The following is a 70,985-nucleotide window of genomic DNA, read 5'->3' as shown; positions in this document are numbered from 1 at the left end:
AGTGGCCCTTGAAACATAACCAGGCCAAGTCCAAGGGTGCAGAGTCTGCATCACAGTTCAGCAAATAGTTGGCATTTGGAGGTCTGAGGTGAGGAAGGTGGACCCAGTATGATAACAGCCCAAGCTGTGTTGGATTCTCATGGGTCAGGCCAAGCAGTGGGTAATGACATTCATTTGTTCCTTTTCCTCATCAAACATTTATTAAAGCCTCATGTATGATAACCCCTAAAGATACAGATAAAATAATGCCCATCCTCAGAGTCACAATATAGCATGTTGGGGAAACAGACGTGAGGACAGAAATTACAACATGACATGGCAGGTGTCCTAGTGAACCTCGGGGCTCTGAGAGCACTTGGCAGTCGCCTCATCTGGCCTGGGGGCTGGGGGAGGATTAGTTTCCTGGAGCTGCTGTACCAAATCACCACAAACCTGGTGGCATAAAGCAACAAGTTTATTCTCTTACCATTCTGGAGGCCAGCATCTGAAAGTAGTTTCACTGGTCCAAAACCAGAGTGTCAGCAGGATCATGTTCCCTCCAGAGGCTCTAGAGGAGGATCCATCCCTTGTCTCTTCCAGCTTGCCTGCATTCCTTGGCTTGTGGCAACATCACTCCAGTCTCTATCTCTGTGATCACTTGCCTCTTCCTCCTCTGTGTGGGTCAACTCTCCCTCTGTATCCCTCATTATAGGGACACATGTGATAGCACTTAGGTTCACCTGGATAATCCAGTTATCTCCCCATCTTAAGATCTCTAAGTTAATCACACCTGCTCAGTCCTTTCTGGCCTTTAAGATATTTACATGTTGTAGGGATCAAGAACTATATATTTTTTGGGGCCATTATTTAGCCTACCATAGGGATTAAGAGAAAAGGAGACATGACGAGAGTCCATAAGGAGAAGTAGGGGTCAGCCAAATGAAGCAGATACGGAAGAACATTAGAAAAAGAAACAGCATGTACATAAACAACACTGGGCACTGCAAATGAGTTTTAGGGACGGAGGCTCCCAGCACCGGGAGGGAGCTGAGGAGGAAGAAGAGGCTGGAGGGAGGTGGCTAGGGCCAGATCATGAGGATCCTCGGCTGTAGGCCAGATTCCACAGCTAATGGGGAACCCTCAAAGGTATTTGAGCACATGAGTGATGCCATCAGGGTTGCACTGGCTGCACTGTGGAGATGGATTTCAGGGGGACCACTAGAGGCGCGGGAACCATTTGGAGGATTTTGCAGTGGTTCTGGAGGAAAATGATTAGACCTGAACTAGGCAAGTGAATCATGACAGTGGATGGTGCTGCAGGCTGTTTACAAGGTAGAATTGACAGGACTGCATGATTGGATGGGGAGAATGAGAGCAGCTGGAGAGAAAAGACTGCATCATTGATAAAGGGACCATCTGAAGAAGGTAGGGACAGCTGAAGACTTGTCTATGAACTCCTTGATTCGAGGTGGTTATGGGTCACTCAGGTGTCTGGGAAGCAGTGGGTTATAACGGCCTGGAAGCAAGGAGAGGAATCTGGGCTGGAGATGTAGGTTTGAGACGCCTGAGCATGTAGATAGTTGGTGAAGTGACGGGTGTGAATGTGTTAACCCCAGGAGACAGGGAGTGCAAAGGGAGTAGATGGACTGAAAAAGAGGCCTTCTCATGGGAGACTGAAAGGTACAGCTATAGAAGTGGGAAAAGTCCCAGGACTCTGTGTTTGGTTGGGATCTTTGTATTTTAAAAGAGTGAGTGGGAATGGGATAGTGCTAACACCAAAGGAAGAGCTTTCTAATGGGGAAATTTGGGGACTCTGTGGGAGAACATTTGGGGTGCATATAGACAAATACCCTCCATGCGTCTTTGCTGACTCATCCCTGGCTGCTGCCTGTTTGCAGCCTCTGTGATAACCTGATCTCTTGTTTGGGAGCCTGGGAAGCCCTAGGTAGCACCAAGAAACCAGCTGCCAGTTGCCTTTGTCGTTGATTCTTAAAATACATTTTGTGCCAGCAGCGTGGCTGGAGTAGAAATCAGGGATGCAGCGCGGGCAAGGAGAGAGCCATCTGTGCTTCTCAGTGAGCTGGTATTTTTGGCCTGGTGAAGTGAATGTCTCCCCAGAGCCACTTCCTGCTTCTGTCCTTCTCCCTCCACACACAAGTCCTGATTGTTAGACTCAGGTTGTTAGAGCCGATACCTAGGTGAGGAGTCCGAGGCCCAGAGGGTGGAAGTTCTTCCTCTCAGAGGGGCTGGGGCAGATCCCCCATTAGAGCCACCCCACTCCTCCCGTCCCCCTGGCCCACCACTGTCTTCCCTTGGTCCATGCTCCAGTGCCCAGATGATGATCACAGTTGTCAGTAATAAGATACCATTTACATCTTAGGAAGTTCTCTTCACATTTGTTTTTTGCTCAATCCCCAAAACCATCATAGAAGTAAGAAAAATCCTGTTCATCATTGAGAAATCGGGGTCAGAGAGGATCAGGGCTTTCCCCAAGATTTAGGAGCAGAACCCAGGTCTCCTTGCTTTCAAACCCCATGTCCTTTCCCCTTCCAGTGCTGTTCCCGTCTCAAGGAGGCAGGGCCTGCTGATCTGGTGGTGCCCAAGCCACAGGCCGCTAAGATCTGCTGGGTGCTTGTCAGGTGCCCTTTCAGAAAGGGAAACAAGCCTCCCAGAAGGAAAGGGGGGGACACCAGCACAGATGACTTTCCCATTTTGCTCGGGGCTGACTCTGGGCCCTCTGATGGAGTGTTTTGATGCAGCTGAGGACACATTTCTTGACCTTAAGGAATAAGTTCTCAAGCTTTTAGCTTAAAAAAAAACATCAGGTAATGCACATGACATCACCCCATCACTGAGGTCTGCCCTGTCCTTTCCTGAGCTTCAGATTGTTACCGGGAAACCCCTGGTTGGGCTCTGGCTGCCTGTCACTGTGTCGATTAACGAAGGCAGGGTTGAATTATATTATTGAGAAGCCTTTATTGAGAAGGCTAGTTAACCAAGATGACAGGGTGCTTACAAGCATCAAATCCTACCTTCTAGCAAGGTGCAGGGGGCAGAATTTTAAAGGGGAAGGGGACTGGGGAACGGAATGCAGCTAAGTGCAGCCTTGGGGGTCCGCAGATGTCAGCTATTGTCCTTTAGTAATCAGGTGATGAGATGATGATGAGATGATGTTTTGACTCTTGGTGGGTCGGTCTGACCAGGCTTATCAGTTCTGCTTGCCGAATTCACAGCTGAGTCACCTCCCCAATCGCTTTGCACAAGTCTTGAAAAGGAAACTTTAAGAAAAACTTAACCCCCTATTTATACATAAGAAACTTAACCCCCTATTCACATAACTATATATGTTCTAAGATTTAAAATAATATGATTACTTTTCAGATTGATTCAGGTGCTCTATTAGGTTATAAGTCCCCCCTATCAAGACCATCCATCTCTGAGCCTCCCTGGGGCCTGACCATCCCTCATCCAAACCCCGAGTCTCTGCCTGATGCTTACACACACTCTTTCCTTACCCCCAGCCAAAGGCTGAAACTCACTGTCTGGTGTCATCTCCTGTCCTTCACCCCGCCTCAAGTCTGTCTCCCACCCAATTCCTAGCCTTATCCTAGCCTTAATACTAACTCCATCCATCACGCAAATACTGAACCTCATTCCATTTCAGCCCACGTCTCATCCCTCACCCCATCTCCAAATCTATCATCAGCTGCAAAAACAACAGTCCTTCCCTTATTCAAACCCAAATACCAAATGTTACCCAGCTGACCCCACTGCATCCTTCATTTCATTGAGCCTCAAGGCTTGGGCCAAAGGTCCTCTTACACACATCACTGGGACATTTCAAAAGTGCTCAATGGTTAATGGGTTCTTTCTTAGGCTAACAAAACAAGTGTGGCTGTCAGTTTGTCCACGAGTCAGATTGGCTGCTTTAAAGTGACCCTGAGCACAGCTGAGGCCTGGCAGGGAAGGCGTCTTGTGGAAGTGACCTGCAGCACTGCTTGCATCCAGAATAGGAGGAGGAAGTTAAACGCTGCAGTCAGTAAGCTGAGCAGCCACGGGAGTGCTGCAAATGGAGCCTGAAGAGAGTGTAGCAATTACTTCATGTAATGATATGGTGGATGAGCCACCTCTGACATGGGAAATGCAGGCACGAGCCATCCATCTTTTCAGCCATCGAGAAAGGTTCCTTTTACAGATTGGTAGTGATCATTAGAACTCAGGCTTCTCTGTCATTCCAATTGCTCATTGGTTTGTCTTCTCCGTGCCTTGCTGAGTGGTTGACTTTCCAAAGCACTTTTGCTCCCTGGAGTTTGAAAGGAGTCTAGCAATGCCAGGTATGCTGTAATTACCCTTGGCAGCCCCACTGGGTGGGTCAGCCACTCTCATCCCCACTTACCTGCAATAACCGAGCATCTTTCTTTGAGAGTGGCTCCCACAATGGATTGGAGGGGGAAAAAAGAACAGTTAAGTATTTTTTTAAATGAGATTTTTTTTGGCTTCAATCTCAAATTAGATTTTTAATTTGCAGAATCTCCCAAGAATTTTCAGCCAGTGTTATAGTTAGACCACAGCTTGACTTCAGTTGGCACGTGAAAACCCCCTCCCTCTGGTTTTTAAAGGGTTGCGCACTTTCTGAAACCATCATCCTATCCATCTTTTTTAATATCGCTGTGCGGAAGGTGTTGTTGGCATCTCACAGATGAGGAAATGGAGGTTTGAGGGCTAAAGTGATTGGTCCAGATGATGGAGGCTTTCTAAACCCCCATTTCCTGAGCCCTGACCAGCACATCACATCGCCCAGGCAGGGCAGCGAGGCCTAGGCAGGCCTGAGTGAAGTGTCAGGTGTGACTTCCCTGGAGAGGTGATAAAGGTGTTAGCCAGGATGCCTTTTTTGACACACAGACATGAGTGCAAACTTGGAAATTCAGTTCCCTTAGCTAGTCCTAAAATCTAGAGGCTTCATGTGGTGTCAATGGAATATTCAAATTTTTAACTGACTTGTTTCCCTTCTGGGTCATTGTTAATATTTGGTCTTTCGTAACAGAGAGCCAGGTGCATGATGAGTGTCTTGTTTAATTCTCAAAATAGCACTGAGGTATGGATGCTATTATCCTTGCTCTGCTAATGAGAAGTTAAATAACTTGCCTGAGGTTCATAACTTTAAGGCAGAGCTATGCTTTGAACCAACATCTAGAATCTAGATTATTCTCACCTACCACAGTATCCTTCTTCTCTATAAGTCAGAAAAAAGTGGAATTTTTAGTCTGAGCTTTTTCTTTTTTGAGTTCTGTGTCCTTGGACAAGTTAACAAAATTCAGTGACTGTTTATTGAGTATAAACTTTGGCCAGGCCATGTGCTAAGGGGAGGGGAGCAGGGCAGGGAGTGCAAATACTAAAAAAAAAAGGTTGGTCTCTGTCCTTAATTTTAACATTGATGGATGAGTAACTTCCTTTCTCTCATGGATGAGAATGCATCCATAAAAGAGTGAGTCAGGCTAGGTTTTCCGAGGTTCTTTTCTGAGTGCATAGACCACGATTCTGTGATCTTATCTGCCATAGTATATCTCTTCTCTATAAATCAGAAACAATGGAATTTTTAGTCTGAGCTTTTTCTTTTTTGAGTTCTATGTCCAAGAAGGTGGTGCCCAAATCTCCTCGATGTTGGACACTTTCACAGTGTCAAAGGTAATCTATCCCATGAAAGGTCATTTATCTCCGTTATGCATTAATTTTTGTACACTAACCTGATTCAGTTCATACAACAACTTATGCTAGGTGTTATATTGTCACCATTTTAAAAACAAGGAAACTGGTTCAGTGATTTTAGCCACTTGCACAGTGTCATAGAACTAGTACAAGGCAAAGCTGGAACTAGGAAGAATCAATGCAACGGCTACTGCTTCCTAATATAGGCCATGGGAATAGCTCGGGCCCTGGAAGAAGCTGGCTCGTACTGAGAATGAAGCAAAACTCAGGGCTTTGGAAACATCATTTGAAGATGCTTAAGTGGGGTCACAGGTTATCTGCTTCCCCATGGACCATTTGGTATTTGTCACACTGGATCTTTTTCATTCTCCTGTGACCTTGTCTGTGAGTCAGTCCTTGACATATGGTAAGACAAACTAGCATGAATGAAGTCGTCCAGGTGATCTTTTAGAACCTCTGAGATGCCTGTTCCATGACACAGGGTACTCAGTCTCTCTGAAGCCTGCTTGTCTTAGACTATGAGATGAATGGAGCCTTTGGCTCCATCTGCAGAAGACAAATGTCCTCACCACTCAGATGATGTCACTTGAATTTCCTGAACCTTTACAACCTCTCGCTCCTGACAGGTGGTCATCACCTCATAGTGGGCTTCATTCCTCCTCTTGTAAAGAAAAGAGATTGAGGCAAGACTCCTCATTCCCCCAGCTAAAGAGCTTTAAGATGGTATCTTTGCCTAAAAAAGCCCACAGCCCTGGCCAATGTGGTTAGAGTGTCAGCCCGAGCACCAAAGAGTCACAGGTTTGATTCTCGGTCAAGGGTCTATAGGTACCTGGGTTGTAAGTTTGATCCCATGCCCTCCCCTCGCCTCCCACCCCCTACCCCCTCACCCCTAACACGTGCAGGAGGCAACCAATCAATGTGCTTTTCACATCAATGATTTTTTTTTTCCTCTCTCCCCACCTCCTTCCCTTCCTTCTACTCTCTCTAAAAATCAATGGAAAAAATATTCTCTGGTGAGGATTAACAACAACAACAACAAAGAACACGAAAACATCTGGGGGATCAAAATAATAGTTAGTTTATTAAACAGTGAACTATTGAAAAAATAGTGGAATATATCATACTACGAGTTGGTAACCAGTTCTAACTGGTCAGTTGGATTAAGATGATGTTTTTTCTTGCAGCTGTGTGTGTGTAGACATTACATCATTCTCACATCTCTTATACTCAGAGCCCCATAGGGAGGGCCCAGGAAGTGAGTATGTCAGTCACCTTAGCACCACACAGAAAGAGAAGGTCTGGTGACCCCTACTGCTGACCCCCCTTGTCCTTCCTTTTACTCTTCCAACTGCCATTAGATTTCCACAGGGAAATCCTTCATTTTGCTTCACTCTGGACCTAAAAGCAGTTGTTACCATGGTCAGGCATCTCCAGGGCACGCACACTCATCAAGGAAAGGAAGGTGGTGATTTCCAAGTGAAATAAGATCCTTCTTGAAAGGTTCCAGACATCCTCCTTAGAAACTGCACAGAATCTCTCTCCTCATCCTGCTTTAGTTATATATAAAACGCTTCCTCCCTAGGGGGCAGAGTAGGGGTTTTCAGTGTAAATTCTTTCAAGTTTGGTATATGTTTGAAACTTTAAAAAAAAAAATCCTCACCCAAGGGCATATTATTTTCATTGATTTTTAGAGAGAAGTAGGAGGAGAGGGAGAGGGAGAGTGAGAGGGAGGGAAGGAGAGGAAGAGGGAGGGTGGAGAGAGAGAGAGAGAGAGAGAGAGAGAGAGAAACATTGATGGGAGAGAGAAACACCAATTGGCACCTCCCATATGTGCCCCGACCGGAGATCACCTTTTGGTGCACAGGACAATCAATGCTCCAACCAACTGAGCCACCTGCCAGGGTGAAACTTTAAAAAAATAAAATCTGGCAAGTCATAGATACTACTTCTTCCCTAATTCAGACTTGCAGCTTACAAAGTAATTATAAAAGAGTAAATTTTATTAGTTTTAAATTTCATTTAAGAAAATGTTTGTACTATTACTATTACTATTATTTTATACTATTTTATCTAGTTAGCTCAGGCTGCTGTAACAAAAATACCACTGACTGGGTGGCTCAAACAACAGATGCTTGTTTGTTTGTTTGTTAATCCTCACCCAAGGGTATTTTTTTCCATTGATTTTAGAGAGAGTGGAAAGAAGGAAGGGAGAGAGAGGAAGAGAGAGAAAAACATGGATGTGAGAGAGACACATTGATTCGTTGTGTTGTGACACGAGCTCCGATCAGGGCTGGGGACCGAACCTGAAACCCAGGTATGTGCCCTTGACTGGGAATCAAACCCTCAACTCTTTGGTATGCAGGTCAATGCTCTAACCATTGAGCAACCAACCAGGGCAAGTGATGGTTTTTCGGGAGGGTGTCTGTCTTTCTACATCTGAACCCAGCCTGTTCTTTTTTTTTTTTAATGTTTTTACCGATTTTTAGAGAGAGAGGAAGGGAGAGGGTTAGAGAGATAGAAACATCTATAAGAGAGGAACATCATTGATCGGCTGCCTCCTGCACTCCCCCTACTGGGGATCGAGCCCACAACTCTGGCATGTACCCTGATCAGGATTCGAACCCGTGACCTCTTGGTTCCTGAGTCAACGCTCAACTGCTGAGTCACATCTGCTGGGCCAACCTGTTTATTTTTGCAAGGAATAAAGTAGGAGCAGTTCAGGGATTTGGGGGTAGGGGGGTTGTATTTATTTTAACTTCATTTTATTCTCCTCTTCAATACATGATAAGGCTTCTTTTGAGCTACTGCTTTTAACCCCTCAGAGACCCTTTAATGACTCCCTTCTCTGAATCTCCTATACATACTGCACATTTGATCTCAGCAGTAACAATATCAGGCATGCATTCTGGCACTCCACCTCTCTACTCCCATTTCCCAACACACCCACACAGAAATTGCTAATCAATCTCCCAGCTTTCTTTCCTGCACAGGCTGAATGAGTTCTTCCAATCCTTCTCAACACAATGTACCAGGAAATCAAATAGATTTGGTCAAAAGGATTAAATGTATTTGCTATCCTGGGTTTAACCTCAAAGATGTTGTTGGTTTTTGTTTTGTTTTGTTTTCTTTCCTGACTGAGCACTTAGGATTCCTCCAAGAAAAGATCTATGTCACTGGGCATCCATAAGTTATAGGTTATTGTCACAACCAGACAACATTTCATAGAGGATCAGTGGATACAGATCTGTTTTAAAGCAGAATGAGAATGAATTGGAAGACTTTGTAAAATGACCTGAGGAGTTTGTGTTAGCATCCTGAAATGCACATGGAGAGATGGAGGGTACAAACCCAGCCTTGACCTCCCTGGGTTTTAGCATAATCATCTTCTAAACTGGTGGGTGGGAATGGGAGCGATGAGATGGATAATACTACATAATCTCTAGGTCCCTCCTAATGCTTGCATCAAATACGAAGAAAACTAGAATAGAATGATGTTGCTAAACTTTATTTTATGCCACTCCTTTAATGACTGTTCTTTATTCCATTCAGGCAACGGTGTGGCTTTCCATATGCACTTCCCTATAGAAAGTAGAGTCAGATTCTTAAAAAACCATAGCAGAGAGGGTAGTTTTGGAAGCCACACTTTTCAATGGTAAGAATCAAATTTTTGAGAAAGGGGATTAAATTTTCTTCTAAAAGCCTGTTTTTTTAAGTACCAAGGATTGGAGGAACTCTCTGAAATTTTCTGAAGGAAATGAGAGTTTGACCAGTTGGCCAGAAGGGAAGTATCAGAGGTGAGGTGTCCAGGATTTAGATACCTTTAAGTTCCCAGTATTTCATAATCCAAACCTCAAGATAAGGCTGGGATGACAGAAAGCCTGACCCTCCCCCCACACTCCCAGATATATTTGAGGGATATACCAGAGCAGAAAGACCCATTGCCTGGTTTCCTCAGGTACAACCCGGAAGGTTATGTTGCTTTTAGAGAAGCTTCATTGTCCAACAGATTACCTGAGCAATGGAGTGATGCAGTGGCTGTGGGAGGTGGCACAGTTCATGTATCAGAGGCCATTTCACAGAATCCTCCATATCTCTGTATGGTGTGTAGCAAGCAGACAAGACGTCCATGGCTCCAAGAGGGCCATGGGAGGACAGATGGGAGGTGGAACCAAGGAACTTGGGCTCTGGACAAGAAGGACATGGTCATGTCCCAGGACAGTGGGGTCCAGTTTCTAAGACTCAGGAGAAGAGAATCTCTAAGCAGGAACAGAGGAGGGCCCGGGACTCAATCCTCTTCCTCTAGGGCAGTGTTTCTCAACCTTCCTAATGCCTCCACCCATTAATACAGTTCCTCATGTTGTGGTGACCCCCAATCATAAAAATTATTTTCGTTGCTATTTCATAACTGTAATTTTGCTACTGTTATGAATCGTAATGTAAATATCTGATATGCAGGATGTATTTTCATTGTTACAAATTGAACATAATTGTGGTTAATCATTATGTTTTAATAATGATTAACCACAAAAACAATATGTAATTATATATGTGTTTTCCGATGGTCTTAGGAAAACCAAAGGGGTCAGACCCACAGGTTGAGAACCGCTGCTCTAGGGTATGAATTTGGGAACTTGGCACAGTCCCTAGGCATGAACTTGGGAATTTGGCACAATCCCTAGGCGTGAACTTGGGAATTTGGCACAATCCCTAGGCGTGAACTTGGGAACTTGGCACAATCCCTAGGGAGAAGGAGAAGGGGACAACCCTAAGTTAACTGAGCATTTCTCTGGAAGGGACTGAGTTTGAGATCAGAAATGATTTGGATACTCTGAATTGGAAAGCTTCAGTTTTTCTGCATCCATGGAAATGATAGATGGGGACTTTGTAGTTTTTGAGAGAGGAATTTACATTTTTACACTCATGTTTCTTGGGCTCTTGGAACTAAAAAATCCAACCTGCAGAAGTGATGGTGAGGTAGGTAGCTCACGCTTATGTATTGGCAGTACTGAATTCCTGCAGCTTGATTCTAAACAGCATTTTGACAATAAACCTGAAGCTAAAGATAAAAAAAACAGACAAGTAGGAGCAGAAAGAAGAAAATGAAGGCAAATGAAACATTTACACTCTGAACTAAAACTTTCATGCCTATGAGACTCTGCATGACCTGGCGCTGCCCATCACTCCACCCCTCCACGCACTCTCTGTTTCACCTACACTGGCCTTCTTTACTCCATACTCCAAGCTCCATCCCCCGTGTTTTGTTATTTATTACCGCATCAGAAACCACCCAAAACAACAACAGCACCCGTATACTGTCGCTCAGAATTCTCTGGGTTGACTGGGCACAGCTGAGTGGTTCAGCCGCTCCATGTTGTGTGGGCTCCAGTTATAAATTTGGCTGGAATGGCCGAGATGGCTCACTCATCTTCTTACCTTTTGAATTATTTGTTATGCAAGAGTAATGTTAAAGGAAAAAGTGTATCCAGAATCCAGCTCCCCAACAAATCAGGTTTTTCCAGTTTAATGTGTCCTTTGCAATTCTTGTCCCTATGTACTTATGTATAGTTGTTTAGTGCAAATCTCATTTTGAAGTGTAATTTTTTTTAACTTGACACATCATAGACCTTCTTTTTTCTATAATGTTATATACAGTTCATAGTAATTTTATTGCTACATAATATTATATCAAGTTCTGGATTTGATATATTCCACATTATACCAGCCCCATTGTAAACTTTGGTGTTTGATGTTGCCTCTGTTACCTATGTTCTAATGGTTTTAATTTTGCCCCACCTGGGTTTGCTATTTAATTGCATCTTTTGTTTGTGAATTAAGTGTCAGGATATCTATATTTCTTGTATTTAGTCATTTTTTCTTTCTCCTTTAAAAATATATGATTTCTTAATTATGGATTTATGAATGCATTACTATCTTTCCACAATCCATCTGAGCCTCAGAATTCCTATGGACGGGTGCATGTGTATGTATGTGTGTGTTTTAGATGCTCAAGCCATACCCTGAGTGTCTATGATTCATCGGGTCTGCAGTGGGACTGGAATGTCTTTTATTTTTAACAAGCCCACCAGGAGATTCTGAAACACTGACTAACCACATGTGTATCGATATGTTTATTAATAAGTGCCAACGATGAACCTGGCTCTCTTTATATTTCAATATAAAAATAGGAATACTCAGGCCAGAGACTTGGAAATCATCTGATTCTTTCTCCCTTTCTCTAGCACATTCAGTCCACCAGCAGGTCATATTGGTTCGACTTTGAAGCTGTCTTCAGTCTGCCTATTCCTGCCATACCCTCCACCCATCCAAGCCAAGTCATCACCAGCTTGTGGGCACTGCTGGCCCTCAGCCTCCTCTCTGGGTCCCCCGCTCCCAACCTTGCCCTCAGTAGGAGGTTAATTTCTGTGACTACAGAATGTTGTCTCTCTCATCTGCAGCTGCATTCTTGGGCTTGACAGACTGAAGTGTATAGGCTTTTAGTAGATGTTTCATAGATGAATGTTGATTAGAAATAACTCTAGCATTTAATAATAGGCAAGTTATTATGCATATTAGGCCAGTGCTTCTTATGCTTCAGTGTGCATACACATCACCCAAGGATCTTGTTAAGTACAGATTCTGATTCCATAATTCTGGGGTGAGGCCTGAGATTGCGCATTACTAGCAAGCTCCCAGGTGATGCTGATGTAGCTGGTCCACAGGACACAGGTGGAAGCATGTAGACGTTTCTACCCGCTGGTATATTTAATGCTCATATAAACATAATTGTTTTGGCAAGAAGCAAAAATTTACTCAGAAGCTTTATCCATTGTTCAGTTATCTTTCTAAGTATTTTCAGTTGATAGCGTTACCTTGTTCAGGGCTGTCCTTTGGGTCTTGCTTTTCAAGTGAGTTGTGTTTTAAAGCTAAAGCTACTTCTCAGATTCAGTTTCCTACTGCTTTCCATGCCTTCAGTACTGCAGCACTGTCCACTAAGCCTGGCATAGGGAAGGGGCTGTGCCCACCTGGGCATGTGGAGATGTCCTGAGTGCCATGTCAGCCTGGCTTGGGAGATCCCGGTCCCTGCTTGCCTGTAATCACTTTAGCAATTAGCTAATGTCTCTGAGACTTTGAGTCACCAGAGCCCATCTGTGTCTAGTGAGTTTCCGTGGGCAGCCTTGCTCTCTGGCCTCTGTCCTTTGTACAAGCACTTGTTTGTCTCCTTCCTTGAGACGCAGGAGTGATGATGCCCAGAAGATCCAGTGTATCATACCTTCCTTTGCCTCCGGGATTGGGCACCGTGGCTTTGGCTGTGTTTGCTCATCTCTGTTTCCCTCCTGCCCGCCCTTCCTTCTATCTGTCCAGTCATACATCCTTTCATTAACTAACATGTTCAACATGAACATGTTTAACATTAACCTACATGTCCACTGTGCTGAAATGTATAAAGCAAAAAGCTGTAGCTCCCCACCTAACACCAGTCTAGCTCTCAGGGGTGATCAAGCACTGTTAACAATTTGCTATCTTTTCTATGATCATGAATGAATAAATATAATTCACAAAATATTTTTTGTTTTTGCAGAAAAGCCACACGATACTCTCCATGTCATTCTTCAGTCTGCTTTTCTGCCTTATTGCAGAGCATGACAGTCTGCAGCCATCTGACCTCCAAGGTGGCCAGACTCAGGTGGGGATGGGTGGGGTGGATTGTTTGAGGGTCCCTGGAACAGATAGGGAAAGTACCAAGGAAGCAGTCAGGGGCACCAAGACTGGTTTCTGTCTATCCAGGAGAGTGCCTGGCCGTCCTGCATTTGGCCGTGTCACCTTGGAGTCCTCTTCCTGTGTTGCCACACCCAAATTCCTTCCTCTCAGAAGTCAGTGCAGCCAGATGCCAGGGTGCTCTGAGCCCCCAGGGTGGGTCATGAGCTAGATGCCGGTGTTCTAAAGGTGAGATGGAGTTGAGGGAGGCGTTGCTTAGCAAACGCATCTGCATTGGGCCGGAGGGTTCAGTGTTTAGTGAGCGGCATGTGAGTCACCATGACGGAAACTTCCAAGGAAGCCAGTTTATTCTCCAGCTACTTTAATGGAAGTATGGTATTTAGGGTGAAGGAGAGGACTGTTCACCAGCCTCTGGGCTGGCAGACAGCAGGTGGAGTAATGGCCTCATCTCTAGTCTGTGCTTTCTGAGGGGCAAGGCAGCCTGACTTGGAAAGAAAAGGGTCTGTCCTGAGGGTGGATGGAGTACAGTGAAGATATGTAGCTGAAGAAGGGAGCTTTGTTGCAGAATATATAAAGCATTGTAGTCAAGCATTGGGGTCAGGTAGAATGTACTTCCACTCACAGATTGACCTTGGGCAAGTTACTCATGTTCTGAGTAGCTTTATAAGAAGGCACTTTGAAATGTGATTTCTAAGGCTAACCCTTGTTTGAGCATTGCAGATCTGACTTTATGTCTGTTCTTTATTGCCTCCCAGTGACAGCTCTAGGAGCACTGAACCTGGCCAAGCTGAATGATCTGGGGGAGGGCAGGAAAATGTACAGCCTGGGTTTTGCAAGTTGCAGGACTTGGCTTCCTTCTTGATTACCCATGGTTATCAAATCAGGAAGAGCAATCAGACAGAAAATGTAGATTCTGAATCTTGTTCTAGAGGTTGGAGCAGAGCATAGGTTTCCTGAAGACATGTAGATCTTGACTCTCCCGAGTAGTAAGATTGTTTCAAACTGACTTTGTGATGTTGTGTCCAACTTTTCTGAGCAATAACGTGAGTTTGTATTAAATAATAATAATAATAATAGCAATAATATGAAAGGCTTACATAGCACTAACCGTGCCAGTGCATATTATGAACTCAATTAATCCTCAAAGGAAGTAATAGTATTATTAATATACCTATTTTACAGATGAAGAAATTGAGGTAGGTAGAGGTTAAGAACTTGCCTTAGATCATCTGGCTAGATTATGATCTCTTCCTGCAGATTGAAAGCTGATGGAAAAATCAAACAAAGGAAATCCCTATGAAACAGTATCCACATTGAATTAATATAGAAGCACCCCCTCCAACTCCATCCAACCTCCTCCCTCCAATCCAGCCAAACAGTAGCAGAACAAGAATGATCTCTGGGAAGTGTGGTTAATGCCATTAGAAAGAACAAAAACACTTTCTGTAATCAAACAAAGTGATTAAAATTCTTTTCTGCAAGTGGCTTTATCAGTTCAAGGACTAAGTCAAAAAGATAAGTCTCTTCTCTTAATCTTTCACTCTATTTTTAATAGTGTTTATATAAATGCATCTTTTACTATAAATCTTGGAGCCTTTTAGGAAGCTGACAGAATGTAAGTGATGAACAACTGGAATATATTTCATGTGCTACTCTGCTTTGATCCTGACTAGAAATCTATGAATGTTTTTTTCCCCCAAATCATTCCCACTTTAGAGATCCCACTAACAGACTTCATAATCAAATGCTTACTAAAGTTAAACTTTAAACTTTATGTACATTATCTTATTTAATTGTCATAAGAACACCATTTTACAGTTAAGGAAGTGAAGGTTGGGAGGAAAGAACTGACTTGCTGAAGTTCATACCCAGGTCTAACTGCTTTTGACATCTCTCTCCAGTGGTACCCTAGTCCGGGCACCATCCTTTCTCTCTAGCTGCTGCAGTAGCTTGTAGCGGGTCATTCTGCTTTCACTCATGACATGTGTGTAGATTGCATCAGTGGCCCCCATTCTTTACCATTCCCTGTGTTCGTGCTCTTTGCCTGGACTTTGCAGTTCTTCTCACTAAAGGAGTGGAATATATATTTTTGTCCCATGACTTTGGGTTTGGTCATGTGACTGACTTTAACCAATGTAGTAAGGCAGGTCCTTAAACAATCAGTCTCCGCTTGACCTCTTGAGCTTTTGCTGTCACAAGAGAAGGATGTCAACACTAGTCTGCTGGTCCCAGGAGAAGGATCCAGCCAGTCTCAGCCTAGATCAGTCTACTCCCAGATAATTCACAGATGCATCAGCTAAATAAATGCTTATTATTGCAGTGGTTCTCAAAGAATGGACTACAGATCCCTTTTAGGGGGTCTGTGAGTTACATTTGTTTTTATAATAGCAGAAGACATTACATGTCTTTCTCATAATGTTGAAATATACACTGATTTTTAAAAAAGCAATGGCAGACTATATAAGAAAACCAAGACCAACTATATACTGATTGCAGGAGACATACTTTAGATTCACAGATAAAATAAGTTGAAAGTAAAATGATATAAAAAATACATAATATACATCATGCAAACACAGCAACTATAAGAAAGCTGGATGGCCTGGGTGTGTGCAGAAGGCAACCAATTGATGTGTTTCTCTCACATCGATATTTCTCTCTCTTTCCCTATCTCTTTCTCTCTCTCTAAAAATCAATGGGAAAATATCCTCAAGCGAGGATTTAAAAACACACACACAAATAAACAAAAAAAGCTGCTGTGGTTATACTGATATCAGACAAATAGATTTTAAGACAAAAGTTACTAGAGATAAACAGGGATATTCTATAATGATGAAAGAAATCCATCAGGAAAATATAAATATTATAAACATATGTGCACTGAATAACAGAGCCCCAAAATACATGAAGCAAAAACTGACAGAATTGAAAGGAGAAATAGACAATTCAACAAAAATAGTTGGTGATTTCAATAGTCTAGTTTCAATAATGGATAGAAAACTAGGCAGAAGATTAACAAAGAGATAGAAGACTTGAGCAACATTATAAACAAATGAGACCTAATAGATACCTATAGAATATTCTTCCCAACAGCAGCAAAATATACATTCTATACATGGCACATTCTCCAGAATAAACTATGGTAGGCTATAAAATAAGTCTTAATAAATGTAAAAAGGTGGAGCCCTGGTCAGTTGCTCAGTGGTTAGAGCATCAGCCCCCAGAATGAAGGATCTCAAGTTTGATTCTTGGTCAAGAGCACGTACCTCAGTTTCGGTTTTAATCCCTGGCCCTGGTTGAGGTGCATGCAGGAGGCAATCAGTCAGTGTTTCTCTCTCTCTTTCTCTCTTTCCCTCCCCTCCGCCCTCCTTTCCACTCTGTCAATGGAAAAAATATCATCTGGTGAGGAGTAAAAAGCAAAAAATTTAAAAGGGTGGAAGTAATAGAGTATGTTCTCTGGCCATAATAGAATGAGTTCAGAGACCAATAAAAAGGAAATCTGGAAAATTCACAAATATGGGAAAAGTAAATGACACTCTCAGATAACCAGTGGGTCAAAGAGGAAATCACAAGGACAAATAGAAAATACTTTGAAATGAATGAAAATGAAGGCACAGCATACCAAAACTTATGGGATACAGTGGCTTCAATAAGAAAGTTTTGGAGTTCTGGCCAAGATGACGGCATAGGTAAATGCGGTACCCAGAATCTCCTACAACCACATCAAAATTATAACTACAGTGGGGCCTTGACTTACGATTGTCCCGACTAACGAGTTTTTCGAGATACAAGCCGTCTCTCGGCCGATTTTTTTATTTGAGTTGCGAGCTAAAATTCGGGTTACGAGCCAGCTTCAGATACCCCACCGCTAGTTGGCGCAGCGAACGTCACATTGAATGCCACAACATCAGCCCAGCATCACGTGTCTCTCTCGTTCACTGTTGATTTGACATACGAGTAATTTGAGTTACGAGCTCCGTCACGGAACGAATTAAACTCATAAGCCAAGGCCCCACTGTAAATTACAGAACAACCATCATTCAGACACGTGAAATCTAACTGAACAGAAGTCCTATAATTAAGGATAAAGAAGAAGCCATTGCCCTGGCTGGTGTGGCTTGGTTGAGCATTGAGCCATGAACCAAGATGTCCCCGGTTCAGTTCCTGGTGAGGGCACATGTCCGAGTTGTGGGCTTGACCCCCACTATGAGGCCTGCAAATGGTGGCTGATCATCTCATCAATGTTTCTCTCTATCCCTCTCCCTTCCTCTCTTTTTTAAAAAAAATCAATTAAAAAAATCCTCACCCACAGATATGTTTGTTGATTTTAGAGAGAGATATGGGGGTGGGGGAGAAAAACATCAGTGTGAGAGAGAAACATTGATTGGTTGCCTTCTGTACACACCCTGACTGGGGATCAAACCACCTAGGTATGTACCCTGATTGGGAATTGAACCTACAAGCTTTTGGTGTATGGGACAGTGCTCCAACCAACTGAGCCACCCTGCCAGGGTGCCATTGAGGTTTTGTGGCTGTTTGTTATGTAGTAGTAGCTAGCCCATATACTGTCTGTAGTCATTTGTCCACGTAGTATAGTGAACTTTTAAAAATACCTGTTGGGTCTATCAACAGATGAATGGATCTCTCTCTCTCTCTCTCTCTCTCTCTCTTTCTCTCTCTCTCTCTCTCTCTCTCTTTCTCTCTCTCTCTCTCTCTCTCTCTCAATATATATAACTAGAGGTCTGGTGCACAAATTCATGTACCAGTGGGGTCCCTCGGCCTGGCCTGTGGGATTGGCCAAAACCGGCTCTCCAACATCCCTCGAGGGGTCCCAGATTGCAAGAGGGCACAGGCCAGGCTGAGGGACCCCACCGGTTCACAATTGGGGCTGGGGAGGGATGTGGGAGGTTGGCCAGCCGGGGAAGGACTGCGGAAGGGCTCCAGGGCATGTCTGGCCCATCTCACTCAATCCCAATCGGCTGGACCCCAGCAGCAAGCTAACCTACCAGTTGGAGTGTCTGTCCCCGTTGTAAGTGCATGTCATAGTGAGCAGTTGAGCAGCCTTAGCATATCATTAGCATATTACACTTTGATTGGTTAAATTAACGACTGGATGACCAGACGCTTAGCATATTAGGTTTTAATTATATAGGATAGAACAGTGGTTGGCAAACTGCGGCTCGAGCTCTTTGGCCCCTTGAGTGTGGCCACGAAGTTTCAATTGCACTGTACGTGTGTGCCCACACGTGGTATTTTGTGGAAGAGCCACACTCAAGGGGCCGCAGTTTGCCGACCACTGGGATAGAATGCTATTCAGCCATATAAAGGGAGGAAATATTGCCATTTGCAACAACATGGATGGCCCTTGAGTGTGTTATGCTAAGTGAAATAAGTCAGAGAAAGACAAATACTCTATGATCTCATATGTGGGATCTAAAACAAACTAAATTTATAGAAAAAGAGATCAGATTTATGGTTACCAGGAACAGGGGATGGGGGTTCAGGGGTTTAGATGAGAGTGATCAAAAGGTACAAACTTCCAATTATAAGATAAATGCTGGGGATGTAATGTACAACATAATGACTATAATTAACACTGCTGTATAGTGTATTTGAAAGCTGCTAAGAGTAAATCCTAAAAGTTATCATCACAAGAAAAATTTCTTTCCTTCCTCCCTTTATTCATTCCTTCCTTCCTCCCTTCCTCCCTCCCTCCTTTCCTTCCTTCCTTCCTTGTATCCACATGAGATGATGGATATTAACCAAATTTACTGTGGTAATGATTTCACAATATATGCAAATCAAGTCATTATGCTGTACACCTTAAGCTTATACAGTGCTGTATATTAATTAAATCTCAATAAAACTGAAAGAAGAAATAAAACTGACTCTACCCAACACCTTATTCTTGGATATATAGTATCCAGAACTATGAGAAAACAAATTTCTGTTTAAATTTTAAAAAATTATATATATGTATCTGTATCTATTGGAGTATATCATTACTGTGTTTAAACTTTCGATGGTTTTCTGTTACACTTAGAATGAAATCCAAACTCTTTCCCTGGCCTGTGAGTCCCTACAAGATCTGGCTCTTGTTGACATTCCTGACCTCATTTCTTACCACTCTTCCTCAGTTCACTCTACTCTGGCCACATTGTCCTTCATATTATGCCAGATTGCTGCTGCCTCTGGGCCTTTGCCTTTGCAGCTATCTCTGTCAAAGGTGTTCTTCTCCCAGATCTTTCTGTAGCCTGATCCTTCTTCAGTCAGGTCCTTGCTCAATGTTACCTCCTGAGATTGGCCTTCCCTGACCATCTCATCTTGAATAGTAGCCCAAGCCTCCTTACCTTGATTTGTTTTTTTTAGGGTACTTACACCTTCTTTTATATTAATGCTCTAAGTTTGTATTTGTGTCTGATCTGTCTCCCCCACCACAGTGTCAGCTCCATGAGGGTAGGGACTCTGTCTATCTTACTGAAAGCTGAATCTTTAGGGCCTGAAGCAGTGCCTGCGGCAGAGTGGGAGTTGTGCTGTGTTAACACGTGTCGTGTAGATGTGTGCTGTGTGCGTGGAGTTTATATCCCTGGGAGTTCTCACTAGGCTATACGGTAAATCCCTTGTAGACAGGGTTGTGTTTTACTAAACACCTCTGTGTTTGTGGAGGAATGGGGACAATGATTCCTGCCTGTGGACCTCATGGGGTTGTTTTGAAGCTCCAACAAGCTAATAGACCACGGAATGTGCTCTGAGGAACAAAAGCAGGACAAGTACTGGAGGTGGTTCTGATTTGGCCTTCTTTATAAAGCATATTTGGCTCCCTGCAGACTCCGAATTTTGCAGGCTCAGAGGAGCCAGGCTTTGTTTCCCGGTTCAGTCCTCCCTGTCTACAGCCTCATCTGGATGCCAGTGGTGGCCATTCCCTCTCTGGATACCCTGGGCATCTGCTGGTGGTGACCTCATAATGCCAGACAGGACCCTGGGTGCCGCACACCCACCTGGGAGGACAGACCAAAGGTAAAGTTGGATGAGACAGCAATCCTCATGCTACTTCTGTGCCTGCTGGGTGGTCTGTCAGGGAGTGATGGCTCCCCTTCTGTTTTGGTTGACCAGGCCACTTAATGATCTTTTCATTGAGCCTGAACTTCAGGAAGCTTCAGGAGCAAGAAAGCTCGATAAAGCCTGGGGCAGCTCTGTGTGTATGGGTAGGGTGGGTATGTACCTTGCTGCTCTCAATACTGAATGTTAGTTAGATTAGAATTAGAGTTTCAGCTAAACTTAATTTAGGCTAAAGTTAATTAATTTAGGTGAAACATTCTCCCCAAAGGCAACCTGGTGTAGAAGAATGTGAACTGAGTTTGGAACTAGCACTAGCTGGATTTGAGCCACGCCTCCCCCACCCACCAAACTATGCCTGGCAGAGGGGTATTTTGCAACCTAAGTTAGTACCTTAAGTCCCTCTTTAGGTGCATGTCCCTCAGGAATTGAAAAATGCATGCAATCTCTAACCCATCCATAGAAATAAGTGAATCTGAGAACTTCCTTGAATCCCAGATAAATCTAAGAGCTTCTTCCTTGAATCCCAGACAAATCTTAAGAGTTTCTTCCTTGAATCCCAGACACCTGGGGGAAGGGGTGTGAAAGAGAGGAGGGCTCCCTTGATGTCACGTGCCCCGGGCCTTACAGTGTCCCTCCACCGACCTTTAAGAGACACTGAACATTTGTCTTGTGCCAGGCGCTTTTTATTTCATCTCACGTGAGCTTCACATCTGTTCCAGAAAGGGGTCCTTGTCATCTTGTTATTCTTGAGGAGACATCCCTTTCCCCTTAGGACTTGCGTGGCACACTGTCGGTCCTTGGATTTCCGTGTATGTGGCAGGCATTGGTTCATTAGCCAACTCTTTCAACATGGGACCGATGTGCATGCAGTGTGCTAGACAGGGATATAGCAGTGAATGCAACCAGGCTCGCTTCCGCCCCAGGGACAGGCATTAGTCAAAACCCACACAAACTTAGGGGAGATCACACGTGTGGAAAGTGCTGAGAAGGAGAGGTACAAGAGTTCCTGATGGAGTGAGGTGGATGTGGTGGTTTGCTGGGATATGAACTTGGCCAGGCTGTGGGGGTGGTGACTAGAGTGCAGAGTACTGGAAAGACAGTTTGGCCCAGGGCTGCACAGGCCCCCTGGGTGGGCCAGAAGGCACCGGACTGTCTTTGCTGGCCTGGAAGGCATCGAACCTTCTCTGGAAGCTGTGCTGAGTTTCCACCGGCCCTGCAGCTTGCAGAGGCTTCTGTTCTCATTTCTAAGGTCTCATTTGCTCAGTACTTTGCATCTCATTTAGGACTGTGTGGTTTCTTTAGGACTAACACTGTGGGCTCCTAACCTGGGACACTGGGCAATGATATTGGGGTGTGATGCGTGTGATGGGTGAGTGGGGTGGGGACACATGGAGAACTCACTGACATGGTCTTCCAGTGCTCTTGTCAGGGGCCCCTGGTTCACTCAAATTGGGGTGACTATGAAGTGGACCTTAAACTTTGTGGCTTTGGGTACAGAGGACCAATTCCAGCTTGATCTTCTGACCGTTGAGCATGACCATTGCTTCCTAATCTGTGGTCCCCAGACTCTGGGCATTCTCATAGGCAGCAGCCACCTAACAGCTGCTGCTTACTGATAGCGACCAGGTACCAGGCACCAACTCCTTCAGCTCTTACTTTGTTGACGCTTCCTGAACAATTCATTGACATGGAGTGATTGTGGATTGCCCAGAATGGCACAGCAATGCCTTTGGTCTCACACACTCCCAGAGCCTCGCCACTCCCTGCAGGAGCAGTCTTTTCTCCTCCTCCTGAACCTGGGGCCTTGTGGACTAGAAGGTGGTGGAGGAGGGATGCAGTCTGACTCGTGAGGCTAAGCTCCAGGAGAGAATGGCCTTTTCCTCAATCTCTGCCTGTGTGTCTGTTTCTTCTGTCTTTCTCCATCTCAGTCTCTCTCTGTTTGTTTCTCTCTGTCTGTCTGTCTGTCTGTCTCTCAGGATGCTTGCCTGAGTGAGGCAGCATAGGGACCCACTCGTAGGTGCTCTGACCCACAGCCTCAGCTTGGGTCCCAGCCAGAACCGACTGCTTCTGTGAGAAATGAGTCAATCCTTCACAAGCCCAGGGTGATTCCAACTCCCAGCCTTCGAGTTTCTTCGGTTGATGGTGAATGGAGCAGAGGCGAGCTGTCCTTGCCAATCCCTGCTCAAACCATTATTTCATGAGCAAAATGTTGTTTTAAAACACTACATTTGGGACAGTTTGTTTTGCAGCCATAGTAACTGGAGCATGTGGACATTATCATCATCCTCCCTGGTTGCACACCAGGCACAGAGAGGCTGGTAGTGTCTCTCAAGCATCAAGGTTGAAATCCAGGCTGGCCTGGCTCCTCCATGCAATGCTAATTCCAGGGGCAGGGCATCTATCCAAGGAGCGCCTGCATGAGCCCTTGCGTTGAATCCTCCTCTGCCATCCTTGAATTGTTAGGGTTTCCCAAAGGCAGGAAGAAGGAGACTGTAGGGGAGCTAGGCTTCAGGATCATCAATTTTGGAGGGAAGGGGGTGCCCACTCTCTGGGACCCTAGTCCAAGTCCCAGAACACACAGTTCTCAGAAAAAAAGGTAATAGACTAGGAGAAAGTCAGGCATCTGATATGATACCAAATAGTGGGCCAATGTTAGGCCCCATGTTGTGAGCTGTTTCTCTGTCTGTAAAGTGGACAAGGTATGCGATTTAACAGTTAGAGGGACACAGGGGGCACTTCCAGTGGGGAACGGGCTGAGCAAGGACATGGAGGTGGACTGTACAGGAGAGTCCGGAGAGCTGGCTGGGTAGCCATACCTGGTACAGGTAGCTGAGTGGTGTGGGTGAAGAGGAGGCTGACAGATGGGCTGGGGTCTCAGAAAGGGCTGTGGGGTGGGATTAAGAAGATTCTGCTAAGGACTGGGCATTTGTATTGGAGAGATAGCTCGGACAGTAGGGAGTTTAATCAGTACCAAGTCTGGTGTCCTGGTCCAGCTCAGCCCCCCTTTCACTGGGTGACAGCGAACAAACCTTTCTTCCTTTCTGCACCTCAAGTTCAGCTGTGTGAAATGAATGTAGGTGTGTGTCCATGTTCCTCACAGTCCTCATGCTCTCGAACCCTGGGTCCCGGGGCCGCTCTGGGATGCTGCTCATTCTGGAGAGAGCTCCAGCTCCGGCATGTGTCTGCCCCAGGAACGCAGATGCCTTGGCGGTCCTGCCCAGGTTTGGTGCATCCTTTCTGTGAGGACCTATTGTTGGAGGGGGCCCTTTAGGATACTGTTGATGAAGTGTCACAAACAGCCCACTAGTGGAGAGAGTGCACTGCCTGCAGCCGAGGAAGAGCTGGGAGTAAGGAAGCAGCCACTCTGTTCTCTCTGTGGCCTTCAGAGGGGCAAGCTGCTCCAGGACCAGGACCCCAGACAAACTCTGCCTCCCGCTTGGTTGCCCAGCCCCACTCAAATCAGAGCTGGCTGAGGATGCCTGAGAACACTTGAAGGAAGGCCCTGTCTTCTCCAGCATGTTGGGGAAAACACTTTCCATAGCAAAGGCAGAGCAGAAAGTGGAGGATGGAGATATGTTGGTCAGTCCTGAGGCTTTTGGGATTCTCTCCACACATTGCAAAAATAATCATATGCACTATGAAAATCAGAAGGTACAGGTAATAAAAATACTTAAAACCATCCATAACCCTACTGTTACTGAACTCCAGGGGTTTGCCACTTGGGGTGCTCTATTAGAAAATGAGACATAGTGGCTGCTAAGTGGTTTTATTTAATTGCAGTAAGTAAACTAAAGAAGGAGATTCATACCCAAAACTATGCCTCCTGGGAAGGGAGGCCTAGCCATTGCTTATATATGCTATTCGGTCAATTATACATTGATTTCTTCTTTACAGTTGGCCCTGTCCATCCAGTTCCCTTCCTGTCAGCTCATCATGTTTACTGCAGTATCTGCAAAATAGTGTGCTGCATTTTAACATTTAGTAAGAAATAACATTTACAACTGCCCAGACCTTGAGACCCATGTCCTATCTATAACACTGCCATCCAGAGATAACTGCTAATTTGTTTGTAATATTCTTTATAGACCAGTCTCCCCTCCTTTTCCCTCCCCGTTTCCTCCCTTTTACCATCCTCCCCCCTTCTTCTTCACACACACACACACACACACACACACACACACGCGCGCGCGCGCGCGCGCGCGCGCGCGCTACCTTTCCATGTCAACACAGATCCACCCTATCATTTTTAACCTCTCTATAGCTTTTCACTGGATGTGCACAGTACTAGTCTTGTTCCACTCATCCCTTTTCACTGTTACCAACGATGCTTGATTAAACCTGTATACCTCTCTCTGCTTTTTTGCCTAATTGTTTCTTTAAGTCACATCACTTAGAAGGGTTAATCGCTGTGTCAACAATTACCCATGGATTCAGGCTTTTGATACGTATTGTCCAGTTTTCTCTTACGGAGGCTATTCCAAAATACATTCCCTTCAGTCAGCAATGTTTGAGAGCATCAGAACCCCTGCCCCCTCCCCCCTCCCCCCGGGGCATTTTCCTTTTTCATTTTCATCTGTCCGCTAGGTGAAAAATGATAATATTTCACTGGCTGGACTCACTCTTTCTATAGAGCGTGTTAGCCTCTCCCATATAGCACATACTCATTCTTTCTGCTAGTGTTTATTGAGTACCTACTGTGTGCCTGAGCCTCGTTGACACTGAGGATGCTTCATTCGTCTGTTTTATACTCACTGCTTCACCATGTGTGTTTTGTTGCCCAGACTTAGAGGATGATAAGAAGCGAGCTGAGAGGGACCATAAAGATTGTCTCATTTTAAGGAAAGAAAATGGGGCCAGGCAGGCATGGGGCTTGCGCATGGGCCACACCGGGCAGTCATTCCTGGTGGCATTGTAACTGAATTCAGGCAGAGATTCTGGTCCCTCCGCTTGCCTTGATTTTCTCACCCGGCTCCGGAGCACTGGTTGGTGGAGTTCAACTCTGGACCCACAGCACTGCCTTTCAGAATCACTCCACTGGGCACCCAGCAGGTGCTTAGAAAATATGTATTAAATGCATGTTTGTGCATAACAGAGCACAGGAAATAGTACAAGGTGGTCAACATCCCAGGCAGACTTTTGTCGGTTACCCCTCTGGGAAGAAATATCTTTTCTCTTTCTCTCTCTCTCTTTCTTTCCCTCTTTCTTTCCTCCTTCCTTTTTTTTTTTAATAAAGAAGAACAATGAAACAATGAATGGCTGTTGGAATTGGTGGAGGAGGAGAGGTGGGGCTGCCTGAGGCTTGGGACAGCTTTGTATTGAGAGCTGTCAGGTCACTGAAGTTTCCCACAGGTTCCTTCTCAACCCTATTAGGAGCTGATAGAAATGGGCAGGAGTGTTGACAGAAGAGAGAGCTTTGTTTTAGTTGTGTGTCCTGTGTGCATCTAGACTGACCTCACATGATTCCAGGGGACTCTCTTACCCTCTTTCCTCAGCCCACCTCTACTTTACCAAAACGTCTTTTCAGCGTTCACCTACAGAGCCTCTTTAATGCTGCTCAGGCCTTTCATGGCACAGGGGGTGGCTGGGTCCATGGACAAATGAGAGTGTGGTCTGGTTTCACTTGTGACACTGGGCAAGTCCTTGCCATGTGGCCCCAGGCACCACCCTATTCAGGCTACCTCTATTCTCAACAGCTTCTTAATTGATTTGCCTGCTTCCAATCTATGTCCCCAACCCCCACAATGTAAATGCTTATCACTGATCACAGCTCTCCTTAAAAACCCCAAATCTTCCTGGCACCGAGGAGAGAGAGAGAGAGAGAGAGAGAGAGAGAGAGAGAGAGAGAGAGAGCGAGAGAGAGAGAGAGAGAGAGAGAGAGAGAGAGCAAAGTCCCCACCATGGCTCCCAGAGGGGGTGGTCTGGTTCTCCCACCCTCTCTCTCTACATTTGCCTCATGCTTCATGCCAGCCATGCTGGCCTTTAACCAGTTGTGTGGCTGTGGGCAAGCCCCCTTCCCTCTCTGAACCTGTTTCCTCCTCTGTGAAATAGACATTCTGCTTGTTTTGAGATTTATGGCCACTTTTAAATGACCCTCCACTCTTCCAGGCCCTAATCCTCCAAAAGAAGTCACAAATTCAAAGATTCTGATTCTGAATAAGCCTTTCCATCTGCAACAGAACAGCCTGTTTTTATTCCAAGGTCTGTGATTACTAAAAAATGCTTTTCTCTCTAGTTATGTGTCTTAACCTAGGCCAACAGTGTCTACCAAGGGAGAACATTTTTTATGCCAATTTCTAAATAGTTGCGCTGTGACATCCACTGTCAGTGGGCATGTTCGTGGAATTAGAAGCATCATGCCTTATCTCTGTCATCACGTTCTCTCTGGAAGAATGGCACATATGCATGAGTAACATGCTTTCTCACAGAGATTCCTCCTCATCTTGATTTCCACAGAAATACTGTTCTGGGAAGCACAGGTTTGCCCCTGGTGACTAATTTGTTGAGAGATGTTCTTGGGTAGTCCAGCAACCATTTTCTCAACATATTTTTATTGATAGGTATGTATGATAGGAAAGATGGTAGGTAAATACATAAAGGACTTTGATATATGGGATTGATACTAGGCACTTACAACGGAATGGGGAGACTGAGCACATTCACATTACAAGTGAAATCTGCACTGTGCAAACCTGCGCTCACTCAGCAGAGGCTCAGAAAGTGGGGAGTTCTCAGAGGGCAGGGTAGTCAGAGAAAGAGGGTGTCCCTGAGGAGGTAGATTTAGAATTCCCATCACACCAGTTAGGTTCAAAGGAGTTACTGTCCTTGCCTGGCACAGTCAGAGAGAGAGAGAGAGAGAGAGAGAGAGAGAGAGAGAGACACACACACACACACACACACACACACGCACGGTGTTTGGCTAACTGAATTGAGAAGACATGTGGAACTCCATCCAGAAGGATTAATAAGATGGAGGTTGATTGGATGAGAAACAGTTGTCATTGGATGGACCTGGGGTGAGGACTGTCAGTATAACACAGAGTGAGTTGTACAATACTTCCCTGTTTGCAAAGCACTGCTCATGTGGGGTGGGGGCAACGTCTCCTCAGCTGGAGGCACTGGGGGTGGGAGCATGCTTTATTCATTGTGAGGAGTCTTCACAGGGACCCCACAGTAAATAGCACCTCCCCCCACCCCTGCCTGGCGTTTGCACACTTGAGAAATAAAGCAAGATGAATGGGAATCAAACCATTCACTCCCCCCCTCCCCCCATGAAGGCTACATGAGATTTTGGCTATTGTATGAGACCGAATGGTCCTGCTAAGTGTGTCCAGAGTTCTGCATGGGACGGGGCAGGCCTCTCGTGTGGGCCGGAAGAGGGCAGCCCTGGAGAAGCGGCCCCGGAAACTGTTCCCTGCAGGCAGCTTTCTTCCTGCAGAGGGAGGGGCAGGCCCAAGGTTTCCTTCCAGAATTTACCCCTCAGGGTGTTTAGGGGGGACCCCTTCTCATCTGGCCATGGGATGGGGCCGATGGTTTTACCCCCTAGGATTAAGCTCCGATGTGGCATGGATCATAAAACTTCAGAAAACCAGAGGATGTGATCTAAGAGATTAGCTACTGACCAGCCCTCATTTTTTTTAAGTTTTATTACTTAAAGTATTACAAAGGGTATTACATATGTGTCTTTTTTATTCCCCCGCCCTTGACAATCCCTCGTCCTCCCCTACCCCCCAGTGTCTTATGTCCACTGGTTATGCTTATATGCATGCATACAAGTCCTTTGGTTGATCTCTTACCCCACTCCCTCCTGCCCCCCAACCCTCCCCGGCCTTCCCGCTGCAGTTTGACAGTCTGTTTGAGGCAGCTCTGCCTCTGTATCTGTTATTGTTCCTAAGTTTATAATGGTCTTTATTATCCATGAATGAGTGAGGTCATGTGGTATTTTTCCTTCATTGACTGGCTTATTTCACTTAGCATAATGCTCTCCAGTTCCATCCATGCCGTTGCAAATGGTAAGAGTTCCTTCTTTTTTACAGCAGCATAGTATTCCATCGTGTAGATGTACCACAGTTTTCTAATCCATTCATCTACTGATGGGCTCTTAGTGACCAGCCCTCATTTTACTTATGCAGAAATGGAGGCCCAGGGTCACTTAATCTTCATCTGAGTGGTCTGAAACTTTCATATGTAATTAGTGTGGCAGATACTATTAATATTGTTAAAAAACACCAACACAAGACAACAGGCCTCAAGTGGTGTCACTTATGCTAAGTCCAACATTGCCAAACTGAGATTTAACCTAATTACAGTTCTACTCTCCCAGAGATGGAATCCTAAACCGGCCAGGAGTCCTCTGAGCACTAATTAGGTAATCTACCTGATAAACCCATCATCTCCTACAGGGAAAGTAACCTTGCAATAACCAAACCACTTTTTGCCTAGTATAACTCCTTGTTCCTGCTCCCTTCTGCTTATAAAAAGTCTTTCATTTTGTAAGAGTCCTCTGAGCTGCTTTCTGTCTGCTAGATTGGATGCTGCTTGATTCATGAATCATTAAATAAAACGAATATAATCTTTAAAATGGACTCAGTTGAATTTTTCTAAGCAATATTTTTCTAAACAAATATTTCTAGTTGTTTTCTAAAAAAGACAACTCTTGCCTCCCGCCCCTTCACAATGCTGCAGGAAGTGGAATTCCCAGGCCCCATCCTAGAAGGCGCAGTCCACTAGAACCGCGGGCCCAGGGCTACCTAAGGGTCAGCCCGGAGTCTTGGCATCGGACTGTAATTGTGGAATCAGGAAACAGGGTCCTTGGCTAATTCAGCTGTGTCCACATAATGAAAAGGAGAAGTGAAATGTCAGGAGGAAATACGCATTTAATAAATTTTAAAGAGCTCTGTTATTTTTTGAATCTCCACTTTTTTTCTTCTGCCTTCATTCTAGCCACTGTAAATTACTCCAAAAAACGATTTTAGAATAGAAAAGGAGCTAGGAGCCAGAGAAGCAGTCTTTAACATTTAACCTTCCTTTGGCACTATTTAGGATTTTAATTTTGAAGCATGGCAAGGAGGTAGAAATGATTTAGGGCCCCATATGAACAGAATCACTTTAAAATGAAGATATAACCCTCCACCCCCTTGAGATCTCTCCCTAAAACTACTTAAACAACAAAGACCTCTCCCCGTGCTGATTAGAACAGACAGCATTTCTAATTCCTCAAGAATGGGAATATGAGCAAAAGTATTCCAAAGCAAGGACTTACTCGGACTCACTGGAAAATCCACCACATCAAGCCCCTGGGAGGGTGGGGGGGGGAAAGCCCTGAAATTAACCTGCCTGGTATATGGGAAATATCAGTTAAATGCTTTTACAACTTCATCACCATCTACTCGGGAAAACACTGCTATTCAAGCCTCCCGTTGCCCGAGAGTCTTCAGCTTCTGAACCAAGAAAGGAAGAAACCAACAGGGTTATTTACAAGTTCCTTCCTTCCAGTTTTAAGCCTCTGAAATAAACCTGCTGCTTACCGCTGCCAACGCCTAGCGGGTTAACCTGGCTCTGCGGGGCGTCGGCTTTGTCAGCTTTCTGCGCCCCCCGGCGGGTTTCTGTGGTGGTGCAGCCCCGGTCACTCGCTGCAGAAAAGCGTACCCCGGCAGACGACACCGCGGGCTGACGCTGTCCGCGCGCACCAGCCTCGGTGGCGCTCCTCGCTCGCCTCTGTCCCCATCCTGCGACCATCAGGCTGCGGGAGAGGGGATTTTTGCGGAGGCTCCTGAGTGCAAGAACTCAATATAGTGTCAGGCGGCGCCAACACAGCCACCCCAACCTGGGCTGGGAGCGCACGCATCTTTGGAGTCTTCCGCGGTGGTGCAACTCCGGGAGCCAACTTCAGGCCAGTCTGTGGATTCGGTGCAGGTACCTGGATCCTGCCCCTCAGTGGATGGGATGGCTGGGACTGATGGGCCATTTCGGATCCTAGTGAAAGTGGTGAAGTGCCTCTCTCTCCTGGTTCCTGTAGGCGCGCGGGGTGCCCCAAGATTGTAAAGTGACAGAGCCCATGACTCTAGGGACCAAGATGCGTGTTGGAATGCCCGAGGGTGTTGGGTTGGGGAAGCGCCCTTCGGGAGGGGACGGGTCGGGGAGGACCTCCATGGGAGGGGTTTTGGGAACAGCGGTTAGGCGTCCTGGAGGCAGATACTGAGGCAGGGTTTCCTAGAAGGGACCGCTGGGCTGGGGTTCCACGGAAGCAGCTGCTGTGGAAATTCGGGGTTGGGGGGATGGTTAAGCGTCTTAGAAACAGGAAGTTGCAGGAGGGTCCTGAGCTGCGGTTTTCCAGGCAAGGGCTACCAGGGATCTCCGGGGGAAGTAACGGGAGAAACGTTTACTAGGAAAGGTTTGGGGGTCTCGCGGGAAGTGGCAGTGCTGAGAGTCCTGGGGGCGGGTGGCTAGTTTGGGGACCCCTGGGGAAGGTGGCTAGTTTAGTAGGCGTCCCAGTCCTGGGGCACAGTGGCCGATTAGGACTCTCCCCTTTCCTCTGTCGAAGCGACTGAATCCCACAAGGAACTGGCTGTCCGGTAGGTTCGCGCTCATTTCCAGCGGCTCAGAGGAGGTACCGCAAACGGGGATTTCTGGGGGGGCGGCTGAGCAATCCCGGGGCTGGCAGTTGTGCCCCGAGTCTCAGAGGATATGCGGTCCTGGGAAGGGGACACCTGCGCTGCACGTGCGTCGGGAGAGAACCGTGGTGGTCTTTTCAAGGCCCTGGGGGTTTGTTTCAGGGTCCCACCCAGCAGATCTGCCTGCCCGCGGAGTCTCCGGGAGAGAAATCAGAGCCGCCCCCAGGCACGCCAGGAGGCCCCCCATTTCGCCCTACCCCGTCGGGTCCCGCCCCATCGCGTCACGCCTTAAAAAGCACCAAAGGCCAGGATCACGCAGCGGTGGCCACAGTCATGGAGGGTACCCTTGAGGCCAACTGGAGCGCCGAGGTGGTCAATGGGAGTGCGGCGCCGCCAGGGGCAGAGGGCAACCGCACGCAAGCGCCGCAGCGCAACGAGGCCCTGGCGCGCGTGGAGGTGGCCGTGCTGTGCCTCATCCTCTTCCTGGCACTGAGCGGCAATGCCTGCGTCCTGCTGGCGCTGCGCACCACGCGCCACAAGCACTCGCGCCTCTTCTTCTTCATGAAGCACCTGAGCATTGCCGACTTGGTGGTGGCGGTGTTCCAGGTGCTGCCACAGCTGCTGTGGGACATCACCTTCCGCTTCTACGGCCCTGACCTGCTGTGCCGCCTGGTCAAGTACTTACAGGTTGTGGGCATGTTCGCCTCCACCTACCTGCTGCTGCTCATGTCGCTGGACCGCTGCCTGGCCATCTGCCAGCCGCTGCGCACCCTGCGCCGCCGCGCGGACCGCCTGGCGGTGCTCCTCACGTGGCTGGGCTGCCTGGTGGCCAGCGCCCCGCAGGCGCACATATTCTCCATACGCGAGGTGGCTGACGGTGTCTTCGACTGCTGGGCCGGCTTCATCCAGCCCTGGGGGCCCAAGGCCTACGTCACGTGGATCACCCTCGCCGTCTACATCGTGCCGGTCATCGTGCTGACCGCCTGCTACAGCCTCATCTGCTTCAAGATCTGGCAGAATTTTCGGATCAAGACGGCGGCGGAGGGGGCGGCCAAGGGGCCCGAGGGCGCGATGGCGGGCAGTAGGGAGGGCGCGGCCCTGGCTCGAGTCAGCAGCGTCAAGCTCATCTCCAGGGCCAAGATCCGCACGGTCAAGATGACCTTCATCATCGTGCTGGCCTTCATCGTGTGCTGGACACCATTCTTCTTTGTGCAGATGTGGAGCGTCTGGGACGCCAATGCGCCCAAGGAAGGTAGTGCGGGGCGGGAGACCGGGAGGAGCAAGCACGCTGGCTGGGCAGGGCCCTGCTGCTGCTGCCTCCGCACATCCAGGGGTCTGGGGGCTTGGGGGTGGGGTGGGAATCCTGCAGAGCTGGGTTTGATTTATGCATGGCTCCATTATCCACAGGCCAAGTGATTTTGGGTGTAACTTCCCTGAGCCCCGACTTCCTCTTTTGTAAAATGACAATAATGATGAAAGTACCAGCTCTCACTCGGCAGTAGGGAATGAAATGAGAAAAATGCACATAAAATCCTTAGCATAGTCCTCGCGCTGCACATGGTAATGGTTCCTCATTACGGACCAGGAAACGGAGGTTCAAGTGACTGCGTTTAAGAATTGTTGGCGAGTGGTGGAGGTCACTCTTGAACCCCGGCCCAACTTCAAGATCCCTCCACTTTAAGTTCACTTTGCGTTGAACTTCCATTCTAAGTTCAAGTCAGCCTGAACCCACGGGTTCTGGTTCCGATAAGGACAGGGGTAGATGGGCGATTGGATTGGTCCAACCAAGTGCTGATAGGGTGCTGGGCGGGGCAACCTGGGGAGGTGGGATGAGTCTCTGAGCCCTGGCTTGGTGGAGGTGGTAGAGAGTTAACACCGGGTGCTATAGGCAAGCGTGGGAGCTAGGGAATGTGCTTCTGCTGGGGCTGTGGGGGAAGAGAGGGGAGCAAGGACCCACATTTTCAAATTTGATGGGGAGATTTGGGTGATTTCTGTAGGTGGGGAACTTGCCTTCGGGTTGGAGGACTGTGGAGGTCAGTGCTGAGGGTGTCCAAGCTTGGCTGGTGTCTGGGTGATTGGTAGCAGAGGAGGAGAGGGAAGAATGGGGTGACCTGCGGGGAGGGAGTTTGGGGAAGCAGAGAGCACTATGGGCTGGGGGAGGGGGGAGGGCTGGGGGAGGGGGGAGCGCTAGGGGCTGTCTCTGGGTGGCTAGGAGCTCCAGGCAGTTGCTGTCTCATTGCCCACAATTTGCAAAGAGTGGGAGGGGTAATAACTCACACCTTTTTGTGTGAGGGTAAGCACATAAAACTGCACTGGGATGCCCGGGACTCCAGTGTTTGTCAGGAGATACCAAGGGGTTTGCTTTTATCCTGTCTGCCTTTGAGACAGTGCAATGTCCCATTTCCTGATATAATCATTACTGCTTCCAAGAGTCTCAAACACAACCATCCGGTGCAAGCTGAAACCTCCCTTCATTCAGCTGGATAACTTTGCTTTGCTCTCTCCCCAAAACCACAGACTCCTGGCTTTCCCAGCCCTCCCAGGTCGTCTAGCATTATTCCTGGGTCAGTTGTCTTCAATATTTATTGAGCACCTTTGTTATGCCATTCTAGCTGTGAGGGGTAAGGTTGCTGAGAGGACTCAGCAAAGCCAGCCTGGCTTCATCACCCAGTCCCTGGCCACACCTTATAGAGGGGATTCAGGGATCCAGAGGGGAAGGCACTTCCGCCAGGTCACACAGCAAGTCAGAGGCAGAGCAGCCACTAGAGCTGGGGTTTCCTATCCACCCCCCATTTCTTCCTGGGCTAGGGCTCTTATTCGGGAGTTAGGTTGGGCAGAAGCCAGCAGTGAGGTGTTGTAAGTAAGATGAGACACCAGGCCATCCATTCCTGGGCAGGCTCCTGGAGAGACCAGACCCAGGTCTTGAGGAGCTCAAACACCAGCCCTTGAGGAAGTGAGGCTGACGCTCCCTTAGAGTGGATACTGGGGAGACCTGGGATCTAGTGCTCCCTCCAACCCTTACTAGCTGTGGGACTTCTGGTGAGGGATCCCCGCTTCCCCTTGACTCTTAGTATCTTACTTTTAGGTGAGGAGATTTCAGCATTCATTTTGTTCATTCGGCAAATACTCTGACTCCTCTCTTTGTAGCCTCCTCACCACCCCATTTATTTTCCTCCCTGATGATTTTCCCCCTCCTCCCTCCCTTCTATATGACTTCCTGTGTCCATCCCCTCACCTGCTCTCCTCTTTCTCACTTTTCTCCCCAAAGATTGAGAGTATGTGGTCAGCAAATGTCATAATCACTCAGTGAAGTGTATATCTTTTCTACACTTTAAAAGTACCCCGAGTTGCCTTGACCAGTGTGTTCAGTGGTCAGAGTGTTGGCCCTCTCACCGAAGGGTCGCAGGTTCAAGTCCTAATCAAGGGCATGTACCTGGGTTGCAAGTTTGATCCTGGCCCCGTGTGGGAGGCAAGCTGTCGATGTGTCTGTCTCTATCTCTGTCTGTCTCTTTCTCCTCCTCCTCCTCTTCCTCCCCCTCCTCCTCCTCCTCCTCCTCCTCCTCCTCCTCCTCCTCCTCCTCGTCTCCCTTTCTCCTTCCCTTCCACTCTATCTAAAAAAAAGAAAAAGAAAAAAAATGGAAAAAATATCCTAGGATGAGGATTAATAAGAACAACAAAAAGTACACCAAGCAATTTATTTGTCTGTCTTAAAAACAAGACACAGGAAAAGAGAAGAGAAAGTGCCTCTTGGGTAAAGTGAGGGTAGAGCCCTTCTGGTCCCCGGAGGGTATCCTGGGGCGAGGCCTTCATAGAGACGGGCTCCTGCTCAGGCTCCAAGAGCAGGGAAAGAAATGGACTCTCTGAACCGGAACCTCACGTCTTTCTTGCCTTTGTCCTTTGCTTTTTCCTCGTTCAGGGTGGGTCTCACATGAAAAGCCCAGGTCCCCTGGTCCTCCGGGGCATTCTGTCCTGGGTGCTGGAGAAGAGTACAAATGCAGACCACAGGGGATTCATGGCTACATGTCGCCAGCACCCCTCCCTCCCCACCTCCAGCGTGTTGCCAGGAGCAGGTGCCAGCCCACGTGGGAGAGCACTCGGGCTCTGGCCACCAGCCTGGCCAAGGCATGCAGGGTTCCGAGTGGACGTGGGCTCAGCCAGAATACACGCCCTGTGCCCACTTGACATTAATCTGGATAATTGCAAGTAGCCGGCTGGGCCATCAGAAATGATGGTATTTATAGTTACCTTGGAGATATGACTCAGTCTAGAAACTGTGGGCAAGCGTTAAGGAAAGATTCAAAGAGAAATGCTCTCAAGTTACTCAGGAGATGTTGATCAACAAAGTGGAATCAGTGCACAGCCCCCACTCTCCTGTCCAAGAGGTAGGTGATTTACAAGAGATGCAAAGTACCTAGGTCAGGGCTCCTTGCTCTGCTTATTGCCTGGGAGTGGAGAATGGAGCTCCGGGAGCTTGTTGTGGACAGTGTGACATTCTTCAGGGAAACCCCTGGACAGACAGGCTCAGACCAGGGCAGCAGGGGCCAGACGTGGGATCTCTTCTGCTAGTAGCTTCATCTGGAAAACAGAACCAGAAGCAGCTACAGAGCAAATGGCTGGGGAAGTCATGCTGGCCGTGGCAGCTGGTCCTGTGGCAGCTGGTCCCGTGGACTCTTGCAGGATATAGGTCCCGTTCTCTCCAAACCCAGGTGCCCCTTTTACAATGCTCTCCCTTGTCTGCCCTCTCCCCCAACCCCTACACCTTCATTCAAACCAGGGGCTGCCTCTATGGGCTGAGAGCTCACCTTATTCCAAAAATAATTTGAGGTGGGTAGGGCACTAAGATTCAGGTACTGCAGCCAGATAAAGTAGACATAAGGAAACTTAGATAAGGGGACAAAAGGGTAAGACAATTATAATCACAGCAATAATAACGTCTCTGTGTGGAGGTGAGCCGCACACAGGCTTCCTTTCCCTAAGAGCCGAGCTAAGAGGAAAACTCAGTTTCAATATTTCCACTGATTGGAAGGAAAAACAATGAGTGATAAGAGCGATAGCGGGCTGCCCCTGTCAAGCCTCCAGGTATTGGACAGGCCACATGGTGGTAATTTAATGAGCTCCCCCCTTTAAAGCAGCCACACGCCGGAGTGCTGACTAGGTGAGCCTGGGGACTGCAGGAGGAGGGCTGAGTGGACGTGGAGACCACTGTGCACTGAGACCAGACACCCATCCATGCAGGTGTGACAAGCCCCACCTGTATCCTTCAGAATCAAATTCCACAGCCAAACACTTGGCACCAACCTTCCCCCTTGAACTTGCTGAAGTTGGTTTTGCTGCTGGTCCCAAGAACTCCAGCCCTGAGGCAGTTCTGAGGGAGGAGGTAGTGAGGGTGTGTCCCTTTTTCCAGGGGTTGGTGGATGCGGATTGGGTATGGTGAGCAGATTTTTAATCTGTGTCCCTAGTTCTCCCCTTCCAGTGTGTCCCTCCTGAAGTGCCCACTCCAGGGGGCATAGGTGAGAGAGAAGGGGGGCAGGTTGGCAGATGGGGTGGGATGTGCTGCCTGAACGCACCAAGCAGTGGCTCCTGTCTAGTCACCATTCTCAGAAGCTGGGAAGCTAGAGGAGAACCTTTTGAATTAAAGGGAAATCTCACTCACAGTTCATTCATAGATGAGCCATATTCATCTTTCAGAATAGTCCCCTTTTCTCTCGAACTTGCTGATTTCCACAGGAGCAAGAAATGCCCAGAGAACAGAGCAGGGCCTCCACTGCATCGGCCAGGACAGCGGGCGGGCACCATAGGGTCCTGGGCTCCACAGGTGCAGGGAAAGGGCAACACAGCTGACCTGTGTTTGCAGGCTGCTGGCTGTTTTCTCCTGTGTGTCCTTGAGCAAGTGGTTTCATCTCTCTGAGCCTCCGCTTCCTCCTGTGCATAACAAAGGTAGCAAACTCGTGGAGTTATTACGAAGATGACATGCTGTGAAGGGTGGCACGTGGGGGCCACATGATCAGGGTCACTCTTCTCCCCTCCCCCATTCCACATGTTAAAGGTCCTGTTTGCATTCTCGGGGTTGACTGAGATTTGGGCGGTTATTCCTGTGGGAGCAGATGGACATTTTTCTCTTGAGAGCCTGAGTGGAGGGGGAAGGAGGTGTAAGCAGAGCCTGCTGGGCAATAGGCGCTGTGTCCAGGCAGGTTGGTATGTGGAGGAGAGGCGAGTTAAGACTGGAGAGGTGAACTGTGAGCCTTGTCACAACAGGGATATTGCCTGTCCTGTTCACTGGTGTGTGCCTGGTGCCTAGCACAGGCTGGGCACCCATGGGGATCTCAACCAGTGCTTGTTGAACAGATACGTGGGACATGGAGGAGGGAGGTGCAGGAGAAAGGACAGGGATGCGTGTGTAGAGCTGGACTTGGAGAAATAGGACTCTCTAAGCAGTCCTTCAGCAGCAGAACTCGCTACCTGATGAAGAAGTAAATGCCCCATCACCGGGGCAACCCAACACCTGTCAGGCGTGTGGGACCCGAAGGAAGGTTGAAATGCTCAGAGGCCTGGTTTTAAGTGTTTCCCATCTGATAATAGATTCCCAGCCCCTCCCTGATTTTGTGGAACCAAGGTCCCTCCAGTGTGGCCTGCCACCTTCCAAGGACACTGTGCCCTAGGTGTGGGTGGGCTGGGCAACTTGGAGAGGGGCCTGCTCTTCAGGCGACCCCCTTGGTATGGAGAGCGGTGGGAAAGGTTGGGCTGGAGGAGACTGGACAGGGAGGTCTTAGCTTGGCCCTTCTGGGTATAAATTGCAATTAGAGGAACAGGTAAGGACCATACTCTTGTCTGATTAAGCAATTGCAAGTTCTTTTATGTTCTTGGATAGTGCTAATGTTTTTCCTTTGAGTTTCTGGCCAAAGGTGACTTTTCTTCTTTTTAAAGATTGTATTAATAGCAGCAAAAAATAAAAATGTGTTGGGGAAGGCTTTGCTACATATTTTTTTCTATTTGATGGGTATCTGAGTGGGTTGGGGAGAGGGGGACAGGGGTTGTGGGAGGAGATCAGCTCTCTGGAGGGACTTGGTGAGGCCTGGGGTCAGGGCTGGTCTGTCAGCTGCCTCAGGGGCTGGCCTGCCTGATGACCCCACCGCCTTGTGCTAGCTGTTGGAAGCAAAGGCAAGCCCATAGGCTCACTTTTGGGGACTGGGTGGAGGCTGAATGGTGCTCTGCTGGACCCTGTATGTTAGTGCCCACCAGCCAGAGTCCCTGGACCCTGAGATAGCACTGGGAAGTGATGAGAGTCCCTGTGGGGCATGCCTCCAGGTGGTCTGAGGCCTTTGCCATTCCCATGTGAGCAATGGAGAGGGTACCTCCCAATGGGACACGAGGCCCTGTCTGGGTATCAGTTTCAGTGAGGTGAGGAGTTGGATTAGCTGATATCAGTACCACCCCTTGTTAAGTTCCAGACCTGTATCTGGCCCCATCTTTCCTCACCCAAACACAACCAGGGAAGGGGGTGTTTTCCCCATTTTACAGATTAGGACACTGAGGCTCAGGGAGCACAGTATGTAAGTGGTGGAGTAAGTGGTGGAGCTAGGATGGAACCCAGTCACCTCATCTCAGACACTGCTAGATTGCACCGGGCCTGTCCCAGGCCAGCATTTTCAGTGTTCTATTTGCCTGAGTGTCGGGATCTGCTGGCACTTCTTTAAAAAGCGGATTCCTGGCTCTGTCCCAGGCACACCATACCAGAACCCTGCACCCACTCTGTGACCTGGGCTCCTTCCGGCAACACCCAGCCTCATGGCCACTATTGGCACTGCCCTCTCAGCACTCCAGGCGTGACGCCTGTCGCTTGACTTCCCCCGCTGTCCACTGATCCCCATAGCTCAGCACACACCCCACGTCACACTTCCCTTCTCCTTTCCATTACCACCTTCTTGGTTGAGAGCAGAGGTTTTCAACTTTGGCTATTCACACTTTGGGCCAGATAATCTTTGTTTTAGTGTGGCGTCGGGAGAGGCTGCCGTCCTGTGCCCTGTAGTATATTTAGCAGCATCCCTGGCCCTACCCACTAGATGCTATTGCACCCCCCCCCCCAGCCCCCCGCAGTGTGACCACCAAAACCATCTCCAGACATTGCCCAGGTCCCTGAAGGGGCAGAGTCATCTGGTTGAGAAGCCACATGAAGGCCTGGCCTGAACTGACATCCAGCAGATGAGTGCACCTTGTCACCTGGCCTGGGCTCTGGCCCACTGGCCTTGTGTCCCCTTCCAGGCCTGCCGACTGGCCCCTTCCCACAAGTCCTTTTGCTTGGCTCTCACGCTGACAGTGTTCTCACCAAGGAGGGCCCACCCCTGTCTCTTCTGTGGAGACCCATCTTTCAGAGCCCAGTTCCAGTGCGGGCTGCTTTGTGCACTCCTCCAGGGGGTGCCATTGACCTCAGGGTCTGTGAGAAGGATGCTCTCAGGAGCTGTGCAGGGACAACCCCAACACGGCACCTGGCAGCCTCTTCCAGGGCCCCTTTCATGGAGCTCTCTCTGTCTCCCCAGCCAGGGGTCTCCTTCCTCCTTTGAACGCCAGTGTGTTCATTCTACCACCGGTTGTTCTGTGTCTCCCGAGGGTTCTGTCTTGCACGGCCTCTGCCGGGGTCTGGCAGCCCTGGGTGAGGAGAGCTTGCAGGGAGCCCCCCTCAGGCCTTCACCTGCCCTCCCAGGGCCAACAGCTGCTGTATTCAGAACCGTGTGACAGGCAGGCCAAGGTTGGCCACAGAATTCTGGGTGCACCACGGACCTCTGGGAGGGACACCCCAGTGTCTGCCAGGCTGGTCTTGTGTCCCATGGGGTAGTCAGATGGAGTGGCAGCAGTGACCCCCAAACCTGCCTATACCTCAGTTTTCTGGGGTTAAAAATAGAGTTTAGCTGTAGCTGGTTTGGCTCAGTGGATAGAGCATTGGCCTGCGGACTGAAGAGTCCCGGTCTCGATTCCAGTCAGGGGCACATGCCTGTGTTGCGGGCTCGATCCCCAGTGGGGAGCATGCAGGAGGCAGCCAATCAACGATTCCCTCTCATCATTGATGTTTCTATCTCTTCCTCTCTCTCTGAAATCAATAAAAATACTTTAAAAAAAATAATAGAGTTTAGGTTGGGAAGGGGGTGGAATATGCCAGTGGCATAGTGCCTAGCATATAGTAAGTGCTCAATAAATGTTTGCTTTTATTTTATTTTATTTACTTATTTTTAATCCTCACCCAAGGATATTTTTCCATTGATTTTTAGAGAAAGTGGAAGAGAAAGTGAAAGGCAGAGAGAAACAGTGATGTAAGAGAAACACATCGATTGGTTCCCTCCTGCAGGAGCCATGACCAGGGCCTGGGCCAGAGAGAAGCCTGCAACCCTAGTACATGCCCTTGACAGGAATCAAACCTGGGACCCTTCGGTCTGAGCCAAACTGGCTAGGACAATAAATGTTAGCTTTTAAAAAAGAAAGTTCAACCAAAGGACTTGTATGCATGCATATAAGCCTAACCAATGGACACAGACACCGGGGGAAGGGCGGGGGGGGGGGGGCAGGGGGCGGGGAGGGCATTAGTGGGGGTGGGGGTGGGGGGCAATGGGGTGATAAGGACACATGTAATACCTTAATCAATAAAAAAAAAAGTTCAAGATGGGCCAGGGTCCTGAGGTAAGTCAGTGCAGTGCAGTGAGGGGTGGGAATTGCTTGGAACTCAAGAGCAGCGTTGTAGCTGCGGGGCTGCAGTCTCAGTTGAGGAATGGTGGCCAGCCCAGGGGTGGTGGGAGCGAGAGTGTCTCGAGCTAAAGCAGAATTGGAGGAGACAGGAGGTGCAGTGGGGAGGTTCTAGCTCTGGGTTGTGGAAACAAGGGACCCTGGTGTGACAGGTGGGCAGGAATGGGGTATAACCAGGTGGTCTTCAGTGTCCCAGCCCCTGATTCCTGTGAGCCCCACTCCTGGCCACCGAGGGGTTAAGAATAGAGTGCTCCCCAGAAGCTGGCATTTTCTACTCGTTTGCCAGATGCTCCAGTACCAGGGTCTCTGCCCTCCAGGGCCCATGCCTCACACTGCTCATCCTGTTTCTCTTTCCCTCCACCTGACCCTGATATCTGGGTGTGAATTTAATTTCTCTAGAGGGAATTACACTTGAGTCCAGTCATCTTGTTAGGAGCCATCTCCTGTCATCAAGCTGGGAAACTTTTGCCTTTCTGATGTGCTAGTGGAGGTGGCTGATGTATCAGGACTTCTGTCTGCTAATTTCATGCTTCAGTTCAAGTCTTTGCTCACCAGGGACAGAGCCACAAATGAAAGCCACAGGTTATAAACATAAATAACGATGGTATGAAGGGATGGTGCTGTAAGAGAAGTATTTATTTATCAAGTACTGTGAGTGGCCTAAGAGGGATTCATTGATTTTCTTTCTGGGGGGAAAATCAGGAGGACTTCAGAGAGGAAGCAACATTTGGAAAGGGTTTTGAAGGATGAGTAGGAGCTGACTATGTAAAGAAGCCATGTTGAGATCATTAGACAGTTATTTTATTTTTCGCCTAATAGAGGAATACTTCTCAAACGTCAGTGTGTACACAAATCATGTGGGGGATCTTGTTAAAATGCAAATTCTGATTCAGGAGGACTGGGTGGGGTTTGCATTTTTAACAAGCATCCAGGTGGTGTCTATGCAATGCCCATGAGCTGGCCTATTGAGTAGTAAGTCTTTAATATCTTTTCTCTTTTACCAAAACATGCAATTTGCCTTTACACATATGGTCCAATGGGCTGCAGGGCCCTGTTTTCCCTTCGGAGTAGAGAAGGGCTGGTCATTTGCCAAAAGGCCCTTGCCCTTCTGTTTTCAGAATGTGGCTATTCCACAGGTTCAGTCCAGAGAGCAGAACATGTCCCCTAGATTTGAGCAGTGATGTAATAGAAGCCCATGTGACACTCTGTAGCCCACAAATTTGGCTGTTAATCCTGACCCTGTGATACATAGGATGATCACACCCTTGTGATTTTTAGAACAATTCCAATTTTTAGGACAATTCCAATGTTGTCAAGTTGTGGCCTTTTCAAAGAAAGCCCTCTGTAATACATATTGCTTTTCAGTCTTTATTAGTATACACGTGTACAGTAAAAAAAAAAAAATAATAGTAATAAAAAAATAAAAAAGGGTCTTCCTTAGACCACGACTCCCAAGTTCCACACAGCCCCATAGGAATAAAGGACTTAGACCCTAATTCCTGATTTCCTGGGTGGGCTGAGGGGTGCTGACATGGGGGAGTGGGGAGGCCTTGAACCTAGTTGTTGGTTTCTGGAGTATAAAAGTTGATGAGCTTGATTTGATTCAGATGAGAGCAGAGATGTCGGCTGAGCCATGTCTTTGAATTGTATGTGAACCGCCTCGGACAGCACAGCCCAGAGAGGCCTTGGGCAGCTGTGCGTCAGCTGTTCTGGGCTAATTTGGGCCTTCAGTGACAGGAGTGCTGGGAAATTTGAGTGGAGGGAGTGCTGGGATATCCACACAGGGGAGTTCTCCCGGCTTGAGTAAAGCCGGGCCTGGCAGGCGGATCTTGGGCAGACAGTCCTGGGGTGGCCCTCAGCCGCCCACCTCTCTGTGAATCACGGTGCCGAGTGGAAATACAGAGTGATTTCCGTCTCCTGGGGTACAGTTACCAGCAGGAGATGTCTGCTTCTGGCACATGGCCATTTCTGCTTTCCTTCCCTGCTTGGAGCCTCTCCCTAAACATCACCTGTGGTCCCCTGTCTTGGGTCCACCAGCTTCTCCCCCAAATGCTGCCACTCCCTGTGTAATAGAGTGCCTGTCTTGTACTTCTCTCTTTCCACTGGTGTTTGTAAATCCCTTGAGAGCAGGTCCCCAGGCCTGACTCAGTGGCTGGCACCCAGAGTAGCATGAAAGGATACGTGTATGTCTCATAATCTCCTTCTCCCTCCCCCTTCCCTCTGTCTTCTTCCCCTTCCCCCTCTCCCTTTCTCCCCATCCCTCTTCTTCTCCTTTTCCCAGCTTGAGGTCCAGCAGGTGTGAGGGCCAATCCATGGACCAGTGCCTCCCACTTGCCCCCGCTTCTAGGCAGGAACCACAGAGCAGTGTGCAGGCACCAGGGCGGGTCTGGGAAAGGGGTTGTTTTTGTGAGGGGTCCATTGGAGAGTTGCTGCCACCTTCCCTTTTGGGTTTCTGGCAGGGTAAGATTTTTCAAAACAGGTCATGTGAAGTTCCTTTGGTGTCATGTAACCCAGTCCAGGGCTCTGAGTCTTGATCATGTTTTTTTGTTTGTTTGTTTGTGTTTTTTTTCGTTTTTTCCTTAAAGTCACGGCAAAAAGAGCAAAGGACACTTTCTTTAATCAGCCTGGGATCAGGAGTCCCCAGACCTTGGGCTTTAACTATTCAGTTAATCATATCTCATAACCATTAATAATAAGGATGAACAAACACTGCCATTCACAGAGCCCGTTCATATTTTTTTCTTCAGTTTTCCCAAAGTCCTTGTGAGTGTCCTCTGTCCTGTGTCCCCTACCAGGCTGCCTCAGATTCCAAGACCCAGCCCAGCCCAGGGAGCAGCCGCCCCCGTTGTTTCACAGGCGTTGGCACTAACTCTGGTATCGATAAGAAAAGTGACATTTATTGAGCACGTACACATCATTGTAGTAGTAATGACAGTTGCGAAGCTTTTTGAAGTGTTTACTGGAGTTGAGTGCCAGGAGTCATGGTGAGCACTTGGAACCCTGTCTAATGAGAGTTGGCAAGGATTCTGTAAAGAAGTTACTTTTATTATTCCTGTTTCACAGATGGGGAAACTGAGGTTAAGGGAGGTTAGGTAGTTTGTCCAAGAGCACACAGTTGCAAAGTGGCAGAGCGAGGATTTGTGCCAGGCCTGGGTAACTTGAAAGCAAAGATAGGTCCTCCTGCTAATGTGGGGAGCAGTGGGCTGAGCTTGCCCTGGGGGTCCGCCTCTCCCCTTTCTGAGCCCTTTTCTATGCTTTTTAACACCAGCCCCTCCTTTAGACATCAAGGATTGACTAACTTTTTCTGTAAAAGGCCAAATAGTAAATATTTTAGGCTGGGGTGAGGGTCGGGGGTATAAGGTCTCTGTAACAACCCTAGGAAAGGGCAATGTTGCAGCCTAAATAAGATGTAGTAAGTGCAGAGAGCAGTTGAGGTGCAGTCACTCGTCTGCTGGAACCATCAGTGGCTGCCCACTGCCTGTAGTCTCCAGTTCAGACTCAGCCTGGATTCAAAGTCCTCCTCAGCCCGGCTCTTTCCAGTCTCTTCTCCCATGAAACTGCCCTTCTCCAGCTCTGGCAGTCCCTGAGTGCTCTCTCCGGACCATTCTCACCTGTGTGTCTCTTATTCCTGCTGCTTTTCCCCTTTGGAATGTCCACCATAGTCCCTGTTTTACATTCCCAAGTAGCTCTCCTTCTTGCTGATGGGGGAAGTTCCACCACGGGGAGGATTCTCGGGTGTGGGTGATTAGGATATGTGTCAACTAAAAGAAGCCCAAATGTGTCGTTAGCGTTGGCAGCTTGATGTGAGCGGGACCAGCGGAGAGAGGGCTGCCTGTGGCCAGGCAGGTTATTTGTGTCTGTGGCCACCAGGTGGGGGCAGAGGTGCTGGCCATGGCCCCACACCTCCCACCCAGGCTGGCCAGCCGCTCAGAATTCATCAGCTGTTTACTTTTGTGTTGTTTATGTAAGTTTTTAAAAAATAGGATCAATAAATGACAAAGATCCACCCGTAAGAGTGAGGCAAGTAGCTTAAATCAACTAAGATTATACCGTTAGCTACACAGCCAGGTGAAACACGGTGCCTTTCTGCCCTAGCCTGAACTTCATCCATCCCATTGGATAGCCTCAGACGCCTGCATTGTCCCCCTGGTGTCTGATAGATTATTTTCAATGCCTTTTAAAAGTTTCGCTTTCAGGTGTTGATTTTGCCTCTTTCATTTTATATCTTTAATTATGATGTATTCTTAGTCTTGGTGATATTTCACCAGAATTTCTAAACTTAAATTCATCTTCTTGCCCATTCAAATCAGAGCAAATATTTTTTTCATTCTCTTTTCTAGAAAGTGAAAAATTCAGTATCATTGGCTTTCCTCCTCTTCATTCTCTCTTTTAAATTATTTTAGTCTAAGGGTTTGATTTTCCTCTTTTGTTCTCTAAACTTTCTCTTTTGCAAAATTTTTATTTTTTTGGTCTGCCTTAGCTTGTTTCGGTTTCAGGTGCACCAAGTAATCAGACCAGTCAAACTTGGGTGTGCGTCAGACTCCCCTGGAGGGCTGTTTACAACCAACCACTCAACCATGCCCCCAGGATTCTGATTCCGTAAGTTTAGGGTGGGGCCTGGGAACCGGCTTTTCTAACAAGTTCCCGCTGATCTGGGGAACCCCACTTTGAGAACCACTGAATTTGTTTCATAAACAACCACCCTCCTCCCTTTGGTGCGAGGACACGTTGCGGACCAATAGCTCTATTCTGCATTGATGGTGGTATTGGCGTAAGAAATGTCCAGACCTGTAGCGACTTTTTATGAGTTCTTTTGAGTCAAACTGACTTGGAAGCAAAATCTCAACAGGTTGAGAAAGTGCTTTGGAAAATGGCAGTTTATTTCATACTTTAGCATCAAAGGAGGAGCCATAAGGGGGGTTACATGAAATCCATTGGTGGTAGATTAAGGGGGTGAGAGAGGTAAAGTAGGGAAATCTCTGGGATTGCATGAAAAGCAAAATGGAGAGACATATACTTATTTTACATTGGTGGGTACAGGATAGTTACATTTACAACACACACAGATGGTATTCAGGGAGCATTATGGCAATGAGGGGTTCCGTGAGGGGGTCTGGGAAAGAACATTACTCCTATTTCAAAGGCATGTTATCTTAGTTACAAAAAGACAATACACAGGCTCACTTGAGGTAAAGATTAACCTTTGTCAAGGAAGCTACAGGCCTATGATGTCACTACCTGCCATAACCAGCTTTTAGTTAGGAATTTTTATGATCAGGCCATCCTATATAGTTCCTTTCAGTCTCTGAGTCTGTCAGGCCCGCCATGCAGGCCTCCCCTGAGCTTGTCAGGTTTCATCCATGGTGGCATCTAGATCTCGAAACTCCAGCATTCCCATGAAAAATCCTTTCCTGGATTTAGCTTTTGAGTCCTGGAGTTATTTTTTGAAAACTTTTCCCAGAAGAGATGGAAGACCAGAGGATTTTCCCAGCCTTTGCAGTTGCTTCGCTCATGCGGATGTGGCTGTGAATAGAATCCTTGGGAATACGATTTTCCTTGGGAGTACGATTTTCCTTGGGTTGCTGGAGGTGCTGCCGGTCCTTCTCTGTTGATGGGAGATATCTGAAGTTTGTCTGATTTAAGTCCATTGAAAGAACCCCAGATTTTTCTCTCCTCCTACTACATAGAAGTATTTAGGGTTAGGACTTCTCTTTCTCTTTGAAGGTTAAATTTGTGACATTTTTGATAAGTAATGTCATGAAGTTGATTGCTGATCACTAATTCTGCCTGAAACTCAGTAAGTCTTCAGGATAATGGCTTGTACACAGTGCCTCATTTAATTTTAGTGCCCCCCCCCTTTTTTTTTGTAAAAGTTCATTGTCATGTCAAAGCAGTGCTCTTAGGGGCATCTTCACAGATAGCATCCACTTTCTGGCCACCACGCCCTTGCCTGTGTCATTCCCTCCTCCCTGCCCTGCCTAGAGCATTCATGAGCATCCTTCAGGCGTCAGCTCCAACGCCGGCTTCTCGGGGGCCCACTGTGGTTCGCTCCTGGAGAGCTGCATCCCTCCTCAGTGCGCCCACCTCATGGTGCCACTCATTTTATTTTTGTGTTCCCAGTGCCTAGCCTGGTGCCTGGCACTTGGCTATGGTGGCAGCCAGCAATGTACTGGGCACTTAACTATGTTCTGGGCACTCATTAATCCTTACAGCATTCCTGTGGGGTTTGTGTACGCTTGTCCCCACTTAGAGATTAGGAAACAGAAGTTTGGGAGGAGTTAAAATCATTTGTCCCCGACGGGGCTCAAATACAAACAAGGTCTGGCAGCTTCCAGGCTGCGCTCTTGGACTCCGAGCTGTAGGCACTCACACCTACTGGGTGAGTGGGGAGCCACAGGAGGCTGTGGGGCAGCGCCTGCTGGTGGAAGCGTGCAGTGGGGAGTGTTTGATGAGCGAATGACCTGGAGCCTTCAGGGCTGGCTGAGCCTGGGAGGGCTTGGGGTGAGGCAGGGGGAGGGGGGGCAGTCTGAGTGCACAACCAGAGCAAGGATGTGGAAGGAAGACAGATTTTGTCTCTTTATTATATGTTTTTGTTAATCCTTACCCAAGGATATTTTTTCCATTGATTTTTTTTCTTTTTTTTCTTTCTTTTTTTTCTTTTTTCTTTTTAGAGAGAGTGCAAGGGAGCGGGGGAGACATAGAGAGAGAAATATGGATTGGTTGCCTCCCGCATACGCCCGACCAGGGCTGGGGAGCCTGCAACCGAGATACATGCCCTTGACTGGAATTGAATCTGAGACCCTTTAGTCCTCGGGCTGATGTTCTAACCACTGAGAAAGACTGGCGAGGGCCAGAGGATATTTTTTCCATTGATTTTTAGAGAATGGAAGGGAGGGAGGAAGAGAGGGAGAAAGAGAGAGAACCATTGATGTGAGAGAGACACATCGGGATTGAACCCGCAACCTAGGTACGTGCCCTTGACCGGAATTCGAACCTGTGACCCTTCGAATGGGCCCACATTCTAACCACTGAGCATACCAGCCAGGGCCAGACTTTGTCTGTTTAGTACTCTGTCTGTGGCCCAGCTCCTGGTACCAGAAAAAAGCTGCTCTCAGGAAACCGTGGTTAGCACTCCAGTCCTGATGCCTTGTTCTCTTTCTCTTTGCACCCCCAACCCCTGCAGCCTCGGCTTTCATCATCGCCATGCTCCTGGCCAGCCTCAACAGCTGCTGCAACCCCTGGATCTACATGCTCTTCACAGGCCACCTCTTCCATGAGCTCCTGCAGCGCATCCTCTGTTGCTCCTCCAGCTACCGGAGGGGCTCTCGGCCTGGGGAGACAAGCGTGAGCAAAAAGAGCAACTCCTCCACCTTTGTCCTGAGCCGGCACAGCTCTAGCCACAGGAGCACCTCACAGCTCTCCTCCCTGTGACCAGCCTGGCTGACTGCCTCTTTCCATCAGGTTGTGTGGTGGCCATGGCCATTGATGTATAGGTACCTTTCAGTTTGTACACCTCCGCACCTTGGGGCAGCTTGCAAGGGGTGGGATCCTGACAGGAGGGGAAGTGGTCTGCTCGGGGGAAGGTGATAGGGTGACTCAGTCACCAGACTGTCCTGGGAGCCCCCCTGGTTCCCACAGCTACTCCTGCTGCCCCCACCCCACTGCTGCCTGGCTGCTGGGCGGGTTGTTTGTGTTTCCCAGGCCTGTACTTTCACTCCAGCATCTCTTTTCTCCTTTACTCTGTGATCTTGTGAAAAGTAGTAAGTGTACAGTTGGTGACCAATTATGTATGGAAGCCTAGTGTCCTGAACTTGGAGTAAGGAGTGGGAGCAGGACCGCAGATGGGGTGATGGTGCTCATAGCCTCCTGACCCCAGAGAGTGTGTGCCTCTGCGTGGCTGACCCAGCATCCTCTTGTCAGAGGATGGCCCTGGGAACAGGAGATTCCCCTACGAGGCAATTTGGCACAAGCAGCCGATTAAAACTTGGATTTGAAATGTTTAACAAGCTAATATTTAAGTAGCAAGTGGGAAAGAAAGAAGTAAAAGGGATCCAAATTAGAAAATAAGTAAATCTCTTTGTAGATGACATGATATTTTATTCATAGAAAATTCTAAGGAATTTGTACACATACACACACACCCATTAAAATTAATGAGTTCAGCAAAATTTCAGAGTACAAGGTCATTATACAAAAATCAATTGTATTTCTTTTTTTCTTTTCTTTTTCTTTTTCTTTTTTTTTGCTGGGTACAGTGAATATTATTGATGGTACATCACAAGGTAGGGCTCCCTAAGCCCCTCCCCTTCTTCAGGGGGTCTGGGTGGAAACTGTGGAGGTCAGGAGATTCTCAGTGTGCTGGGGGATCGATTTCGGGGTAAGGACTCCCCAGCAGCTGAGGGCCTGTCTTCCTCTCGCTGGGGCTGGTGGTCCATGGGGTTCTGACTCCTTGGAGGCCATGTGGGCCATAAGTCCACCACCTGTTGCTGTAGCCAAATTCATTGTCATAGCAGGAAACGAACTTGATGAAGTGGTCATTGAGGGCAGTGCCAGCCCAGCATCCAAGATGGAGGAGTGGGTGTCACTGTTAAAGTCGCAGGAGACAACCTGGTCCTCAGTGTAGCCCAGGCTGCCCTTGAGGCGCCCTCTGATACTTGCTTCACTACCTGCTTGATGTCATTGTATTTCTTTATACTAGCAATGAACAATATGCCAATAAAATTAAATAATTAAATTTATCATAGTATGAGAAAGGATACAAAATAGAAATAAATTCAATGAAAGAAATATAAGACTTATACCCTGGAAACTAAGGGATGTCATTGAAAGAAATTGAAGAAGACAAATAAATTGAGAGACATCCTTTGTCCTGGGTCTTAACAATACTATCCAAATTGGTCTACAGATTTAATGTTATTCCTCTCAAAATTCTAGCTGGCTCTTTGCATAAATTGATAAACTGATCCTGAAATTCATATGAAAATGTTAGGAATCCCAAATAACCAAATAAACCTTGAAAAAGAAGAGAAAATCACTTCTTGCTTTCAAACGTACTAGAAAGCTACAGTAATCAGAACAGTCTGGTCCTGGCATAATGACAGACACATTGACCAATGGAGTAGAACAGAGAATACAGATATAAATACTTAGATTTATGGTCAGTTGATTTTTGGCAAGTGTGACAAGAGAATTTAATAGGAATGATAGTCTTTTCAAAAAACAGTGCTGGGACAACTGGCTATCCACATGCAAGTGAATGAAGTTGGACCCCTACCTCACACTCTATATAAAAATTAACTCAAAATGCATTAAAGACCTAAACGTAAGAGTTAAAACTACAAAATTCTTAGAAAAAACATAGGCATCAATCTTTGTGACCTTGGATCAGGCAATGGTTTTTTAGATAAGACACCCAAAGCACAAGGAAAGGAGAATTAGCTAAACTGGACCTCATAAAAACGGGCACAAAAGGTTTGTGCTTCAAAGGACACTATCAAGAAAGTGAAAAGACAGCTTGCTCACGGAATGAAAGAAAGGAAATATTTGCAAAATCATATACTTGTATCCAGAATACATCAAGAACTCTTACAACTTAATAATAAAAAGACAAAGAAGCCAATGTCAAATATGGGCAAAACATGTATTTGAATTAACAAGTGAATAGACATTTTTATATCTTCTCCAAAGAAAATAATATAACTGCCAGTAAGCACATGAAAGGATGCTCAGGATTATTATTCATTAGGGAAATGCAAATCAAAACCACAGTGAAATACACTTCATACCCACTATGATGGCTGTAATCATAGAGATGGGCAAGGATGTAAAGAAATTGGAATGCTTGTACATTGCTTGTGGTAAGAATGTAAAATAGTGCAGCCACTTTGGAAAATAATTTGGCAATTCCCCAAAAAGTTAAAACACTAGAAATGCCACTCCTAGGTATTTACTTAAAAGAGATTAAAGCATACACACAAAAACTGGTACATAAATGTTCATGGCACCATAATTTATAATAGTCAACAAATGGAAATAACCCAAATATCTATCAACTGATGAATGGATAAACAATGTATATCTCTATAATGACATGTTATTCAGAATAAAAAGAAATGAAGTACTGATGCATACTATAATATGGATGAACCTTGAAAACATACTAAATGATAGAAGCCATTGCAAAAAGCCATATACTATATAATTCCATTTATGTGAAATATCCAGAAGAGGCCAGGAGCTGGACACTGGGGTGAACGGGGAGTGACTGCTAATAGATATAAGGTTCCTTTTATTGGGTGGTGAAAATGTTCTGGGATTAGTAGTGATGTTGCACAATTTTGAGAATATTCTAAAAACCACTGAATTAAACACTTAAAAATATAAAAAATAAACAAAAATTTTCACCAGCTCACTTCAGCTTGAAGGATGAATTCCTTGGAATCTCTTACCTCCCAGCACTTTGTTTCTCTATGTGACTCACCATTTCGGGAAATCCCATGGTTTTCGTACTTAGTTTTTCTGCAGGAGTTGGTGTTTCCAGTTTGGCCAAAGGACCAGAAGTGACGAGACGCCCACCTGCTCTAGCAGGGCACTGGGAGGCCTTGTGGCTGCAGCTGTTATATTTCATTTAGGAAGAGAACTCACAGGGGTCTCAAAGGCTTTCCTAACATGTTCTCAAATGTCCTCTCAGCCTTGAGGTAGAACATAACGGTGTCCAAAGAGTACCTACAAGTTGTTAAATACGTTATAGATCAGAGGTTTCTGACTGAGGCTGCCCAGCTCAATGGCACTCGGGGGCACTGTGAATTTTTAAAATTTCCACAGGTATTTTTGGACTCGCTGTGGTACAGTAAGAGCATTTCCAGAAGGCTACTCTCTGCATACACACTTTCCTCTCCCCCTTCACACTGCAATCTACACACACATGCACAGGGAGAAGAGAGGCAGGCCCTGACATGCCAGTGTTCAAGTCTCAGCATTTAGTTCCAGGTCTGCAGTACGAACTAGAGAAGGAAGACAGTAAGCATCTCCTTTGGACCCAGAGGCATTGCACAGTGTTGATGTGGCTGCTCTCAGAGTGTCAACTTGCTCTGTGGGAAGCAAGCAGGATGCTGGTTCAGAGTGTCGGTGCTTATGGACAGGACCCCGGGGCACTGGTTGCCTGTGCAGCAAAGGTGGGGTCTGTTGGCATTTGAGCCTCTCTGCTCACCAGCCAGAGATGCCCCCATCTCTGCTGTTCCCAGGGAAGTGGTCATCCCAGCAGCCTACAAAGCCACTGCGGATCAAGGAGACTGACTCAGTATATTATTCTGACTGGGGCACAGCCTTCCTGTGAACCCTGGAGTTGCAAGATTCTTGGGCACCAGAACCAACTGGGACACTTTCCTAGTTCTGTGTAAGCTCTGGATGGTACCTTGGGTCTCATATGGCACAGGCACTGTGTTTTGTAGCAAATCAGTAACATTTGATTTTAGCAGCACCCCTGGCTGTACACGTCTCCTTCCCAGGCTCATCTTGGAGAATACGTTCACTGTTTCTTAGCCTTTCCCCAACGGAAGCCTGGAGGGAAGAGCATGGGGTCCAGAATGCTACCTGGAGCTCAGTCATTTCCTTTCTCCAGTTTACAAACGCAGCGTGTGGCTGGAGGTGCCAGTAGATTGGAGCACACAGATTTTCTTCTGGAATGTGTCATTGTTCTGATGGTCAGACGTGGAATGTGAATACTTGAAGACTCTGAACCTTATTTCTTTCGGCCCTGAAAAAAAAATCTGTCACACAATTGGTGTCCTCTCAGGATGGGTCTATGGATTGAGACTGCAGGAAGCTGCCTTTTTAAATGAAGATCCTGGTTTCAAAGTGCTTAACCTTTTTGAATTTAATTGCAATGAAATATCACTTACTTCAAAATGTGAATTACTTGATTTTGTTCTGCTGTGGTGGCTCTCGTGTATTGTGTCACATGGTGAGTGGTGTGGCCAGCAATGAGATGTCTGCTTCATTCGCTGCTTTAAAAAAGGTGCATCTAATAAACTTGTTTTTTTTATACAGTGTTTTGTCCTCTTTCTCCCAAGAACAATGACCATATCTGGTGCTTGCACACTTGAATTCCCTTGTGGAACTGCATGCTTACCTGCCTGATCATCACAGAGGTGCATCTGGGCTGTGGCGGGCGAGGGGGTGTGTGTGGGGGTCCTGGTCCCCTCGTCCTTGGGCACAGGTCCTCTCATGAATCAGAATTCTCAGAAAACATGGCAAGTGTGAAAGGTCTAGGGCCCACCTCCACTGTGTGCCACAGTATAATAGGATTCTAGATTGTCACCTTGAAGGGACCCTAGCAAGTGTTTCCTCAAGTGGGATATAGGGGCCACCTGTGAAGTCACAGATGGGTCTGTGTTCATTCCTGGCACCACTACTGAGGCACACGCTGGAGCTGGGCCCTAAACCTTCATTTTAACCAAGAGTGCCTCATTCCCTGGGTATAGGATACAAGAGGGAGTGGATCTCCACCTCCCTCCTCTGGCCCATTCGCATCACCCCCCACGCCCCAGGGTGCAGTTCCGTGTCCTGCTTCTCAATGGATTCCTGGAAGGAACAGAACTCCTGAGACATACATGCATCTAAGGGGGTGTCCTTTCTCCAGTTCCATGAACTTCACAGGTAATCGAGCACCTGCCATACTCTGCCCCCAGCGAAAGAGCGCGAACTTGAAAAATCGGAGTCCTAGTCAAATCAGGTTTCAGCAAATGGCAAGAGGGTGACAAATCTCTGCGTAACCCAAGATTCCAAGTGTGAAACTATGGCCTCATGATTTCAAGAGGTGTTGGAAGGGCAGGCGCCTGGAGGAGGATGCCAGTAATACTGGCTTCAGTATTTCTCACCAGGAGGAGCCTGGGCTCGCCCTGTCCGCGTGAGAATGTGCGGAGCCTCGTAGAGCAGAGAGGCGTGGGCTGGGAGCGCAGAGCGGATGCTGGCTACTGTGCACCTCTCGGCAAGCCTGCTGACCTCTTTGGGCTGTAACTTTCTCATTTGGAAAAAACTAAGGGACTGGTTATGTGTTTAAGAGCAAAATATATTGGTATCTGCAGCTTATTTAAAAATGCACAGAGAAAGATGAGATTGGTGGACAGAGAGAGAAGTGACAAAACAGGAGTAAAATGCCCATTGTGGAGCCTCGGTGGTGGGTGTATAGTTGTTCACCACAAACCTTTCAACTTTTCCTCTGTTGAAAACTTCAAAAGACACTAGAAAAAACAAAAATGGGTAAAATTTTAGAGCTGAAATGGGCGTCAGGGATCATTTTGTAGATGACAAAATTGAGGCCAGAGAAGGCAACTAGGAGAAAGGCAGGACTGGAAGGAGGCTGCCTGCGCCCTGTCTCCCAGTTCACGTGTGGTCCATCCCACCACGCTGCCCCACTGACACACTGGTTCATGGCCAGGCACCAATGAGGTGATGCCTTCGAAAACTTGGAAAGTGCGGTGAAACCTTAATTTTATGAGATTTAAATGAGTCTTATTGCATTAAAAAGTCAAATAGGATTGGGGGATATGGGCCTAACCAATTTCTTTTCTGCAGGACTTCTCAGAGCTTTTAATGTGTCAGTGTCTATTGAAAATCTTTTAAGAGAAATATATAGCATTTCCCAAACAAATTTAACAACAGAAGCCATCCCCTCTTTTGGGGGGGGGGGGACTAAGTTCTAGATAACACAGTTGGGTAAAGCATCCCTAAAGAATATAAGATTGCTGGCTTTTATTGGGGGGGTGGTAGGGGGGTTGAGGAGGAGGTGAGACATGCCTTTTCTATTGCTGCTTATTTACACCATGAGTCCACCCGTGCACACATTAGACCTTATACCAGTGATGGCGAACCTATGACACGCGTGTCAGAGGTGACATGCGAACTCATTTTTTTTGGTTGATTTTTCTTTGTTAAATGGCATTTAAATATATAAAATAAATATCAAAAATATAAGTCTTTGTTTTACTATGGTTGCAAATATAAATAAATTTCTATATGTGACACGGCACCAGAGTTAAGTTAGGGTTTTTCAAAATGCTGACACGCCGAGCTCAAAAGGTTCGCCATCACTGCCTTATACTCTCATCACACCTCTCAGGGCTGAAGGTGTGCATGTGCCAACTGACAATGCCAGGGGCTCAGTGTCTGGGGAGCCACAGGGAAGGTTCCGAGAGGGTTGACCCCAGGCCCTCGCCTCAGTGGTGCCAGAGAGGGCCCCGCACCCCTTCCATCCAAGGGCCATTTTCTTCTGTTGTTGACCTCCAGCTGGCCTGGGAGGAACAGAGTCGGTGTGAACTAATCCAAGGAACGTTGGGGAGCAGATGCCCAGCTACCAAGAAGAATCCCAACAGAAACCAAACTCTGCCCTGGTTGTTGGGTTTGGACAAGAGAAAGGGCCAAACAGCTTGTTCCCTGTCGGTTTCTCAGGGCAGCGAAATCTGTTTTAGGAGCTGATCAGAACACACACGCACCTTACAGACCCACACAGAACACAGCATTCTCCAAATGCAGCCAGAACCCTTTATTGGAGCCACCCCCCCAATGCCCACAGTCCCTGGTGGCTTCCTGGGTGGCGCATGTGGACAGGTCGACCCTGGGTGGGAACAGTGTGCTGGTTTGTGCTGTTACAGTACATGTGATCGCAAAGACTTGCAGTAGCTGCCTCTTAGCAAAGGATCTTCCCACGTGCCCGGTCACAGGGGGCATCATGGAGGGACGGGGGCAGAGTGGAAGGCCACTGTGCTTCTGGGGTGGGGCTCTCTTTTCGTTCTGGTTTCTCTAGACTCAGTGCTCCCGTCCTGGGGGGAATAGCAGTCCTTACAGAGCAAGAGCTCGCCAGCAGTCCCCGGGGAGCAGTTCCGTGGGGCCAGCCTGGCCGAACTCCCCTGCCCGGCCACACCCCTCGCTTCACCCGGCTTCACACTTCCTTCCGCAGCAACACCTTGATGCTGCTGCACATCTGGCCGAGGGCGGCGAAGAGCGGGTTGCAGAAGGTGCGGATGCAGAGCGAGTAGATGTGGCTGATGCACTGGATCTCGATCAGGTAGCTCTTGATACACGGCACCACCGCCCAGATGTGGCAGAAGGAGATGCAGGCGAACAGGAAGCCCCAGAGCAGGGCCAGCGGCACGCCCAGCAGCGTGGACAGCAGGCGGTAGCACCAGTACTTGGAGACGGTGAAGGTGGTGTAGCTCACCTTCCACACGCCGTCGAAGCTGTAGGTGCCCACGGGCTCCGCGATCACGTCCTCGAAGTCCACCTGTGGGGGCAGGAAGGGGATCCTCAGTCACGGCACCCACCCGTTTCTCAAGCTTCGGTGTGTGAGCATCAGACCGCCCTGGAGGGCTCCTGACCCCGCAGGTCCCCATGGGGACTTGACCCCTCACCTTACGGGTGGGTAAGCAGGCCCGAGGAGCTGAGGGACTTGCTTCAAGCCAAAGGTAAGTCGGAGGCAGGCCTAGAGGCATGGCTCTCAAATTCTATTATTTTATGATCCTAGGGAGTTGGACAGTCATAGTCACGCTGGAAAGATTTAGGGGTGCCTGCTGATAAGATGTTGGGCAGCAAAGGTTCCAGTGGACCCAGAGCTCATGGCGGGCAGTTGTACCACCGTGATAAGTGCTCGGGTAAGGGAAGGGCAGGGGCTGTGTGCACCCACAGGAGGACATTGAACACGGGAAGGGAAGGCTTCCTGGAGGAAGAGACATCTATCTAGGCTGATAGCTGAAGGTAGCCGGGTGGAGGGAGGGATTGTGGGTTGAGAAAGAGAGTTTGGGGCAGAAGGAGAAGTGATTGCTGGGAGCGAGGAGCTGGTGGGACAGTGTGTGCTCTCAGGGAGATGCAGGTGCTTCCCGAAGTCCAAGCCTGGACAACAGGAGTGAGGCTGGAGAGGCAGGCAGGACAGACGTCCGTGTGACGAGCAGCCTCAGAAGGCTCTGTGCAGGGACCAGCTCGCTCTGACAGAGGTTGGGGTGGTGGGGAAGATGCATGTGAGACGAGCTGGGCGTGCAGGAGAGTCCAGGCAGGACCTGGCGCCTGGTTCGGGTGGTGGGGATGAGTTAGAGGTGCACAGGTCTGAGAGCTATTCTAGGATCTGGCATGTGGCAAAGCGAGGCATGCCGTTCCGGGTAGTGAGGGAGGCTGGTATCTGAGAGGGGCCGAGCCTGCTGACAAGCACCTTGAGGAGAAGGCAGGTTGTTTCCTTGACCCAGTCCTGCAGGGGCCTCAGATGTCCTGCCCCCATTGCCCACAACGTCCCTCTGTGCAGCTGGAACATGGGTGCCCAGAGAACCTGATCCACACAGCCTCCTGAAGGATGACTCAGGCCCCTTGAGGGAAGTGGGAAGATAATCTGTGGACTTAGAAAATGGTAGCTTCCAGCTAAGCCACTTAACTAGCCTTTCTTGAGTCCCTGCTGTGCATTAAGCCTGTTCCAGCTGCTTTCTCATATGTGATGCCATTTAGTGTCACTAAACTTTAGCTGTCTTGTCTGTAAAATGGGGTAGTGACCATCTCGGGCTATTTTAATAAAGTTGGTTGAATGAAGGCACAGACTAATCAGACTAATGGGAGGGGTCCCCGGTGGGGGCTATTGGGGCCTGAGCTCAAAGTTCAATCTTCCAGGGTGGGCCCGCTCCCCACTTTGGGGTGGGGGGAGAGGATTCTCTCCTCTATGCACAATGGTGTTATTATAGTTAGTTTTCATTATAAAATAACATAGCCACGTTGCAGAAAATTAAGGGAATAGCAAAAACAAAACAAAACAAAAACCATCTCCAATTTGTATTTCTCTGGCACTAAAAATATTATTGCTTTGGTGCTATTCTTTCTAGTGTAACTTTTTGGGGGGGGAGGGAGTGGGCTTAACCGCGCTGTACATTCAAGGTTGAGTCCTGCTTTTCTCGTATGACTGGATTCTGGGCTCCTGCACCATGTCTTCGATCTCTGGGTCCCCGGGGACAGCTCTGGCGGAGGCTCCACGTATGGAGGCATGTTAGCAGGGAGCAAAATGTAGAGGGTAAGATTTCAGGCAGCAGTTCAATCTGGAAAAGCTGACTAGGGAATCAGAAGGGCCTGCCCCGACCCTCCTGTAAATTTTGCCCCCAGCCCTCTCTGCCTCATGAAGCCCCCTGTATAGAAGGGGAAGAGCATGCATATGGCCCTCACCTCCTGGAAGGATGGCACTTCTTCCTGGAGGGCTTCCAGGAGGTGGTGGCTGGCTGGGAATTTGGGGGGCTGTGGGGTTTGGAGGCAGAGATGGAAAAGTGGTATGCTGGATATTTGGAAAAGAAAGCCCAAGTTGGTTGGAGAACATCTCATGGCTTTGAAGAGTGGATGGGAAGTGCTGGCATCTACATCTGGTTTATATGGGCCAAAAATCCAGTTGCTGCTCCTTAGGGGAGCTTTCAAACCCAAGGAGCTGGGGAGTAGAGGCCTGGGGGACCATTCCAGCCTTGCCCTGGGTTCTCCCACCATGGCTATCGAGGGGCAGCCAAACTCATGGGCCCTGGAACCTGCTGCCTGCCCCTCCTCTGCTGTGGCCAATGCCCAGTCCATGCCCCATGCCTGTTAGTGCCAGGCTGGCCGCTGGAGCATGCTGCAGCCCCAGGAACTTGGCCAGCAGAGGGAGGCATTTGGGCACAGACATGCCTCCCTGCCTGTGTCCCCACCAGCCCTCCCTCCTTCTTTCCCTCTCCCACTGAGCACCCGTGGCCTCTCCAGCCTTCTGGTGGCTGCTCCTTAGGAGGGCGCCTCCCTACTCACAGATTACCCAGCCCTGCCTCTCACCTCCCAGGGCGGCAGACCGGCCAGAGGAGGCAGGGCCCAGGCTGAATCTAGGCGTCCTGATTCTAATCTGAGCACTTCACACTGCCCCAGCCAGGGTCAGACCCCGGGGTAGATGCTGGTTTCGGGGAGGGTGACTGTCCCTCTGAGGTCTGGTCCTTGTCAGTAAAGACCTGCCCAAGGCAGCGCCCTGGGCCCTTCTTCCCAGCTCCCTACCCTGCTCCCCGCAGTCAGCAAGGCCCCAGACCCCCTGCAGCCCAGCCCGATTTGTTCACTTATCCCAGCATATTCCTCCACGCGACACATTTGATTGTTTGTGTCTGGCCTCTAAGAGGCAGCAGAGTGGGAAGAGCCATGACTGATGAAGTCACACTGCTAAGGTTTGATTGAGTCCAGCTCTGCTCCTTATGGCTCTGTGACCTTCAGCAAGTGGCGTAGCTTTTCGTTGCCTCATTTTCCTAGGCTTACGCAGCTTATTGGAGGATTCAGTACGTTAAAAATGTACATACTGAGCATTGCCCGGCACCGAACACCGATTAGGAACTGTTAGCTGTTGGTGGTTGTCACAGCGTGCTTTCAGCAGGAGACGGGAGTCCCAAATCTGGGTGTGCACACCAGGGTCGTTGCTGATCTGATGAGTGACTTTGGCAACTTAACATCTTTGAATTTCATTTTCTCATCGTAAAATGGGTTTACTACTTCTTACAACCTTGTTATGAGGAATAGAAATAATTTCTCATCCATCCATTCAACTCAACAAGTATTTATTCAACATCCGCTCTGCGCTGGGCACACCGCCTCTTGGCCAGTGCTTAGCACGACACCTGGCACGTGGCAGGTGCTAGTGATAGTCATTATTTGTTCAGCTGCTCGGAAGTTCCTATGAAAATATATTTAAGGGAATCTGTTGACACCCCAGATCATAAGTGCTCTTCTTCAGCCTACTTAGCCATAAAAGTGTGTGTGTATGTGTGTATGTGTGTGTATGTGTGTGTATGTGTGTGTGTGTGGATGTATGTGTGTGGATGTGTGTGTATGTGTGTGTATGTGTGTGTATGTGTGTGTATGTGTGTATGTGTGTGTATGTGTGCGTTTATGTGTGTGTATGTGTGTTTATGTGTGTGTGTTTATATGTGTATGCGTGTGGGTGTATGTGTGTGTATGTGTGTGTATGTGTGTATGTGTGTATGTATATATGTGTATGTGTGTATGTGTGTGGATGTATGTGTGTGGATGTGTGTGTGTGGTTGTATGTGTGTGGATGTGTGTGTGTGTACACGCACGCACACACCTCAGCCTGTGCTGATAAAATGGACGGGTCCTCTTTTCCCTCGTCTCCTACTTACAGTAATAATCCTACCTCCAAGGATCTCTCTGTTGTGTCTTTTAATTATCATTCATTTTGTTGCAGAAGCCATTGGTGCTGACATTTGTATTTTCAGTAATTGCCCTTGGGCACTATGCATGGGGCAACTGATCTGTGAATCAGAAAATGTGCCCTGAGAGGGATGGGCTGGGCTGGGAGGAGGCAGCTGTTCCCCTAACTGGGATTAAGCATGGAGATAGCGTGCTAGTTTGGGGAGGTATTTATAAGACGCGGCTCAGGCAGCTCTAGGCAGTCATGCCAGTGTATCAGAAGCACACGGTGACTTCATTTCTTAATCCGTTTTTCAGAAGCTGGAGGGGAGATGGCTGTTTGGGGAGGGTGGTGGGGCGGGGGCTGGATCCATGGGCAGCTCAGTGGGCAGCTGGAGGGAGGGGCTGGAGGTGGAGGCGGAGAATGTGGCTGCTCGTTCAGTTGGTGCCCCCTTCTCTGGCATATTTATTTTTGGAACAGCAAGAGGGCCAGTTGATTAATCGGAACCAGCCAGTGCAGCCCCCGCAGTCTCAGAGGGCAGGGAGGGTGCCAGGCAGCAGGACCAGGCGCTGCTGGAGGATGCGGGGGAGGCCAGCAGCCACCTCCTGTCAAAAATACCTCCCCCGCATGCCCACATGATTCAGTCCCTGGGCATCCAGGGCCCTGGACTCTCTGGATAGGGTATTTGGGGAATAGCTCTAGGCGGGAGGGTAGACGTCTGGTCCCAGCCTCCACTTGCCCACTGAGTGACCACTGTGTGATTTGGGGCCTGGTGCTTTCCCGCTCGGGCCTCTGGGACTTTTTGTTTTTATTTTTAACTCTATCAGAGGATTAGGTCAAGACCCTTATAACACAGACTTAGTTTTGGAGTCAGAAGACCCAGGGGGTGGCTTAGCTTTGCTGGGTCGCAGTTTGTTCGCTTATTACCTTGCTCCATAAAGGGTGGTCCTCAGTCAGTGCCTGTCCACACCAGGCAGGTGCAGAAGTGGAGAGAGAGCATTTAGAAATATTCACAGCCATTTGACCCAGTAGTTTTATGTCTGTTGACTCTAATCATACTAAAAATTGGAGCTTACATTGTGGATGCCTTTTATTGATTTGATTTATCTAGTAATTAGTTTTTATTACATTTTACAAAAGTATTGGTGTATAAACAGATTGGAAAAATAGTAATAAAAGGGACCCTCTACTGAGATAGTTTGAGAAACACTGGCCTAGAAAGTAGGAAGCTAACATGAGGTGATTGCAGCAAAACAGTTGAAAAACAGCAAAGCTTTGCTGTTTGTGTAATTGGTAATAACATTAATATAATTCTGTACAATCTGGGAAACCATAGCAACACCCATAATTTGGCCCGGTAGATGCTGGCTTCAGGCCAGAGATCATATCTAGTGTTTCACCCAGCATGTAAGGGGCGAGCAGGGGTGGAGCCCACGTTGGCCTGGCATCAAGTCCTGAATTCCCTCTGCCCTGTCCCTGGCCACGGTCATCACAGGGCCTGGTACCCCAGCAGGAGATGAGGCCCAGATAGCGGCACGGGCCAGTTCTGAGGGCAGGAGGCGGGGTCAGGGGCTCCTTGGAGCTTGAGGGCCAGAGCACCCTGCAGGAAGGATCTGGCTCGCCTGGGCTGGGTCTTACAGGGACCTGGGTTCATGTAAAAGAGCTGTGAAGAGACTGAGATGACAGAAGGCTCCAGGGCGAGAGGAAGGACCTGTCGGAAGAACGCCCACCACGTCTCCTGAGCCCTGTCCTTTCCCTCCTGCCCGTCAGTCTCTGCCTTCAGGAAGTCGGTGCGGGTGGGAAGGAGAGCAGTAGAAATAGCCCTGGGCTGAGTTCTAGGCATGCCTGGCACCAGATTTTGGTGGGGGGTGAGCTAGTCTTCAAAGATGCCCCCCAGTTAGTCATGCCTCTCAGCGTTTATGATCTCGCATCGTCTCATCCTCATTGAGTCTGGGCTTGCCCTGCAACTTGCTTTAACCACCAGAACGAGGAAGAAGGGATGCGGTGCCATTTCCAGAACTAAGCCTTAGGAAGGCGTGGCAGCCTCTGCCTTGGGGAGCTCTAAGCCACATTAGAAGTTCACTTTTATACCCTAATCACGAGACCAGTCCATTGCCACACCCTGCTCTAGAGACTGGTGGCGAGGCCACATAAAGGGAGAGGACCAAAACGACACGGAGATAGAGGCCCAGCCATCCCAGCATCGTAGCTGAGCCCCACCTCCCAGCCATACCCGCCAAGGCGCCAGGCATGTGAATGAGCCATCGTGGATGTTCCAGCTCAGTCGAGGCCCCAGGTGGTTGCAGCCCCAGCTGTCATCTGACTGCAGCTACAGGAGCTGCTGCCAGGGAGCCGTGCAGGCTGCCCCGCTGAGCCTGGTCAACCCACAGGACAGTGAGAGATCATCAGATGGTGGTTGCTTTAAGCCTCAAGTTTTGGGATGATTTGTTACACAGCAATGCATAGCTGATACAGTGTGTCTTTAGGGAAATCTGGTGATAACTCTGGACTCCAAGTTTGGCTTCTGTAGGACAAAGGGGACTTATTTGCACTTGAAAGTGAAAAACTTTCACTGATCCTGGTTAATAAGAATTTCTGGTGGCAGGTCCAAGAAATCTGCATTTTACAAGCTCCCCAGGGAAGTGGGCCATATTTTGAAGAACTCCAGGCTAGCTGATATCCAGAAGTTCCCGTAACTCTAACTTATAAATACCTCAGTGTGAGGTGGTCCAGAGTGGCCCTTCCTGGTGCTACTTGACAGAGGGCAAGGTATTTCTGAAAGGCATTGCCATGTGGAACGACTGGCCGATGGGGTGACCTCCCACAATCCAACTTCACCCGCCCCTTTTCCTTCCCGCCCTCCAGTTCCCTTCCAGATGCTTTGTCTTAGTCCCCCTTTCTCCCGCAGTCAGAGCAGCGAAGAGGTTTCATCTGTGAGCCAGCTCGGCCTGGCGGATGGACCAGGGCTTCCTGGGGCAGTGCCGTGACCGAGAGTCCTGTCTGCCTGGACCTGGGGTGGGGAAGCGGGGGAGGGGCCCCTGACTCTGCCCTACATTCTTCTCAATAATTGTGGCCTTTACTTATTTTGTTTCCTCCTCTGGGAAAACCTGTTCTTCCCTTTCCACACTTAAAATTGTTCCCCTTTTTAAAAAAATGCATCTGGATTCCACCCGCCCTGAATCTGGCTCCTGATTTTCCCAGATGAGAGTGATGTCTTTTCCTTAAGCCGCTCCTCCCTCCCCCCTCCCCGCCCCTGCCCAGCCCGGGGGCACTTCAGCTGGCCCGAATTTATGGCATTCAGCAGCTCCCTGAACACTTGTTAGTTTTATCTCCTCTTGCCAGTTGGGTTGGCTTCTTGAGAAGAAGGAGGAAGCGCAGGTCAGTTTGCTCTCTCTGTAACAGCGTGTCCAGGGGGCCCCCATGGGGAGCAGAGCTGGTAGAGCGGGCCCTCTGGGTGTTTGCAGCAAAGGCTGTGGGCTTGTGTGTTTTTCTGCAGGCAGGTGTGGGCTGGGGGTGGGATGGAATCTGGAGTGCTGGGCTGGGACCATGTCTGTCCCTGCCCTGTTTGAAGGGCCGACTTTTAGTGCCTCAGGAGAGAGCGGGTGGGGCCAGAAACTGAAGGGCTTGCATGACCCTCTGTGCTCAAGTGTCACTGTGACAGCACCTGGAGTCTCGTTGTGAGGCAGGGAGAGAGCCGACCCTGGGCCCGCAGAAACAACTCAGGAGGACTCAGGGTGGGGCTGGGCCTGGGGGAACGCATGGGGAGAGGGCTGGAGGCTGTGCAGCGTGGGTCTGAAGGGAAAGGTGTCCTCACTGGCGGGCTGGAGCCCCGAGGACCATTGGTGCACATTCACCCCCGACACCCCCTAGAGCCGGGCATGGGGTCTGAGACAGCACAGTGCCTGGCACATAGCAGGCACTCAGCAGTGATCCGCGGAGTCAGTGCTCCACGAATGGTGGGTGATGGTGGGAGCAGAGGGAATAGGTGTGTTTCCCCAGCTCCTCAGCCCTGGGCCCGGTCCAGAATCTTGGAGAACAAGTCTTGGAGTTCAAGTCTGTTGGGCTGTACAGGCATCCCCTCTGTCTTAGCACCTATTTCCCACCTGGGTTCAAGGGCAGCCCCAGGCCTTGCTCAGGAAGTTTGGGGACGTTGGAACTCTGGAAAGACTAAAGGGAGTGCCTCCCCTCTGCTGGAGGTCAGATCCATGGGCACATTGGATCTGTCTCCCTCTTCAGGACCAGAGAGGGAAAGGAGTTTTCTCAGAATCACACAGCAAGTTAGTGTCAGGACTACGACCAGAACTTAGGTCTCTGTACCCAGTCTCATTTCAGCACCTTCCTGTATCACTCCACGTGGAGCCATTACCACTCATGAAACCACCCCTAGCAGGTGCCTTCCGAGCCTTCATCTCAGCCTGTCTCCCTCACCCCTCACCCCTCACCCCCTTTTCTTTCTTCCTCCTTCCATCTGGTCTTCTCCCCAGGTGATGAAAAACGCCCAGGTGATCCACGCTCTCCTCTCTCCCTCCCTCCTCTCTGAATTCCCTCACAGACCATTACACCACCCTGAAGTCTGATTGAAGTCTATTTTCTGGTATTTGTCTGACTTGATTTTAAGATCCCTGTTCTAAATTTCAAAACGTTTTCATTTTTCACTCATGAAAAAACAAAAGAAAGAAAAATTAAATAACTAGCCAAACCAGGGAATGGCCAATACCTCTACCAAATAATTAACAAGATTACTATCTCTTATGGGAGAAACATTTTTCTGGGGCTCAGCCCCAGAGGAGGCGGCATGAGCAGCTGCATCTGTGGGCCCCCACCCCTCCTTTGGCTTATAATCTGGGCCTAGAGCCTGGCAGGCTCCCTCCCGGCTCAGTAGGGCCCGAGAGGCTCTCTCCACTTGTCTCCTACTGCGGGTCTCCTTTGGAAACCACGTTCTCTCTTGGGGTCCTGTTCTCCATTCCCAGCAGAGGGGCCGCCAGAGGGGAGCCTGGGAGAAAACCTGGCGCTGGCTCAGTTCTCTTTCCTGCAAGCTCCTCCGGGCTCCCACTCAGCTCACACTCACCACACCCTTGCTTTGTGCCGGGGACTGGGCCAGGCACTCTCAAACCCCTTGTTACGCTTAATCCTCACTGTGTATTTCTATTGCACAGAGCTGCTCTGAGATTCATGTACCTGGTGGGTATTATGATATTATGCTCATTTCACAGAGGAAACGCAGACTCTGAAAACCTAGGTGACTTGTCCAGTGCCATCATTTTTAGGTCGAAGAGCTTGGGTTTGAAACCAGACCTGTTAAAGTCAAGTGTGGGACTATTCCCTCTAGACCACACTGAGCAAACCGTGACGAATACTATTTGCCATTTATCTCCCGCCTTTCAGCTTGCAAAATTTGCCCCCTAATGCTCCCTTTGCAGCCTTTTCACCCTGTGCTGTAACTATCCTATCTCCTCCATCAATGACATACATATATGAATGCAATACTAGCATAGTATGAGCTGTTCTGGAGTAAACGCCCTGAGTGAAGAGCCAGCCACCAACTGGAGGAGCTGGGGAAGGCTTCTGGTGGAGGTGACGGTCGAGTTGGTCTTGAAGGCTGAGCAGGGCCTTCACCATGTGGAGGTGAGGAGCTGGGTGCTCCTGGCACAGACACAGGAGTGTGTCCTGGTGGGTGTGGTCAGCTCCTGGCATGTGGGCTGGAAGGTGGGAGAAGGTTGGGATCAAGATGGTGCTGGGGTCTGAAAGCCATGGGGAGAAGTTAGACTCAGCATGGGCAGTGCCCGCTGGAGGATGGCAGGGCAGGGTGCTCAGGCCGGTTCTCAGCCACGCCGTGTCATCAGTGGCCATGAGCTTTGGGCCAGTACACCCGGCTGTGGCCAGTACAACTTAAGAATTCTAAGGTTTGTATAATTTTAATTAAAATGTAAAAGCTGATATTCGGTTCTAGGATTGGCAAACTTTTAAAAATCTTTGGAACAGTTTGGGCATGTGAATTTATTTGGGCATTTCAGCTGTACATTTTATGCAATTAAATACAGAGCAAGGATTCCTGATAAAAATTTGAAGTCTGAATTGAGATGCACCCCGAGTCTAAGATACACACTGGATTTTGAAGCCAAAGGAAGACTGGCAGTAGTTCATTGATCATTGTTTTGTATTGGTTACATATTACAATGATACTATTTTGGATATACTGGGTGAAATCAAAGTATGAAAATTAATATCCCTTTTAAATCATAAGTATGAAAATTAGTATCTCTTTTTCCTTTTTAAAATCATGGCTGCTAGGAAATGTACAATTACATGGGGTGAATGTATAATGGATCACATTGTTTCCATGGGAAAGTGCTTTTCCTAGGTCTGATGCCTTCAGTAGGATCAGGAGGCCCCAGCCCTGTCTAACAGCCCTAACAGTGACTCTGATGCTGGTGGCTGGGCCCCTGCTCCAGCGGGTCAGCTGTAGGAAGATCCCTGTGGGTACCAAGTGGAGGTTGGAGTGAGGGTATGGGCCTGGAGGCAGCCGGGCGAGGAAAGGGGCCTGATTCTGGCAGTGGCCGTGGGTGGGGCTGACTCCCTAAGGCTGCCCACCTGTCCCCCATCTGAGCATTTCCTTTCAGGGGCCTGGGTGCTCTCTGAGAGGCCTCTGCCCTGGCCTGGCCCCTGGACCAGGGGTCAGGTGGGGGGCTGGCAGGAGTGCTGGGCATGGCCCCATACCTGGGGGGTGGACATTGGGCAGTGCCGCAGGGAGGGGGTGGTGAGTGCCCCTGGGAGGGCCACCAGCCCTGGTAGAAGCTGCCCTCTAGGGATTAGCCCCGAGTCCACTGTGGAGACCGCAGAAATGCCCCCTGGCCTGGAGAAGAGCCCACATTGGCCACCTCGTCTTCATCCTGGGACGAGGGCCAGGAGCCAGTGGGAAGCGCTTCAGGGTAGTAGGGCTCCGTGACATGCTCCCCGCCCAGTCAACGCCTGGGTCACCCGGGTGTGGCTCACTCGTGCTCTTGTTTATGTAAAGGTCCTTTGGGGGGTGTACAGGCTGGGCTTTCAGGGGGGAGTTGGAAAAGACAGAGGGACCAGGCCTCTTTCCAGGGAAGCTGATTGTGTGGAGCAGAGCCCTCCCGTCCAGCACCCACTGCTCAGCACAGCCCACACCCTCTGGGCGGGCGGCGCCGGGGCAGGCCCGAGCCTACCTTCACTATGTCCTCGTTTATGTTCTTGGGGTCTCGGTTCACCAGGTCGATCTCCTTGCAGTGGATGTCCTTGACGATCTGGGCCTCCAGGTCCGTGTTCTCTTCGGCCATCATCGTGGGGCTGGGAGACCCGGGGGGAAAGACGCGGGGCAGGGACACCAGTTCAGTGTCCCCAGGCTTGTGCCCCAGCCGGCTAAATAGGCCCCACCCAGCATGCCAGCTGACAGCTGTCCCACATAGCTCCAGCCTGCCTCTCACCAAAGCCTCGGTGGCAGGCCTCCAAGCTAAAATTAAGATCGGCGCTCTGCTGGGTGGCCCAGAGCTCCTTAAAGGGGGCTGCTGCGGCACTGGGCCTCATGGGGCAGAGGGCCCGGCACCCCCGCTGCCCCCGCCCACAGCTCCAGCTGGGCTGTTGGTTGAGGTCCTGGAATTTTGCCCCACAGTTTTACCACCGTGTCAGCGTTTGAGCTCCTAGGGGAGTGGTGGGGCCCTGGCTCTGCCTCTTGCTGGCCGTGTGAGGTGGACACACCTCCCCCCTCTGGGCCACCATGTGCCCACCTGTAAAATGGGCCCCTAATAATAATCGGGCCCTGTTTGCCTTTGTTGGGAGGAGGAGGCCAGCTCATGTGTGGGAAAGGGCTTCACAAAGGATCTGAAATGCTGGCTGGGAGGGATTCGTGTTAGAGTAGTTCGTACCTGGCCCTGCTACTTGGTGGCCTGGAGTAGAGATTTTCCTCCTCCTGGGGTTCTCCCCGGACAGGGAGTTGATGGACTGTGACATGGGAGTGGGACAGGGAAGGAGACCACCATGGGGGCGCCCACCCTCCTCTGTCTTCTTGACGCCACATGGCGAGGTCCACGTTTACGCTGCTCTTTGTCCTACCGAAGCGATAGCTTCCAGGGCACTCGTGGGCCGCGGGCATCGCTGGGTGCACCTCTCTCAGGTGCCTGCTCAGTTTTCATGTGCCCTCTTCCAACTCAGCCATCACTCGAAGCCTCCGCAGCGTGAAGAATGAAGACTGTGTGTCCCCAGGGACCAGGGTCTATACATCCGCTCATCCATCCATCTACTCACCCATTTGGGATTTGCTAACAGCGGGGCTAAGCAGATCCATCAGCCCCTGTCCCTACCTTGAGGAACTCAGTCTAGGGGGACAGACTGATAAAAAATAAATTGTAATACAGTGCAGCAAGTGCTACAGATCAGAGGCATTTTTACAAAGAACTTGCCTTAGAAGTCCACAGGAGGCAATGGCTCACTCTGAGGGCATCAGGGAAGGCTTCCTGGAGGAGGTGGCTTTGGAATAAGGTGTTAAGAACAAGCAGGAGATCACCACATAGAACATTTCACATAGGAGGGCTATAGACACGAGGACTAGTGTGAACTAGAAAGCTGAGGAGTGTGCAGTGGCTGGAGCATGGGTTGTCTGGGGTGTAGGGTAGGGGATCAGGCTCTCCTGGGGCTGGGGTATGAAGGATCCTGAATGTCTACTAAAGAGTATGGATTTTATCTAGAGGTGCTGGGAAGCCATTGGCGACTTCAGAGCAGCAGAGGGTCTTTATCAGATTTGTGTGTGAGGAACATCACTGGCGATTGGAACTGGGTGAGGTTTGAGGCAGGAAGGCTAATCAAAAAGCTGGAGGCAATAAAGGCTCTCTCATAACTGTGATTGGCTACTTACTAATAATAAAGATGCAAAACAGTAGTGGCTTGTACAAGGTGGGGGCCTTTTCTTTCTCTCTCGCGTAGTACAAACAGGTAGTTCAGAACTTCTGTGGTGGCCACATGGTGTCATTCGGCCCCAGACCGCCATCTTTCTGCCCTGCTATTCTCAAAGCCACCTCAGGGCACAGGGTAACTGCTGCCCTTCCAGCCATTGCATCTGAGTCTAGACAAGAAGAAAGGAAAGCACAGGGAAGGAAAAGGCATCTGCCAGCTGCATCGGCTGCAACAGAAAGCTTTCCCACTAAACAACTTCTGTTTATTTCTCGTTGGTCACCCCTCTTGGCAAAGGAGGCTAGAAATGTAGACTTTAAGCTGCGCACATGGTCAGCCCCCACAGTGTCACTAGGGGTAAACGATTGGCAACTAGAAAACTCTGCAGCTAAATCTCTTAGGAACTGCCTGGGTTTTTGTTTTTGTTTGTTTTATCCTCCTGTCTGGGGCCCAGGTCCTGGGAATGTGCGCCTCCTCCTGCAAAGCAATTGGGACAAAGCAAGAAAGTTGTTGCTTGTGTTCATGTGGGACATGGCAGGGATCTGCGCCTGGCGCGAGCTTCGCCCACTGCTGGACCGGTTGTGTGGTGAAAACTGGGGCAGCAGGATTGCCACAGGGTTGGGGGAGCCACCGGGAAGAGACGCATCCTAAAGGAGAAGGGATGGTAGCGGATGATGGTAATGATTATGGAAAATTGCACTTTTCAAAGATGGCTGCATCTGTCTTCTTAGAACGGGGCTGGCTGTATCTGTGTTCTTACAATGGGACTGACACTCCTTCCATCAGGAGATGGGTCTGTGTTCCTCCCTTCAATCTGGCCTGGGGTTTGGATTACTCTGACTCGCAGGGTCCCGCAGAGCTGACTCGATGCGACGTTGGGCCAGGCCATGGAAGGATACAGCTTCCTGGCTCTGTCCTCTCAGGATTCTTGCCCGTGGAACTCAGCTGCCATATTGTGAGGAAGCCCAAACTAGCCCATGCCATGAGACCACAGGGAAGGCACTGAGGTCCCCAGCTGTCAGCCAGCATCAGCCTTGAAACGTGTGAGTGAATGAGGCTTTGGATGACTCCAGTGCTGTCTTCGAGTCCCCCCTAAACCTCACACCTTCCAGCTGCAGCCCAGACATCATGGAACAGAGCCACGCTATCTTCTTTGTGCCTTTAAAACATTTTTTAAATATGTATACCAGGGCCCCTAAGCATTAGACTTTTTTTTTAATGTCACTAATTTTGGGGTAGCTTGATTCCCGGTCATAGTATCTGGGAGCATGAGTGATAATAGAAGTCATAGCAACTACCGTTTGTTGAGTTCACTGAGTGCTGGTGTTACGCTAACACCCCATGGAGTGTGTAAGTTGGTTCATTTGTTGTGTGAAACTGTTACGACCTTGATCTGATGATCAGTGATGAGGGCCAAGGTTGTGGGGCAGCCCATACAGATTTTGGATCCCAGAGGAAGGAAATGCTGTGATCTGAGGTGACTAGCGAGTGCTTTCTGGGGGTGGCAGCCCTTCAACTGGACCAGAAGAATGATTGGAGGCAGAGAGGCAGAGCTGTCTCTCATTTCATATGACAATCCTGTTTCCAAAGGCGATGGAACAACGAGCACTTAACCCAGCAGCCCTTAGTCTTGAGGTCTTTTCTTGGTCCCATCACTCCCCAGCTTTGTGACTGCGGCTCAGCTATTTACCTTCTCTGTGCCCGTGTTCTCACCTGTCAGACGTGGATGGTGAACCTGCCGCATTTCTCACGCACAGAAACCCTAACGGGCACCAACAGGCCTGTGCAGCCTAGAGAAAATGTTAGGAAGAACACCCTGACAGACGAGGCTGTCAAGTCAGCCCTGGGGTGATGCTCCTGGCGTGAGACACGGTGAAGGAGGGAGAGTGACTTCCCAAAGCCCGTTTGTGCCTGCGGTTTTATGGAGAACCCTGCTTCTTATTTTAAAGACATTTGTTGTTGTTTTGGGGAGAGAGAGGAAAAATCTTCGAAAATGGGATGTGTGAAAAGACAAAAGTTTGTGGAGTATGAAAAGAGGAAATAATAGGAAAGATGATATAGATCAAGTCATTGAGAAAGTTGTAGCCCTTCAATTGGCAGACTCAATTAACTGTCAA

The 70,985-nt window shown here is 48.6% G+C and overlaps 2 protein-coding genes across 2 annotated transcripts; one reads left to right on the top strand and one right to left on the bottom strand.

The window, feature by feature from the left end:
• Nucleotides 1-31,397: 31,397 nt before the first annotated feature.
• Nucleotides 31,398-48,230, top strand: OXTR (oxytocin receptor; the record flags this gene model as incomplete). The annotated part of the gene is made up of 2 exons (XM_081106517.1): nt 31,398-32,322; nt 47,983-48,230. The coding sequence occupies exons 1-2, from the start codon at nt 31,404-31,406 to the stop codon at nt 48,228-48,230; spliced, it is 1,167 nt and encodes a 388-aa protein (XP_080962643.1). The 5' UTR covers nt 31,398-31,403.
• A 7,089-nt stretch (nt 48,231-55,319) lies between these two features.
• CAV3 (caveolin 3) lies at nt 55,320-67,328 on the bottom strand. The gene is made up of 2 exons (XM_081106497.1): nt 67,152-67,328; nt 55,320-56,079 (listed from the first exon to the last, which is right to left on the bottom strand). Exons 1-2 carry the CDS (start codon nt 67,263-67,265, stop codon nt 55,738-55,740), a joined length of 456 nt encoding a protein of 151 aa, XP_080962623.1. The 5' UTR covers nt 67,266-67,328; the 3' UTR covers nt 55,320-55,737.
• Nucleotides 67,329-70,985: the final 3,657 nt, after the last annotated feature.

Source organism: Myotis nattereri (assembly GCF_964212035.1).
Source record: "Myotis nattereri genome assembly, chromosome: 14".
NCBI lineage: Eukaryota > Metazoa > Chordata > Mammalia > Chiroptera > Vespertilionidae > Myotis > Myotis nattereri.
The sequence above is the reverse complement of the archived record's forward strand: the minus strand, read 5'-3'. Positions and strand labels throughout refer to the sequence as shown.

What these genes read in the sequence shown, in the direction of transcription:
- CAV3 (XM_081106497.1), bottom strand. Translation starts at nt 67,265, where the DNA reads ATGATGGCCGAAGAGAACACGGACCTGGAGGCCCAGATCGTCAAGGAC. An exon ending in TAAACGAGGACATAGTGAAG is followed by an intron (nt 56,080 to 67,151) that starts GTAGGCTCGGGC and finishes CTGCCCCCACAG; the next exon opens with GTGGACTTCGAGGACGTGAT.